Here is a 72,089-nt window from a genome sequence, read left to right as displayed (position 1 = left end):
CAAATCATCGGTCATAGCACTGGTCCTTCGAATAGCTTCTTCAATGGAGTAAGAAGGAATGCCAGTCATAGTGTTGCGAATCTGAGGAATGAGGCCATAGATGTATCTCTCAATCAACTTTGACTCATAAGTCACCAAGTCAGGTACCAATCTAGCTAGCTCTTGAAACTTGCTGGTATACTCTGCATGTCCAGAACCCACCATTGTATGGTGCCAAAACTCTTGTTCAATCTTTTGCATCTCATTCAGTGGACAAAAGCGGTTCTTCATCATTTCCTTAAACTGATCCCAAGGTGTTTCCAAAGTAGCAATTCTATCCCGGGCTCCTAACAAAGTGTTCCACCAAGACAGTGCATCATCGGTGAATGAACCCCCAGTGTATCTTACCCTCTGATGAGATGGACATTCGCTTATGTCCATGACTGCTTCCATTTTCTCCAACCACTTCATAAATACACTTGCCCCTCCTTTTCCATTGAAATCTTGTGGACCACACTTCTTGAATTCGGTGTAACTGCAACCTCTTCTTCCCATTGCATACTCATCATCTCTGGGAAACCTCCTGAGTCCAGGGCCCACATGCACACCATCCCCAACAAACTCTACTTCGGGGTCAAAGTCCTCTTGTTCTTGGTTCACTTGCTCTGGTTCAACTCCCTCCGGTTCAACTACAACTTTAGGTGCTCTTCGATTCTGATTCGGGACAGCACCCATTGCGGCAGCCACTTGTTCCACAATAGTTGGCATTGAAGCTGCCAACTGTTTGGCAATGATAGTGGCGAAATCGGGATTTTTGACATGACCCATGCCGCCACCACGGCCTCTACCACGGCCTCTTCCTTGTTGGCCTCCACGACCACCTCTTGGATTACCACGACCACCTTGATTAGCTTGAACCTCGACATTTGGGTTTGCTCTTGTTCGCACCATTTTCCTATATATTAGGAAAAGACGTGATCTGCGTTAGATTGAGGAAATAGTCGTTTGTGACGTCATTTACGCACTCTCAAACACACTCGCGTTAGTTTTCTAGAATTCTATACATTTATGCTTTCATATCGCACGCAACTCAAGAAATCAAGTATTACGTCTGTAAATAAGCATTATCATCAATGTCAATCATGCAGTACAAAGTAACATTATAATAAAATTTTCAATTCATGAAAGATAGTTTGCAGAATGAATAACATAACCATTTCATTTTAAATTAAATTTTATATCCGCTTAACTTTCGACAGCTAAAGCGCGGTCCGAATCTAACACCTGCATCCGTTGCACTATCGGTGTATGTATACAAGGTGTACCAGCGGTTAACCCTCCACACCCCTAGTACATCTAATGCAAGGTCGGATCACGGTACTGGTATGCTTTCTAGGTATTGGCAAAGGTATGTATACAGGGTGTACCAGCGGCTAACCCTCCACCCAACCAACACCCATTAAGCAGCCCAGGGTTGCTACCACACTCTAACTATCTTAGGTACGATCCATGTTGCTAACATTTCCATAGGTACATATGCCACACGCAAAAAGTTGATCAGGCTTTTCTGTGATGATATATCGCCATACTTCTTTGCTAACAACACATCATCTCGCTATCACATTATTATAACTTAAATTTAACCCATCTCATAGATTGAATACCAATAGCATGAATGTACGTGGCAAGGTAGCATGGTCCTAAGGTCTGTGCAGGAATAAGTGCAATAGCATGAATATCGCAGATATAGATAAGATTCATAAAGATTGAATGCACATATAATTCCTATCATGCATGCTACGTGCAGTTCCTAAGTTATAGTCTAGGAAAATCCACCTAATTCACTATAACCACGGCTCTGATACCAATCTGTAACACCCCGGCTACGGCGAAAAACTCGGGATGCAAGATAAAGCATACGCGCACATGGATGTTACATAGGAATAGCTAAATGAGTGCATAGATTAAGCATAAATAGTCGATTTCATAGTTCAAATAAGCAAAAGAGAAGTCATCACACATAGGTTCAACAAAACATTCAAATCAAATTTAAGATAAGTTCCCTCGCAGGGGAAACGGTTAGGCATATTGCCAACTAGCACATAAGAAGGCATGCAAGACTCCCAATCCTAAGCCTGAAGTCTGCTATGAATCCCATGCTACCAATCCTAGCCACGATTTGCTTGGTTACCTGAAAGGAATACTTAAAAGAGTCAACACAAAGGTTGGTGAGTTCGTAGGTTTGAAATCATGATTGAATGCTTGTAATACTCATTTGAATCGCATATAGTTTACTTGAATAACCACTTGCAAGCATTAATAGTTTGAATGAATGAGATTTATGCCGTCAATAGAATTCGTGAATAACATAGTATGATGTGGCTATAGGCCTGCCTACGGCAAATAAGTATGAGTATGTGTATAATCGTGCACTTACGGTACCTGGCTAGTATGTATCAATCGTGCACTCACAGTCATAAACATGACATGGCTAGTATGTATAGCATAAAGTAGTCTAATAGCCCTAGAATAAACAATGAAAGCAGTTACGACATATATAAAAGCATAATTTGTATTGCTTTCACCCCAAAACCTATGTAGTCGATTTTGGTGGTATACCAGTGGTATACCGGTGGTATTTCGGTTTTTGGTCCTCCACTGGTATACCGGTATAGATTTTTTTCTAGAATTTCGGTACCAATATTTTCGGTGAAATTTACTGAAATCTCACCGAAATTGGTCAAATTTCATTCCAAATTTTGGCGGTATACCAGATTTTCAGATTTTATTTTTTTATTTTTTATTAAATTATTTTTGTCCAAATTAACAAACAACATAAAAAACACTAATTTTTTCAAGTATTTACACTAATCTATCAAATATTGACACTTCTAAGCTTGACTTTGATATTTTGATTGAGTATCAACTTAATATAATTGCTATTTGTGTGTATAGTTGCAATCTTTTTGGTATATATATATATAATTATATATAATATTTTTCATAATATTAAGATTACCGAAATACCAACGAAATACCACTGAAATAACCGATATTTCATATACTAGTCCTTGACTGAAACGCCGAAATTTTGGTCCTTAACTACTTAGCCCAAATCATAAGTAAAAAGGGGCTACGAAAACTCACAGTGATCTGGTACAAGCGTAGTTTATAAGCACAAAGAACAAGCACAGAGATAGATAGGTTTTATCTATCGAAACCCAAGTACGTCTTGTTGGAAACCTATATACGAGTCATTGCCCATAGGTAAGCGCATATATTAGTTCTTGTGATTAATTAACCATTGAAAAGCCCTTGATGAACTTATGATTTGGTCCTTAAAGATCCTTGAACGTTTTGACTCAAAAAGAATTTGAATGGACTTTAAGTACTTGAATTGGACTCGTTCTGAACGTCTTTAAACTCGCACACATGAAATTATAATGTAAATTAGTTAATTGTGTCTTTAATAATGAACTTTAGCCTTAAGAACTTAATTTGCTTGCTCAAAGAACTTGCACTTAAATGATTACGATAAATCACAACTTTAATGTATTCGATTAGGGTTTGTACAATGTACGTAGTTCTAGATCGTTTTAGGAACTAGCTTTACTGTCAAAATATAGTCTTGAATGTGATTAATCAAGTGGTAACAATGTTAAGGATTGATTTGGTGATTAAGTACATGATTAGATCGTTTTAAGTGTGATAGGTTATAGGTACTAAATCATTTTAGGGTTTCAGAGTCGTCCTAGGTTTCCAGTGTCCAAGACCATCCCATCTGCTAGCTCAAGATCGTTCCACCTGATGGCTCAAGATCGTCCCACCTGATGGCTCAAGATCGTCTCATACGCAAGATCGTTTCAAGGTTACTTGGTTCAAGGTCGTTTCATGTTCAAGCTAGGTCAAGATCGTCTTAGTTGTCAAGGCTTAAGACCGTTTCAGTAGACTTAAGAACAAGAACAAGATCATTTTCATTTTCGATTCAAGTACACAGATTGAGCAAAACCGATCTTAGAAGATCAGTTACCCAGAGGTGTACCAAAACAACAACACATCACAACACAACATCCAACGAGATCCAACGAGCACACACGAAAGAACAAAAAAAGGATGCCCTAGGACGATCTTGGTGATCAAGATCGTCCCATTGCCAAGATCGTTATATCCTTAACAAGCACGAGCACACAAGGAAAGTCTAGGTCGATTTCAGGACTTGTTTGGACATAGCACTAGAACATATATACACAATAACACTATCTCATAATACTTTTACTGATTTCAAGATCAAATATAACATAAACAAGTCGTGGCACTCAAGAACAAGTTGTGCCTTCATATTCAAAAACGGGTTTTGTGGATTAAAGCATGTTATGACCCTAATTTGTTCATAAAAATGTTACTAAAAACATTTAGACGTAAACCCATTAACTATTAATACGATTTTTATTCAAAAATAGGACCAAATCATCAAGAACATAAACTTGAAAAAGTACATTTTTATTTTGATTAAAAACCCATCAAATGTTGTTGTTACCTGTAAAATGATTCAAGAAGTGTGTTTTGATTATCACAAGGATGCTAAAAGTACAAATGATTTTGATTTAACAATCCAAAATCGTTAGATGCTCTTGTGTGTGTTTTATGGTGGCTGAGTGTATGTTTTAGAGAGAGAGAGGAGAGGTGGAAAAGATGAAGAGAATGGGGTTTCTCTCTGTAGCTCTCTATTTATAGTTTTCCAATATTAAATGAACCTAATAAGTGTAAGGGCCATTTGCGAACATTTTGAACTAGAACTTTTATGAACACGAACGTTTACGAACCGAACTTTAATATTTTATCAATCTTAATCATAAGCTCGTCATATAAACCAAGATTTGAGATCAAGTTGACCTTCATATAGGCACATAATTTGGTCTAGAGCACGTCAAGAACTTAAATAAATTGAACTGCCTAGCCGTCCTAATGGCGAAAGTGCGGTTCGAGGAACTTATTTAGTACATTTCTAAAACGGTTGTTACATATTCAAATCTCTTAAAAAAAAATACACAAACATCCAAGAATCTTAAAATAAAAACTAAAATTGAAAAACTACCCTATATTGATGCATCAACTATGAATTATAGAGAAAAAATAACTCCTATGTGGCAAGTGATTTGGAGGGATGGACAATTCTTTAGGTCCGTTAAATCGTTTAGAGGTCTAGATGAAGCGAACATTTGTTTAAGGATTTAGCTTTAAGGAGGGTTAGGTTTTGGGGTGAAAATTGTTTGTGAAGTTGAAGGTCTCGTAAATTAATGCTCGAAAAATAAGATAAAAGAGAATCCGCTCGGAGGAATGGCAGGCGAGAAAGTAGGAAAAAATGGAGATATTGACAAGTAGGAAAAAATCCAACGTGTAAACTAAAGATTAATGCCAATAGGCTAAAATGTATTTAGGGGTGCCTGGTAAGAGGTATTGGGGGTAAGGAATGGAAAAGGGAAAAATTATAGATGCTTGGTGGTATTACTAATCAATACCTAGAAGTGAGTAATTGAGCATTACCCAATAAATTGGGGACTAAGGTCATTACAAATGTTTTAGTTTCCTTGTCAAAGTAGTAACTCATAATAAAGTATTGTGTAAAAGGGTTAAAATATTCTCATTAGGGTGATAGGCTAGTGGTTAGAAGTTTTTCACTTTGTGGTTTCTTCTTAGGGGGTCATGGGTTCAAATCTTGCCACATGCAAATGTAGTGAGAGGGTCTTAGAAATGCTATACTCGTCTATACATGGGAGAGCAAACCCTTTAGGGCATTGCCAAGATTCGAACCGCATCAAAATTGGGGGTGTTAGCCATTTATCCGCTATTTCTTTCAAAAAAAAATAATTGTTAAAATATTTTTTACATGATTAATAATATCTTTAATTTATTATTACTTTGTATGGTCATTTCTTTTTTTCCAACGAAGAGACTACATACCAAAGAATATCAATATGGAAGATTGGAGCAATTTATAATGAAAAAGTATTTTGTATAAATTACAATGAGACCCAAAATCCGTCGTCTGTGGTTAACTCAGATTCATATTCATGATTTATAACTTAGTAAATAAACTAGAAGTATGTGAAAAGAAAAAAACAGAAACCGATTCAAACCGAACCGAAAAACCGACAAACCTAACCGAATCCAACGTTTTGATTTTCTAATAACCGAACGGATCGGTTTGGGTTTGGGTTTTAGGCTAAAACCGACCTAAACCAATCCATGCTCACCCCTAATCTTTTATTAGGTACTTCTCCTAAACATTATACTCGTGTTGCTTCGTCCGTGACAATTGACACTACTAAAATTTGAAGAACACCAACTGATTATTCCAACCGATATTCCCGTCAGAAAATTTTGAGCAGATCGCAAACGAATTCCAACAGGAATTCATATTTTGTCAAAATTTTGTCAGAAATATTTGTTGTTTAAAAATTTTTAAAATTTATTATTATTTTTTTGTCAGAAAATTATATATCAAAAAAAATAATACATCCGTAAAACCTAAAAAAAAAAAGAAATAAATTACACAAGTGGGAATCGAACTCACAATTGTTAGACAAACAAACATTTTCTAAACCAATTCACCAAACTTAGATTTAACTTGTAAATCAATTCAATATTAAAAAAGGTTAATAACACTAAAATATATTTGGTTACGAAAAACGTTAATTAAGCGAAACAAATAATTCAACAAATTGATTTATTGGGATATAATTAACAGAAACAAAATAAATAAGTATACCCAAGGTTGTAAGTACCGGTTATTGGTTTATTATCGGTCGAACCCCGATAAGTGATATATCGGGTACCCTAAAATATTGATAATTATTAATATTTATATATAACTTTTTATATTTTATATAAAATATCTATTAATTTGGTATATAGAAGTATTATATAATATTTTATAGATTTTATCTGTAACTTTTTATAATATATAATATAATATACTTATTATGTGATGATTTTTCAAAATTTATTTACACTTTGTGGTAGGAAACTAAGTTGGGTTAAACTTTTAATGAACATGGTACCCGCGCAATGCGTTAGCAGTAGTGGGAAGACAGTCTGCTTTATTAGGGATTTTGGTAGTTACGTAAAGAAAAAAAACAAAAAAGTCCAAGGGCAAATAAGGTATTTCAAAGACAGAAATATTTAATAGGAGGGGGGATTTGCTTTATTAGGGAGTAGAGATAGTAGCCTTAGTTATTTAACATAAGAGATGCTAAAAATCTAGCATATATTTAAACCTTATCTATCTATCTATCTATCTATCTATCTATCTATCTATCTATCCATATGTTTGGAGAAAAAGCAGATTTTTCACACTTCCCAAGTGTAAAAAGTAAAACCTTATCTCTTATATGGTTCAAATGTTATATTCATCTATCTCACTACAATTACTTGTTTTTCTTTTTATCTAAAACATCTTCTTCTTTATTCTCTATTCTAATTATCTCCATTTCCATTATCTTTATAAAAAGTGATGAGAAGCGTTTGGTAGTTGGTACGACCATCTATGAATTACTATGACTTCATCCTCTTTATATGTCTTCCTCTTTCTCCCCTCTTTTAGCTTTCTTCTCCATCAAACATTGCCGGAATTTTTGTATTAACCCATTTAAAAAAAACCATTTTTTTCCCGATATTGACTGATAAGTGCCGAGTTTGATTGAAATTTGACCAAAGCGAGAAGTTGGCCCGATAACCCACTTTTCGTATGAGTTGAAGGCCGACATTCGATATATCGGCCGATATTTGCAACACTGGTTATATTTACACTACATTATAAAGCATACTTTTCACAACTATGTTCAATTAGGTTGTTGATAAATTCAAAATGTTCCTTTTTTTTAATCTAATATGCCCCTCCTTAATAAGCCACCACCGCCGTTACCAACGCTGTTAGTATACCGTTGTATCGCGCAGTCATATGACTAGTTATCTTCGTGGTCAAGATATATGAATCCGAATCCGAAAAAATTGAAATAAACGAAATTAATTACGGGGCCGAGGCTTTGGGCTGAGGTATTGGACCTAATAATCCAGTTTTTAAATTAATTTTTTAATAAAAAACTCATACTTTACTTAGGCCCATTACTACTTCTGACTTGTTAATAGAAAACCCTAGATCTAGTATCCAGTCATTTTTCATTTCTTTGTATAATATCTTCTTCTTCTCTAGCAATCCACTTATCCCGTAATGTAATACCGATTATTTATTTATTTTTTATTTTTTAAAGTTTAGGAAGAGGTTTCATATCTCAGTATCTCGAAATAACAAAAGGGGAGGACTGACCGTCGATTTCACCCTCTGACAACTTCACTTCCGACAACTCTACTTCCGTCGACTCTACCTCCGACGACTATAGCCCCGAGTAAGCACATCTGGTTTTGCTAATTTATTTATTAATTTTTAGATATTTTTGATTTCATTGATTTTTGGTTAATAAGTTTATACTTTATAGGAACATATTCTAATTTCATTAATTAATGAAGTTTTGTTTTGTGTCAATATTAGTTAGTTTATAGTGACATTTTTAATTAATTGTTGTTTGCTTAGTTTATAGTGAATTCATTAATTGACGAAGTCCTATACGTTAAAGACAACTTCTATGCGTTCAGCTTCAAAAAACATCAAAGTAATGCTATTACAAATTCTGGTTAATACTTGCATTAAGTAATATAATTTATGGTCGGTTTATTTTTTCTTTGTTTAGTTTGTTGAGTAGTTTTGATGTTATATATAGTTTTTTTTTCTTTGTCGACTAATGATAGAGAATTGATGTAAAAAAGGATAGAAGGTGTGAACACGAACATTTAAATGATAAAGATTTTGTGTTTACATTTGTTGTTTTAGACCCAAGTGAATAAACAAATGAACAAATCCATCAGATAAATAGACACTTTCATATGAATGAAACAATCTCTTTCAATTTCAAGATAACAAACAGAACATTGACTAACATTAAATAAATGGGCACTTTCTTATTAATGAAACAAACTGTTACATTAGGTTTTGAAAGTACTCCAAGTCACATCATGCAATTTTCATTGAGGTTCATAACAGGCTGATGCACAAAAGAAGCCTATGCTGCCGCACATCATATAACTCAACCAGCAAACAGAGCCATATGGAAACATTAAAAATAATAACTATATTAATATTAACAAGACACCAAAAGATCAAGTACTACAAGGAACCTAGATCCATGAACTCAAAAAATCGTCTCATGAGTCACTACTCCAAACAAAGACACGACAACCTTCTATTCATGAACTAAAAGGGGAACTAGACAAAACAACACATAAGAGCAAACATAGGATCACCTCTCTTTTAGGTTCAAGTCAACAAAACTCAAAATTTATACACCAAGAAAATAGAATGAAATACTAACCCACTTGGGGGTTAACACTAGTTATCCTTTGTTGTAAAGCACAAAAATGTTGTGAGTAATTGTACTCATTTCTTAAACTATTTATAATACGAGTACAAAAAGATGAATCCAACAAGAAGTAAAGACTTGCTACAAAAATGGTCCTCTCTTGTGTTGCCTAGTTGGATCAAAACCTACTAGTAAAAAAAAGCAACGCATATAGGGCAATGCAAGTAAAATCTGAGTTACCAGCACCTGCAAGAATTTTTATCATTTTGAATGTTGACAACTAATTTTGCTAATTCCTTGGTATTAGTTGTTTTTACCCTTTTCAAGTTCCCTAGACTCTTTTGTCGTTTTATTTGATTGTGGCTTGCATATATTTAGCCTTAATTCTTTGGTTGTGTAGCATTTTTGCATACCAAGTACTAACAAAGTAACAATTCCAAACCCGAGGAGCTTCAATATTTGGGAAGTACCCAGCATATACAAAATCTCTATGCTAAACTCCATATTCATGTGACTCAACATGATCCCAACCACAATCGCAAACCACAGGCAAATACCGATTAGATACAATTATGGCTGGCAGAATAACTATTTGATACACACGGTTTTGTTAAATTGCAAGCCAAGCTTGGATTTAGCAATTATATAAAATTTCAAGTTGCACTCGGTGATCTAACTTAGCTCAGGATATGATTGTTTAAAAGTAAAAGGTCTTTGCAAAAAAAGAAGAAGAATAAACAGCTCTATGCCTCCCAATGAGAAAGGAAAGAATGAGGTTGCTATTTGAATTAGGCTACAGAGCTTCCTACCTAATTACTGGTTAGGTTTACGGATAGTCAAACTCAACTAAGATCCAATTGTATTCTCTAAACTAACCAAATTCCACAAATAATCAACTCTACACATGAAAAGGAGTCTAATGCATATATTGACAGTATTGAGATTTATGACCGATTTGTGAGCATAAAATTAAACAAAATATACATAACAAAATATAAACTCAATTTATGTTTTTCAATGTGTGGAACAAACCTGGACGTGCTAACCATGAACTAGCAGCGACCACTCGTCGAAATCATCGTTGCCAGTGCGCAGTAGTGTGCGACAAGTAGGACATCTCATGTTCATACTCAACCAACCCCTATTACATTGCGGGTGGAAATGGTATCCACATGGAAGAAATCTAAATGATTCGTGTGATTTGTCACCAAAGCCACCGGGCTCAATGATTCACTCAAAATGAATTTAATTGTTTAAAATCTTTATCGTTGATTTCTCCCGAACTTCAACGATTTTAGGTTAATTATAGACCGATTAACCATTTCATAAATCAATTGACAATGACATAGATTTCTCCCGAACTTCTAATTACAATTATTAATCAATTAATATAAAAGTTGAAAACAATATTTAAATCCAAATAAATGTGGATCTTCAATTAAACATATAAACCTTGTCCAACACTTACAAGCAATATTAATTCGACCCTATGACATGCTTACTACCTAAGCGGATGCTAAGGATTTAGCTACTCATATTAAAAACACAAGAACAAACGAATAGAGAAGAAATCATATTATACCAAATGATTGAAGATAATCCGGTAGCAATGATGATTATAATCCAAAGCTGAAAAGATGTAAAACCCTAACAACTGGTTTGCTCCAAAAGGCTAAGAACTATGAGAAAACTAATAAAAAAATTCCAAAGATTCGTCCCTCAAAGCAGAACCCTAATCGTCTATATATACAAAATTCGCGTGTAACGGCCGTTAGTGGAGTAATGGCCGTTACCTTTGAACTTCCCTTGTAACTGCCGTTACTCCAGTAACTGCCGTTACACTCCTTTGAAAAACTAACTGCCGTTAGTGGAGTAATTGCAAGTTATAGGAGTTTCATGACTTTCCTTTGTAATGGCCATTACTCCAGTAACGGGAGTTACAAACTCCAGGATTCATTTCCTTTGTCTTTCGCTCGATTTCAACCGAATCTTACTCCCGTTTCTTCCATATATCATCGAACTCAACCAATTCATTCTTCTAATCAATTTCCAACCTGAAAACACTTAACACACCTTCAAAGCATCGAAAGTTGGATATAAAACTATAAATATAACGAATAATTGGTCCTAAAGTCATGTGGGAAATGGTATAAAATATGACACATCAAATCCCCTCACACTTAAGCTTTGTTTGTCCTCAAGCAAATCCAAACTGAAATTCATAAATTACCTTGGCATATCATGGAACCACATTTCAGTATTCAAAAAGAAGCTTAACCATAATCAAAAATGAGAATAAATGGTTAGGCAGTTTTAATCTTAAATGAAAACCGGAATGTTTGACAATATTTAACCGATACACAAGCCTTAATAACACGACTAAGCACAAATGAAACGAATAAATGACATCTCGCCTAACCTACTCCAACTAACTTACTCTTGGGGTTGAATATTTGAATAATCACTCAATGCCAAGTCGTGATGCATATTCTTTTAACCATAGGCTTGTACTAGGTTCGTTCCTACACCGCCAAGGCGCTCGCGCCCTATAACGTCTATCAGAAAAGGACTTTAAGGGTTGTATCATTAATGAGGCTTAACAAGGTAATGGAAATTTGAGTGAACAATTAGTGTTAACAAAGAACTAACACAACATTTAACAAGGTTTTCACATATAGTCTAGTCCAAAACAAACCCGTGTCATTAGTTGCCAACGGTCCAAATCTCAAGAAGTTCTCCCGACTCTAACCCCAATAGAATGATAGAAACCGACACCATTGTGATGCATGACAATCAAACAACTCCTTCCGCCTAACTACCCATGTTGGCTTAAACGAACGTGCCAACTAAAGAAGAATAACTTATAGGATATAGTATTGCAAAATCCTATTTCGTTGGTTATAAAGATGTACCAACTCAACTCAATAAATCTAAGTAACAATGAAGCTTATGTTGGTGTAAATGATGAACCAACTAATACAAATGATTTGACAAAAAAGAAAAAAAAAAGAAAAGAGAAATACCAACTGACAGCCCAAGCTCTTTTTTTCATTTTTTTCTCTTTTTTTTTTCTTTTTCTGTTTTTCAATTCTTTTATTCCTTTAAGTCATCATTTTTTTTTGTGAGCTACTTTTACTCTGACTAATTGGTATTCTGTTATATAACATAGAAACAGTGACAAATCATTTACAAAATACGCTAAGATGAACAATCTAGACTTTTCCAACAACTATGACAAAATCAAATTACCCCCAATAAATGAGAATATCCCAACCCGACATAATAAGGTGAAACACAAACCATCCACTAGCAAGGCAACCAATGACCCACCAGGGCTTCGTCTATCGGTATGGCGAGGAAAGGTTTATATTTAGGGTGGATTTAATAGCAAAGAACAGGCTAATGACAACGTGTTTTCTATTGTTTCTTGCACTAAAAGTGAGTGCAACATAAGGGTTTTAAACGGGTGGTTCACTAACCAATGTAGTTAGCTACTAAGCACATTACAAAACATGCACATAACAGATTTTTACGAAACAAAGGGTGAAACATACAAAGAACAAAGGTTTTATCCTAAATTTGCCTCTTCCTGATCTAGAAAACCACGGAACGATCAACCAGGACAAGTTCTAGAATCAACGCTATCACCGGCACACTCATAGCAAATGAAATAACTCGGAAATGGAAAACCAACCTCAAACTTGCACATCATAGTTCAGAGCTCTAAAAGAGACCCTTACTTTCGGATAAATCCAAAAGCCTATGAGAGGGACAAATTTACAAGGCTAAAAGTTCCAAAACCGTACACATATCATATCTAGCAATGAATTAATAATCTCACAATTTGGTGTTTTGGTGCTATAAGCATGCTAGCAATGTTATTAATCCAGAAGGGATGCCACGTTAATCAGTTAAAACACATTCCACATATTAAAATTTTGTACCAAGGATGTAGTTAAATTGCTAATTAATATCTATAATTAAGTGACAAAAGCAGTTAACTACAAGGACAAGCATGCAAAAGTTTAAAAATCCTCCAAAAATACCCGACTTTTTCCTATTTACCACCCCCCATACTTAAGTTGGACAATGCTCTCAATGTCCAAGAAACTAAGGCAAACTATGGGAAATAGGGAAAGTAAACAAAAAGCAAAATAAAGAACAAGACAAACTTGCCGGGTATGACAGGTGTCTCATGCTTGAATGAAGCCAAAAGAAAAATGAGCGTTGTAGCATATGCATATGACTATCACTTGCTATCAAGCATGAACAAACACATTAAAGCCAACATATGAAATAATAAAGCATGTAAACATCCAAATCCTACTTATTAAAACTAAAATGGAAATAAAATACAACACACGGGTTGCCTCCCGAGAAGCGCTTAATTTATTAACGAGTCTTTAGCTAGACTCGATTCCCAAAGAATTACCATGGTGGGGTCTCTGACTCCCCCACACTTAAAGTGTTGGGCGGTCTACCCTTAAATGGTGAAAAACGTGTACCTTTCACCTTGTCAACAATCCAATCATTTGCTCGACCAAAAGTATCAACAACCATCATCAACTCATCTTTCTCCTTTGTTGATAAATTCGAGCACAACTCTTCAGACAATTTAACATTACCATGAGAAACAGCAGATTTCAAATGACTGTAAAGTTTACGAATCTTAGCACACGGGCCATACGCTGGGTTGGAAACTGGCACTGCTGTTGTCTTCAACTCAACCTACTTTTTCTTAAGCTCCTTATCTAGCCATTCATCAATCTGCAAATCTATAGAGCTAACACATGCAGTTTCAACAGAGTTAACAACATTAGGTAAAGAAATAGAATATGTGTTCGAGAATGTCACTGACTCATTCCCTGCTCTCAATGTAAGCTTACCACGACCAACCTCAATGTTAGCATCAGTTGTAGCAAGAAATGGTCTTCCTAGGATAAGGGGCACATCTAATGCTTCATCTACATCAATAATGACAAAATCTACAGGAAAAACCAAACCACCCACCTTGGCTAACACATCTTCTAAGATCCCCATAGGTTTACTTTCAGATTTATCGGCCAAATGGATTTTCATTTTAATTGGTTTTGGTTCTCCTAAATTCAACTTAGAATAAATCGATGAAGGCATGAGATTAATACTAGATCCCGAATCATTTAACGCGCGTTAACCTCTAAAATTACCAATCGTATAAGGGATAGTAAAACTACCTAGGTCCCCCCGTTTCTCAGGTAACTTACCTGTCGCTGCTGCTAAACAAACATCCTCAAGCACTGTAGTTGTCACCCCCGTCAGATTTTTCTTATTCATCAAGATTTACCTCAAACACTTAGCATAACCTGGCATCTGCACAATTGCATCTAAAAATGGTATATTATTGTGCAACTTACTTAGATGACTTACAAACTTCTCCATCTGCTTTTTTAGCTTCTCTTTCACCAATCTCTGAGGGAATGGAATTTTTGGCTTGTAAGGCTTTACTTCCGGTTTTTCAGTCTGTTTAGAAGGAACGGCCGGATTCTGCACGGCTGGGTTCTTCATCAACCTGCTCCTCTTCTTCACGCACCTGCACAATTGTGGTAACATTATTAGGGAAAAGATTAACTGAGTTATAAGTGTTACCTGATCGAGTTGTGATTGCATTAACATATTCGTATCGAGCATTCGGAGGAGTGTACTTCGGTCCCGATCCTTGGTTGTTCAGTTGTGGCTTAGGGTTTGATTGAGTATTGCTCGGTAGAGTACCGGGCTGCCTATTTGGATTCCCTAGCCTTTCGATCTTAGCTTCCAAATCTTGGAACGTAGCTTGAGTGCTCTTTGTACTTTGATCCAGCTAATGAGCCAAACCGTCCAGACGAGTAGTCATAGAATCACATGCAGAATGCATCTTCTTGGATTGTTCTTCCACTTTCTCGTTAGTTGCTTTCTGAGCACTGATCATGTCCTTCATAATGTCTCTCAATTCAGCGGTTGCGTTTTGCTGATTGTTGAACCTGCTAAACCTGTTCCCACCAAACCGAGAATCGTTAGTGTTAAAAGAAGATGAGGGATAAGAAGTACCTGATTGCCGGTTTTGATAAACGGTGCTCTGGTTAAAGTTTCCCTGCTGCTGATTCTGCACATAACTAACTTCCTGAGCCGGCTTGTCCGGGCAATCCTCTGAATAGTGCATGTCTGCACAGTAGTCACACCCATCAGCAATCACCTTCACATCTCTTTCAATGCTTTTGAACCTCATGTCTTGGTTGTCAAATCTCTCATTCATCTGCTTCGAGAGTGCTTTGACTTCAGCAACCAAACTGGACTCTTCACCACTTTCCAACTTTGCAACCGTCTTGCTTGCAGTTCTCCTACTCAAAAGTTCTTCACGACCAGAAAACTCTTTAGCCATGTCATCAAGGATCTTGTACCCCTCACTAGGTGTCACATTGTTCAAGCTACCCACGAACGCCCCGGCTAATTCCCTTCGAGTTCTTTTGAGCAAACCGTCATAGAAGATTTCAACCACTGCTTCTGTGTTCAAATTATTTCCTAGACAGTTTCTGATCATCTCCTTATACCGTTTCCAAGCATCTACTACATCTTCCCCTGGATCTTGAGTGAATGACCGGATCTTGTTTTCCAACTGTCTTTGAGTCCTTATAGAATAGAACTCATCAATAAAACCAACACGAAGCTCATCCCAAGTGGTATACAAATCGTATGGCTGCTCCTTGAGCCATGCCTTAGCTTCTACACATAAAGTGAGTGGAAAAAGCTCAAGCTTCACATTATCATCCTGATTCGTGCCATAGTGGTAAAACCTGCAAATTTTCTCAAACCTTTTCAAATGGCCATATGGATCATTGTTTGTCACCCTATCAAACTTCTCTTCCTCCACACTTTTCAAATGACTTCCTTTGAGAGAAAAGTTAACTCCGGTGGTTGGAAGGCGAATAGGAGTGCCCCTATTAGTGGGTACATTTCTCCTACGGTCACCATAAAGATGGTTGTTGGGGTTTACAGGTTCTTGATCACCCATTCTCCTTACTCTAAGTGGTTGATTTACTCGAAGATTTGCTTGAGGAATTTCTGTTGAATCCGGTTGATGAGTTTTATCCTAATTATCTTCTTCCTCTAAGCTGTCACCAGTTTTAAACAAACCAGTACCTTCGGAGAATTTAGAACTTAAGTGCACCTCGGACGTTGAACCTTTCTTTGAGTAATGTTGATCCAAGTCTACGTCCGGGTGATCACGGTTTTCGGTACCTGAATCTATGTTTTCGGTGTTTGAGGGCTCTGCGTTGTTTGATCTAAGTAAGCGTCTTCTGGCTTTCCCTGGGTTAGATTGAGGACTAAGCAAAGGTCTACCAGAGGCTCTTGTGTTCATCGACTACAAAGCACCTGCACAAGCACCACAAGAAATACCGTTAACCGCACCAGAAACTAACAAAAATAAAACTAAAACAAAAATAAAATCTATCTATTAAAACAAATAACTTCCTCACAAGTGAATGCAAGGAAGGAACGAATCACAAAACGAAGAACTACTTAATTTAAGTCCCCAGCAGCGGCGCCAAAAACTTGATGTGTATTTTCTAGTCTTAAATTTATAAACACGAAATACCTAGCTACTTACTACTACACACTTGCGGGCAGTGGACCCGTTCGTATGCAGTATAGTTAACTTGGTAAACCGAGGTCGAACACAAGGACTTAATAAGCAATTGTTACAATAAAGTGATTCAGATTAAAAAGGGGGGTTTTGTGGCCGAATTGCCACTTTGCAAGAGTTAGTAAGAAAAGTCAGTAATCCGGTAGGATTAATCGCAAGAGAATATTTGGTTGTTGAATCTTAGCAAAGATTTAAAAGGAACACCTACTTGGATCAGCTCACATGCCAATCATTGGGTCTAAATATTACTTGCATTTGTTGAACGACTCAAAAGATAGACAAGATGAACTCCCGTTATACTTGAAACTTTAACTGCTCAAAACATAATTATTGCTCCCGCACTTAATTTCTACTCTAAACAGTTAAGCATTAAATACCCGAGTTGAATTTATGATTTAATCTTTTGAAAGCTTTCTCCCGAACTGCTTATTCGCCTAATCAGATCCCTCTATCATAAGCGTTTACACACTCAAAATGAATTTAATTGTTTAAAATCTTTATCGTTGATTTCTCCCGAACTTCAACGATTTTAGGTTAATTATAGACCGATTAACCATTTCATAAATCAATTGACAATGACATAGATTTCTCCCGAACTTCTAATTACAATTATTAATCAATTAATATAAAAGTTGAAAACAATATTTAAATCCAAATAAATGTGGATCTTCGATTAAACATATAAACCTTGTCCAACACTTACAAGCAATATTAATTCGACCCTATGACATGCTTACTACCTAAGCGGATGCTAAGGATTTAGCTACTCATATTAAAAACACAAGAACAAACGAATAGAGAAGAAATCATATTATACCAAATGATTGAAGATAATCCGGTAGCAATGATGATTATAATCCAAAGCTGAAAAGATGTAAAACCCTAACAACTGGTTTGCTCCAAAAGGCTAAGAACTATGAGAAAACTAATAAAAAAGTTCCAAAGATTCGTCCCTCAAAGCAGAACCCTAATCGTCTATATATACAAAATTCGCGTGTAACGGCCGTTAGTGGAGTAATGGCCGTTACCTTTGAACTTCCCTTGTAACTGCCGTTACACTCCTTTGAAAAACTAACTGCCGTTAGTGGAGTAACTGCAAGTTATAGGAGTTTCATGATTTTCCTTTGTAATGGCCATTACTCTAGTAACGGGAGTTACAAACTCCAGGATTCGTTTCCTTCTTCTTTCGCACGATTTCAACCGAATCTTCCTCCCGTTTCTTCCATATATCATCGAACTTAACCAATTCATTCTTCTAATCAATTTCCAACCTGAAAACACTTAACACACCTTCAAAGCATCGAAAGTTGGATACAAAACTATAAATATAACGAATAATTGGTCCTAAAGTCACGTGGAAAATGGTATAAAATATGACACATCACAAGCTACCAAGCCATTGATCAGCGTCTAACCTGAGGGCACAACACATTTCCACAAAACACAAGTGTCAGCTTAAAAAGCCAACTAAGATAACAGGTTAGTACAAAACAAGGATTGCCAATTAAAACATTTCATAAGAAATCATCTCACACATATGTATAGGCACAACATATACATATACACATCTACAAAATCACTCATAAAAGAGTTTATCACTCCTATAATGTGCCTAGCAATCCTCAATAATCTACTTAATAATTCCATATTTATCCACTATGATCCACTTTAGGTTATGTCAATTATTTACAACTTAAAGGGTTTGTGTGAAGGCGGACACAAGACCTCACAGGGAAACCTCACACCCGACGTGATGGGTCGACCTTACGGTGGTCCATAGGGGTGTTCATTCTTCGGATTAACCAAATAACACACTCAATCCATTTGACATTTGTATTATTTGGATTGGATTATTTGGATTTGGTTTGCTATTTGGGTGAAACCGAATAAGGAAGTTGTTTTACAGTTTGGTTTTGGTTTAGAAAATTTTAATTGGGGCCCAACCAAAACCCAATTAAGATTTAATAAAAACTATAATAACCTAATTTAAATGATATTAATATGATTCTAGTTATTTAAATACGTTGTTCTACACATCTAATAGCATATAGTTAGTTGAATAACCTCACATGGATAAATAAAATGGTGTAAATTGAAATTCGGATTGCATGATTATTCAAATATACTAAATAAAAATTTGAAAGCGTTTTTTATTTGGGTAATCCAAGAACCGACTAAATAACCCGAACTTTATTTGGGTGGTTTAGATTGGGTGGTCATATATATGGATTGGGTATTGGATGGTTTTCTCATTCTTAAAAAACCGAGTACCCCAAACCAAATAACTCTATTCACCTAAAACCCGACCGAATAAATACCCCTAGTGGTCCATCGTTGTCGTTACGAATATGCATAACCATATCCACAAGTAATCCATTACACACTAATGGTCAACCACGCCACCCTGAAATACTCTACCACTTTAGGTTGTGTCACACGAGAGTATGTACAGTACTCCCGAGTGATCCACTTTACACTATAGCTAATTAGACTAGTATGGGTTAAACTTAACTCTTTTCCACTTTTGTGCTCGAGACTTTACACTAATAATGTCCACAAATCCACTTTATCTACTTTAATCCACTTAGTCTACTTTAATCCACTTTATCACATTAGTTCCCTTAATGTGCACATGAAATGACAACATAAATCATGTCTAGTGTACTATGTGTACAAGTCCACAAATATCCACAATATCACATTCACAAACCACTTTAAACCATGATATCACAATAGAGATCATAATTACTAAGCATGTATAATCAATACCCCAATCACCTCCAACGTATATCTCATACCCAATATATGCATGAGATATTTTAAACAACATAAATTGGGGAATAATTAACAAATCTATGTTTTGTTGTGCCCCTCATGTGTCAAAAAAAGTTATCTTATCTTTACGAGCTTCACAAAACCACGATAATAATAGTTTACCAAACTTGTTATGTATTCCCAACAACCTATAAATAAAATAATTATAATAAGTTCGACGAACAATTAGGCTAACGAGACACAATAATCTAGTTGCAAGTTAACAAAAGGCCAAATGCTAAATCTTATTACACCACTAAAAATAACCCAACAAAATATTATATTATATTATTATGATTATGAACTAATAAACCAAAAATCTTTTGACCTTTATCCCTCGTGTGACTAACCTGAACAAACCACAAAACAATTACATTCCTATATTATCTAAATACAAGACAACTCATTAATAAAAGGTTTGGACTTCCCTTTTGCCAGCCACCATTAATAGAAAATACATTACAATATATATGTATATATATTGAAAAGTTATATTGAAAACCTTTAAAATATCAAGAATCTTTAGAAACTTTTTTAATTAAGAGTAATAATGTAATATATTAATTGAATATTTATTTAAAATCAAAATTACAGAAAATCATCTTCCATTCTTATCCTTTTGACCGTTCCATTTTTAATGCACTGTTAATCGCCTTTCTTCCAAGAAAACGCACCTTAGGATTCTATTTTCATCATTATACACTATCTCACATATGGTTCAATCCATCATTATTAATTTTTATTTTTTAATTAAAAATCATAAAATTTGTTGATCTAATAAGCTTTAAAATAGCCATTATTTTTTTCTAGCACCGACCAAATACTAGTATCATTGCTTGATTTGCTTGATTGATACAATCGTTTTGATATTACGTTGAATGAACAAAACATAGCAAATAGCAATGGCTAATAAATCTGGATATCTTTTTTGACTAACACAGTGAAATGAACTTTTTCTTAAAAAGGGAAAAAAACATCATTGCATTAAACAACCAAACATCCAGCGAGTGGCTGGAAAACACATCCAGCATATTGCTTCTATAGTACCATTAATGTATAACAATCTATCCATACACTATTGTACAACTTGGATAAATAAGGAAACCAACTCAAGAGAACTTTGGACTATAATTAACGATCTTAACAACATACTTCACTAACAAAAAAAAATGAACGTTTCAATTAGAACAAAAGAGTTGAACATGAAACAGTATAGTTACAACTGGTGCCGTATGAACGTTCTTGGAAACTAATGTTCCAAAAGCTAACTTAGATACCAGCGCTAGCACTAGGGCTTCCATAAAACAGTATATCCTTTTAATTGTTCGAACGTACATACATATGCACCCACCTTTTGATTGTTCGTACGTACATACATATGCACCTTCTACTACGTTGTACTCGGCCACAAGTCATTCCACTTGGCTTATAGCTCCGTCCCCCTTTCCTTCCCCCCCTTTCCAACACTTCCTTTTCTTTCCTATTCTTGGTGTTACTATTTGTCTTCTTACTCCTATTATACGTTATAGCCGTTTCCTCCCACCAGATTCCTCACCTGCACAGCCAAATTCAGTTCTATAGTTAGATTATACACGTTTAGGCACACGTGATAATGAGTAAAATCAGTGCACCACTTAAGTTAGACAAAAATAAAAACATGGATAGAGTTAAAAAAATTTTTACCTCCGCCCTTCATTCCTATTTTGCATGAAGAACCCTAGCCATCCTATTCAGTAAGAAATAATTGAATTTTTTTTTCAAAAGGGAATAGGGAATCACATATGGTCACCGAACTATTTATAATTGATTATGAATGATTTTTTTTTTTTGAATTTTATTAGTTGATCAAACGTGATCATATTTGGATTAATTGATTTGATTAGGATTTTATTTTGAGGATTTGATTAGAATACCTGTGCTTGACTGCTTGGAGGAAATTAAGTGAGAGAAAGAAGGTAATTTGTTTTTGTGATTTATTTTCTTTTATTAATTAGTCGTATAGAAATACAAAGTCTAAATATTTGTTGCCCTTTTTACCCTTGAGCACATATTTCGTTCATAATTCTTTTCACATTATTTACAATCATGCCACTAAATGTGTGCACCGTGGATTGGTGCAATTGTATGGATAAGATTTAATAAAAGTTTCTTTTTTGAGTTCTTAGAATAACTTTTTCATATATATATATATATATATATATATATATATATATATATATATATATATATAAATCTTTGATTTAATGAAATATGAAAACAATACAAAACAATAAATCTGAAACTTTTTGGACATCGATCACCATATAAAGATACACACTTTTATATTCAATCATATTATATAACGAGAGATAGTGTCTACGCGTTGCAGCGGTGAGATTGTGGGGTGAAGGTAATAGGAGGTGATAAGGCATAGAGTGTGATAGCCAAATGTCTTAACCGTACGCCCTCGAATTTGAAAATTCGTTGAAGGTATATCGAATGACATCTCTAATGAAAGAGCATTAAATTTTAAGAACACCCATACAATTTTTATAGTTTATCGATATAAGGTTTTTGAAATAAAAGATCTTGAATAAATTAGAGGAATAAAATGATTTATGGAGGAGAGAGAAAAAAATGAGTGATTGAGATTTGAGAAGAGAGAAAAAATGAATAGTTGAGATTTAAGAGTATTATAAGTATATTAGATAGAGATGTTTAAATTAGTGAATAAAAAAGAGGGGCAATATAGGTACTTAAATTCATCTTTTGAGAATTTAAAAAAAAGGGTCATCCTTTATAATATAGTATTAGATAAGGCATAATTAGTTCCCAAAAACAAATAAAATAACTAAATAAAAACAATGATCCTGAATCTTTTCTTACTTGATTGAATGACTTTGGCTTAAAGAGACCACACGTATATCGTGGTTTATTACTTCTTTCCTCGTAAGTGTGTCAAAGAACAAAAGACGATTCAATTTGTTTTTTTATTTATGCGTATGTGCAACAGAAACCCTTTTTTTCATAATATATATACTGCGTAGACTATAAGTTAAAACAAGGGCTTTTTGGCCTTCTCTTAATTCTTTCTTTTATGGCCCATTGGAACATAATACGTATAGTAAAAACTGAAGGTTGACTTATAAAGTGTTGAGTCTTTCGTTCGCTGACAAAACTTGCTCGCTGACGTATGTCGTCAGCGAGTCCAATGACTATCTTCAGCGGGTTGTATGCTGCCCAACTTGTTGGTCAAGGCGGGAAGAATTCAAACCAGATGAAGACAAGAGTCACATGGTGGTTCTTAAAAAAGAATTCAACTTGTATGCTTTGTCAAAAAGTCTTGTCAGCAAGTTGGGAATGCTGAATGGTGATTCTGCTACTTAACTTACATCTCTTTTGTAAGTTAACTCTTAACCCTCGTCAAGATCACTTCAGCAAGTTCAAGTATGTCTTACTTGCTGAACAATAAAGTAATAGGGTGCTGAAAGTCCCTATCTAGTCCAGTAGCAAACGGATGCTGGTAAAGACTTCTAAAATCCGTTTATCCTTGATGCTTTGAAAAAAAGCATAACAAAAGTAATAGGGTGTTGAAAGTCCCTATCTAGTCCAGCAGCAAACGGCTGCTGGTAAAGACTTCTAAAATCCGTTTATCCCTGATGCTTTGGGAAAAAGCATAACAAAAGTAATAGGGTGCTGAAAGTCCCTATCTTGTCCAGTAGCAAACGGTTGCTGGTAAAGACTTCTAAAATTTGTTTATCCCTGTTACTTTGGGAAAAAGCAAAACAAAAGTAATAGGGTGTTGAAAGTCACTATCTAGTCCAGCAGCAAACGGCTGCTAGTAAAGACTTCTAAAATCCGTTGATGGCTGACAATTTGCCAAAAATTGTATAAAGTTAGTCAGCGACCACCTCTTTCATTCTTTTAGTTGCTGACTAAAAACTTGGTAGCCAAATTTCTTTTTCTAATGACTCTTCAGTGGATACCTTTCATTATCTGAGTGTATTCCACTACGTATTTCTATTAATATTTTATTAAAAAATTTTCAAACGGTTACCTCAATATTCTCCCTAATGGGCAACTTGTACACTGTACCGCCGTAAACACTCGAGTATATTCTACTTATTGGTACAAGTTGTCACATCAAACTTCTTTTATACGTTACTCACATACATATATTTGAACGTATTTGCTCAATTAAAGAATGATTTTCTGTACTATCATTGGTACTAAATGAATTTTATTTAATGTATTTTAAAATAAATACGTATATATATATATATATCACGTAGGAGAGAGAAAAATGTGACGGTTAACTTTTTGCAGTCATAGGGCCCATATTCATGCCATATATATACAAATCACTTCCATTCTCTGTCTTTTACGTTCATTTTCTCTCAATATTTCCCAAAATCTCTCAAATTTCCTAAATCTTTTCCATTCTTCATTCAAACTCTCATACAGTCATACTCACATTCTTCATCATTCTTCATCTTTAATCTTCTTGAAATCATACAAATGGCTTCACAATCCGAACAAATTCCTGAACAACAACATTCACCCCAAGAAATTGAAAACCCTGAAATACCAGTAAATATTCCCTCCTACCTCACTTCTAAAGAATATGACCCAGAAAGGATTCCTTCATCCCCATTGGTTTCATTTCAAGCTTCCAAGTTGGTCGTGAAAGCCAACTATTTGGGATCGGAAGGTGTCCCATCTAAAGTCAAGGGCTATTATTCCATGCTGGATTTCATAAATGGATGCCCAGTTAAAAGAGCCATCTATAAAGATCCCCGTGAGATGTGTCTTCATCTCTTGAGGGAATATTGGTGGACATGTGATTACGATGTGTCCAGCAGTACCATTAAAGGTACTGTGATGAAAGGGGAGCACACTATTGTCATCTCAGTAGATTCACTAAGAGATGCTTTTCGCCTTCCTAAGCAATCGGAAGAGCATCCGTATGTTGATTTAGTTCCCACCTCTGTATGGAAGGATTAGCTGGTGACCATTTTTGGTATGGTACAAATGTTCATCCTGTACAACCTGTGCACAGCAATCCACAGAAGAAGTATTTGCCTAGAGTATGGAGGTTGCTGTTTGCACACATATTCAATGTCTCAGTGGGAACAGTGGCTCTTTTTATCAAGCCATTGCAGGCCAGATGCAAATAATATATGCACTGGCTAATGGTCGTCTCATTGACTTCGCCAGTGTCATTTTTGAAGACCTGAAGGGAAAGGTCACAATAAGAAACAGATCGAGATCTGTGCCTTTTGAACGATTCCTCTCTCTGATTTTTAAAAGGGAGCTCAATGAGAAGTATATACCTCATGGAGCTCAATTCATTCTTTCTCCAAGAATCGCAAATTATGTATATAAAGTTCCTGCTTGTGATCCTGAGCAGTTTGAAGCAAGATATGCTGCTCTCACACCAGCGATGAATCAGGTACTACTCGTTGTATTCCCTGAAATCTATAAACCTCACCCCTCTAAAGCTGGTGTGCTGGTAATCCCCCCAGCAGCCTCCAAAGCTCCCAAGAAAGCCAAGAAAGCACAAGTTACATCTTCTTCCACTTCACCTCCTGATGCTGTCCCAAAACAGCAGCAGCGAGTACCAAAGGGCAAAACAATCAAGGTTAGGATGTCCTCACTGCCCAAGGACACCAGAAACCCAGCCAACCCATCAGTAGTTTCCCAACAGACTGCTGACGAGAATAAGGGTAACCGTCAGCAGCCACCTCAAATTTCTGTAGGAGAGGTTGGTGTAGAACAAGGGTCATCCCAACCCACTCGAGTCGAGTCTACCACTCAAATACTTCCCCCTTCTTCTTAACCCTCTGAGTCGTTGTCAGCAGCCAGATCTCAGGTGATGCTAGAGACAACAAATTCTACGGCCGATGATGCATCAATGACACAACATACTGAAGCTGAGGCACCCGGTTCCCCTAACCCTTTAAATTTCTCTTTTGAAAGAAGGCAGGTGGATGTTGAAGTTGTTGATGTTGTCAATGTGGGTTCTGGTGCTGATGAGGTCGCACAACTGGCTAAGAAGGATGTGTTTGAAAGTGAAGGTGCTGGTGAAGGATATACAGCTGAATGTGCTGAGGATGTCGCACAAGTTGAAAATGTAGTAGAAAGTGAAGGATTTGATGTTGGTGCTGATGTTGTATTTGATGATGAGGAGAGTGATCTGAAGTTAGGAGATTTTATGGCAGATGAGTTCCAGCTGGATTCCTCCAACCCGGCTGATGAAATTGAGGCAAGTGATATGGAGGTGGATGTTGAAGAAGAGGCTGCTGCTGATGAAAATGCAACAGTTATTCTTGACAATGTTGAAGAGGCTGCTGCTGATGTTAATGCAACAGCAAATGATGAAGAAATTGAAGTGCTGACTCATTCTGCCAGACCTCAGACTCCACCCACGCAACCAGTGAACACCATGCTATCTCTTGGCTTGCCATCATCTTTCTTAAGTGTTCTTGGCTGCTCATTTGTTGCCACGCCTATTGAACCTCAAACTGCCAAAGACTTGGGTATCTCTTTTTCCACCCACTCTTCGGATAGGCTGGCAAGGGTGGAGAACCAGCTGAATGATCTCACTAAGGCTGCCACACTCGTTGTTCAAATCAAAAGTCATGAAGATGACAGATTGGTGAAGATTTTGGAAAGCTGGTATAAGAAAAAAAATGACAACTCTGCCAGCATCGAGGCAATAAAAGAAAATTCAGTTCGATGGCTGCTGATCAAGATAAGCTGAGCACTTACACTAATGTCATAAAACGAGATCAGCATGCCATCAGCGGATTCACTCGATCGCTGTGCAGGATTGAGAATGCAGTTCGCTACTCAACAAAGAAAGCATCCAGTAGCAGTGACTCTGCTGCTGCTGAGGCAAAAAGGGTTGTTGACCTGGTTTCTCCTCTAATCTCCCAGGTTGAGAGCAACACCAAGGCTATCAATGCCTTGGAGACACAAGTGGCCAGTCTTCCTCCTCATCAAGCATCCTTCAGTGAGGAAGATCGTAAGCGCCACGCAAAGTTGGAAAATGACGTTGTGGAGATCAAACAAATGTTGTCCTAACTTCTTAAGCAGCAGGCAGCACCACCAACAACAGTGGAGGTAGTTATTAATGATACAACCTCCAAGGGGGAGAAAGTGGATGCTGCCATATTGGACCTTGTCACTGAGGCAGTTAACAAGGCTGTAAATGATATCTATGAAGCCTCTGCTGACAAGGTACTTGATGAGAAAGATGAAGATATTTCCACTGAGGCCACCGAAAATAAAAATGATGAAATGGCAGTGGTGGCTGTTAGTGAGAATATAAGTGAAGTTCCCTCCGCTGGTGTTGAGGGGGAGACTTAAATGACTGAACCTGTTGAAGATATCCCCGCTGATATTGAGGGGGAGACAACTGGTGGTAATGTAGAGAAAGAGGCTGAAGTTGAGGGGAAGCAGCAGTTAGTTGTGGCAAATGCTCCCCAGATTGAAAGAATTGGTGATGAGGAGGAGCAGATAAGTCCTCGAGCAATTAAAGCAGCATGGGAAGCTGACCTAGCTTAAGAAATGGCCACTGACAGATCCAAGGAAGTGCTCAACATTTTCCATCCTCGCTTTCTTGGAAATGCCCAGATCACTTAAATGACTGAAGCACGTCGAAAGCAGCTTACTGGCGCTGGTTTCTTTAAGAGACATTCTTCCTCGGCTCTCTCTGTTGAAAACATTTCCATCATTTCCCCAGCAGACAATCAACATTAGGTGATTGACATTCTTGCTTTAACTGCTGAGGGAAAGACCTAAGATGAGGCCCTGGAGGAGCTGGATAGAATCAAAGCCAACCAGGAAAATGAAAAGAAAAATGTGGAGTACATAAACCAGCTGGCTCTCTTGGAGAAGGATCAGATGGATGCTGAACAAAGAATGTTGCTAACCACTAGTGGGCCTGAAGCTCTCTACAGGCAGAAGCATGCTGATGTATAGCAACAACTGAAGGAAAAGAGAGATAAGTTTGAAAATGAAAAGGCCAAGTGGTTAAAAATCATGGAGGACAGGAAGAGGCCTGAAAGAATAACTACTATTGAAGCTCATAAAGCTGCTATGGGGATAAAAACAAATTTGAAGTTCCTAAGGGAAGGACAAAGTGCTCCAACCAGACTTGAAGATGTAAAGCTGACCAACTTGGGGGCTTCAGAGTGGTTTGAAGTCTATATGCTGATTAAAGATAAAAAGGCTGCCAGCTATGAACAACTTCAGGGGATGCTGAAGAATTATTTTGAAAAAGCACTAAGGTTTGAAACCAAGTTCAAGGCAGACCTACCCATGCTAAGGGCAATCTTTGGCTCCCCAGCAGCTGTCTCTTCTTCAGCAGGCAAGCGTGTACAGAAAAGAAAGCATGCTCATCAACCCTTGTCTGCTGACCTTCCTGTCATCCCCAGTGATGCTGGCTTAAATCTCAGGCTTCCTCCCAGGAGTTTCTTTGAAGAAAGGAGAGTTCTTGATTCACCTGCTGGCATCTTCTTTCTCATTTTCCAAAATGATCAACTCTTCTTCCGTCTAGCAGAGATTGACAAGGCATCCACTGGCTTTCTGATTAGCATCAGAAAGAGATTCGCAAAGATGATAAGTGCCAGATTAGTTATCAGCAAGATAGATGAAGAGTTGATAAAGCCAATCAGAAGAAATGATCCGGTGCTGAGGATTGCCAAATAAGAAGAAGCTTTTGAGATTGAAGCAGCATACACTTCTGGTGTCTTTAATATGTAGGTTGTATTTGAATGTAAATTATTTGAATGATATAAAAGACATATTTTCATCTATCATGTGTTCTTCTAAAGTCTTACCTACTAAGCAAGTCTCCTCAGCGAATAGGGGGAGATTGTTGAGTCTTGGATTCGCTGATAAGAATTGCTCGCTGAGGTGTGTCGTCAGCGAGTCCAGTGACTTTTTTCAGTGGGTTGTCTGTTGCCTAAATGTTTGTCATGGCGGGAAGAATTCAAACTAGATGAAGACAAAAGTCACATGGTGGTTCGACCAACTGTAATTTACCTTGAATGGCAAAGGTACAGTTGGAACCAAAACAAGGGTTTCTCTCTCATACCCGTTTTGATAAAGAAGACAAAGGCTCCTGGTTTCAAGTACATTGAGCCAATGGAATGTCGACAACCACCATCAAGTCACTATCGTTGTAAGGCTGTGTTGCCCTAATACCCCTCTATAAAAGGCAACACAGCCGCAACATATTAGGGTGTGTTAGTTACCTTGAAAAAGTGTGTGTCACTTTTATTGAAATTGTTCAAGTTTTTAGTGTGTCTAGACTTAGCAATTTACATTTTTCATTTGTATTCTAATAAGTCAAGTTTGTAATATCAACCATGTATTCATCGTTTAGTCAATGATACATATGATTATACTTGCATAGATTTGTTACATTTGAACTTGTTATTGTTCTTGTTGTTCAGTTTCTTATTTACCTTCTTGTCTAGTTTAAGTACAATACATGTTGTGCAATCCGTGGATTGTTAAGCTTGTAATTTCTTAACAAGATCTGTTGTTACTTGTTCAAACTGTAGATCACAGTTTATTGATTCTAACACACTTTATTTATTATCATCACTAGATTCATAATGTTTTGTTACCTTTTTAAGAGTAACAAAGACCCACTGTCCATTTGAGACTTATTCCTTGTTTACAGCAGTTTCATCAGTAGTTGCCATGAGACATAATATTTGTGTGACTTCATCATCACATGATGTTTCATCTGAATCAGGCCAATCCTTTTCTTCAGCAACAAAACCCTTCTCAGTGGGTTCTGATGTGATAGCAATTTGAGCTTTCAACTTGTAGTATTTGGACTTAAAGTTGGAGCTAGTCATCATCATTTGAAATGCTCAAAGGAGCTGATCGACATTCTTTTTGATAGTGGCCCTTCTTTGCACACTTGTAACAGGTCTCTTTAGACTTGTCAAATCCACCGGCAGAAGTAAAAAGGCAAAAGAGAGAAGCTTAAAAGACAAAGAAATGAGCTGAGATAGCCGAGAAGGAGGCGGAAGAACTGAAGACCAAGGTGGCTGAGTTGCAAGAGCGCGAAGAAGCAAGGGAACTTTAGATGAAAAGATTGGAAGAACGAAAAAATTAAGAGAACTACAAGTGAGAAGTTTGGATGATCACATGAAAGTTTTTACCAAGTTTATGCAAAGCCAAGCCAAGTATGAATATAAGCCTACTTTAATATTTTTTTGGAACTAGCATACCTTGTGCATTTAGATCCTATTGTGTTTTGAAGTATACAATTGGCAAATTGTATCTTGATATGTGAATTGTGAAATGGTATTTTGATGTTCATATTATGAATTTATGATATTTAAAAATTTTCGTTCGCCTTTTGTTTTTAGCGTCTACAGCGGGTATAAACTAAACCAATATTGTATTATATAAGCTAAACCATCAAAAGAATTTTGTTCGCCTTAACAACATGAAACTATATGCTTAAACCAAAAGATGTTCTTAGACGATTGAAAACAATAACAATAAGAAAGAGACACAATGAATTCAAATTTACAGTTCTCCATGGACGAAATTCTAAAAACATAATGACTGAAATTACAAATGCAAACGGATATATATTTTCATCAACATGACAACATTATACCCACATAATGAAGAATTTCTAAGCAAGTCTAAGGGCTATGTCAAGGAGGCAAACACTGAGCTGTTTTGGGTCAGATAACATCGCCATATGGTCCACACCTTTCAACTCTTTAGTCTCGACCGCTGGACTATTATCAATCATCCATTTTTGGAAATCATCTTTCATGAGTTTATCTTCATCACATAAGACAAACACCCGCTTCACAATACCATATATTTCTTTCGTGAATTCGTTTGAATTTTGTAAGTCATTTACAAATAAAGATCCAGGCCTGGTCAATATTTTCCCTAATTCAAGATCCTACAAGTAGAATACAATAAAACTAGTGTCTATATAGTCAATATGTAATAAGAGTAGTAATAGTATTTTGGAGAGTATAATTTAAGTGATAAAAGATTAACCTCAATGGAACAAAGTTGATAGAGCTTTGAGGACAACATATTTGGACCGAAAAGAATTGTTTGATTAGGCACGTTTTCGTCTTCGTATGGCAAGAATTGAGTATCTAACCAACCTTCTGCGGGGGGAAATTGCGCTAAGCTTAAATAATATCAAGTTTAAGTAACATTAGTTTACAAACAAAGGGTTATATAAACTAAATTACTTTCATAAATGAATAAGCAAAATACATCATGGTAGTGTAAGTTACTATGCACTAATCCTCATTCATGATAACTTCGTTTTCATTTCACTACTTCAATAACATGAATAATTTTTACTTTGAGAACTGATGTATGATAATTAACCTATCTTAAAACATAATTTACCTCACGCAAGACGTACCTATTAACAAAAGTAAATACAAAACTAAACTAGTCTTGATTAGGTGGTTTAGCAAGTTTAACTTTTTTTAAACTAATTAAGAGTTTGACTAGAGTTTCCTAAGTAATGTAGTAATCTAAAATTATCATTTTGTGTAGGTACAATCTTATTTTTATTTTGAACGTGTAGCGAATATAGGTCGACCCTGCCCATGTATCCCAATGGCGAAAGGCGAAATGTGACAAGGCTGCCACCAGGCGGGTACCTCCTTAATTAATCACAAAGGCTAAGCAAAAGATTGAAGTTCCATCTCGTTAGTAAAACCTGGGTGCTAAGCCTAATCACTCCAACAACGGATATCATTGATGGAAAAAAAAAAACTTGAACCTATAATTTCTTGATTTGTATGTATCATATTTGCGTAGGGACCATTTTAAATTTGTGTATGGCTTCAATATTATTGGATCGGATATTGTAACAACATATAGTTGTTACCCAATAAATACGGCAAGTAAACTTAGCCCTACACTCGTACTCGGTGGTGTTGGGATAATCTTTGACATACGTGGGTCATTTAGTATGCTGTTAAGGTTTAATTAGAATGTCTTTGTTATGTTATTTAGTGTCGTTAGTATAAGTTCAATTATGCACATGTCATATGTGTATTGCTAAAATGTTTGGCAGCAAGTTTAATAGTTTTGAATGAGTCATTGGCATGTAGTGTAGTGCCTTGATTTTAGGAGTCAAAAAATGTGGAGATGCTTAGCCACGATCTAGTCAGTTAGGAGTTGGTTAATTTATTTTCCTATTTAAGCATGTATTCTCCTTTATGAAGAAAGTAAGTTTTTCAGTAGAAAGTTCTCATTAATTTCTTCTCTTTGAAAGTTCATTATACATATATATTTTGTGAGTGTCTTGTGTGTATATTTTGGGGCCTGAATCCTACATGTGGTTGCCAAAAGTCTCTGTCATGCATCTATATATAAATGCTTTAATTCTATTCACTGTTAATAATTATACTCACCGTGACAAGCTTTTAATCTTCAGTAAAAAGAAAGTTTTAGTACTACCTAGCTAATACCCTTTTCTAACATGTTTAATCAACTACTTACGATGAAAATTTGGTCATCCAATAATATCATCTTTTTGTGAGGTCTAAAGATGAACAATGTGCGCTAATTAAAATAAACCAAATACACGTACACTCGTACATCGAAAAGCAAGTTAATCAGTAATTTGAAGTCAATGTATAGGTTAACCCATTTCTTGGGATATAAGTCCAGATATTAATCTTGGGCACAAACATATATAAGTGTATTTGGAAGTAATGTAGCTGTCATAAAAGATGAAAAAAAATTAATTTTGAGAAAATTATATTACCAAGAAATTAATTAAAATGAATTACCTGCTCTATAACATAAGAAGGCTTGTGTGCGGTATTCGGCATAAAGGCGGTGAGGAAGATAGCAACAGAGACCTTTTCGGGGAACTTTTCCATGGCAAGAGCTATGCTCAAACCACCTAGGCTATGGCCAACAAGCACGACGGTCATTGTTGTTCACTTTTATGGGGACCTCCTTTTTGGGGTTTCTGTTCATTCTTGTTGTTGCTTTTCCGGTGACCCCCTTTTTGGGGTTTCTAGTTATTGTTATTGTTGTTGCATGTTTTTCGGTGACCCCTTTTGGTTACTGTTGCTTCCATTTTCTGGCAACCCCTTATTAGGTTATTTGGTTAGTGTTGCTTCGGTTTTCCGACGAACTCTTTTTGAGTAACTGCTACTGCTTATGATTATGCTTAGGTATATGTATTTTTTTAATATTTTGATTTCATGTTTGTGATTAGCTTGGTAGTGTTAACGTAGCGGTAGCGTTGCCGGAATTTTTTTCCGTGGTAGTGTTGCCGTTTATTGTTCCATTAAAGCAATATATGGCTGGAAAAGTAGTATTATGTCGGCAATACGATGATGATACAAAAAGTTCGTAAAAATGTGACTTGGATGATCTGGCGCGTATCTTGGCGGGGTAAACCTCTGGGTTGGCAACCATGACGTCTTGGACATCTGAATCCTGACCCCTAAATTTCTGAGCCCAAGTAGTTTATAACTTTCTTATAAAAATGGTCAATTTTATAAAATCCAGCAACCGGTTAATTTTTCGAAAATTGATATTTTGGCAAGAAAACCAACAGCCCACGTAGCGCATTCTTATTCGATGTTTAACTTATCAAAATTTGCCAATGTGCCAAAATTTAGAACTGCAACCTTTAAGCTGTTAACGTGTTTAATTAATTGATCAATTATTGAGATATGGATTTTACATTTTGTTTCTCTTTCTTCGATTTTATCATATATTTTGTTTTCTTTCTTAAACATATTTAAATTTTTTAATTAATTTTAATCAAATGTATTATTTTTAGTTACCACTTATATTTTAGTACTTAACAAGTTAACAGGGCTAATTGAATAGAAAAAGATAAATAAATGTGTCTTTTGTTCATTTTATTATTCGTTGTATAATTGAGTAGTAAATTGTTCATGAGTTAATTCCAAAATTGGTCCATGTGGTTTACACACTTTAGCAATGGGGTCCCTTTTTAAGTATCGTTGCAATGGGGGTCCCTGTTTTGAGAATTTTTTACAAGATTTGTCCCTTTCTAACAGAACTGTTAGCTAACGTCGTCAAGTCTTAACAGAAGGAACCATCATTGCTAGTAAAATCAGAAAGGACCCCTATTGCTTAAATGAAAAAACCATAGGAACCGATCTTGCAATTTACAACTTGATATCTTTTTTGATTTAACTCAAGAGATTGCAACATACAATTGTTAGTAAGTCCAATCCCTAATTAGTAAACTTATGTATACTCAAAAAATTTAATAATCGATATGTACCTTGTATAATCTTTTTACTTTGAAAATAATTGACATATAAACTTTTATTATTATTTATAGTTACAAAAATAGAGGTTGTATGTTTGAAATTTATTGATATTACCAAAAAGTAAACATGTTCAAAAAGTATAATTAACATATATGGTTTTTTAGTTCCCTGTGTAACATATTAAACATTTATGCAGTTGGTGGATTAACAAATATTAAATAATAAATTTAAAGTTTATTTTAATTTAGATCATAACAAACTTTTTAATATATTTTTTATATATCGAGTAATACAGTTTGTTATTTTAAGATGTGAATATAAATTATTATGTGGATTTGATTATCAGATAGAGATCAAATGATAAGGGTCCTTAAGGAGAGAAGGTAGGGAATGTTCATTTTTTTATACTTTTTTTAGCTTGTTTATTGAACTTTTTTTTTTTCAGTCTTTTCATTTTTTCTTTAATTAACTAATTTCATATAAAAATTTTGAAAAAATTTAAAAATTTTTTTATCAAAGGGCGTAGCCCGTAAACTATAGGCGAAACCTTTCAGTTTATGACAGAGCCATGATGACTAAGGGCGAAGCCCGTTAGGTAGATCAACGATCACCGATCACCCCCTATAACCTATCAGCCTCTATGACCTATCACTCTTACCAGCTACTCCTTATTAATACCCTTAAGAGCGAAGCCCGTATCGTACCGTTACATGTATAATTCACTAACTCGGGTTAGATATTTTTTTAATTTTTTAGTCTTTAAAATTTTTTTTATGGATTGAGTTAATTAATAAAAGAATAGAAAAAAAATAGTTAAAAAAAACGGACCTTCTTTCCTTTCTCTCCTTAAGAACCTTCTCTCTGGATCTCTACCTTTGATTATCATCAACAATTGAAGCATTTACAAATTTTAAAATATTTTTGTAGAAATATGTTTTTAATAGTTTAATTATCAATAATCATGAAAAGCTAAAGTATATTAATAGTTTTATCTAAATTAAGTATTTATTAATTTTCATTCTTTTATAGAAAAGTTAAAAAGTATAATTAAGAATCTCACGCACTAATAATTGTATGTTGCAATCTCTTGAATTGAATAAAAAAATATATCAAGTTGTTAATTGCAAGATTAGTCTCTATGGTTTTTTCTTTTTAGCAATGAAGGTCCTTATTGAGTTTACTAACAATGATGGTCCCTTCTTTTAAGAATTGACGACATCCCTAACGGTCCTGTTAAAAAGGGACCAATTTTGCAAAAAATTCTCAAAATAGGGACCCCATTGCAACAATACTTAAAAAGGGATCCCATTGCTTAAGTGTGTAAACCACATGGACCAATTTTGCAATTAACTCATATTCCATATATTATTAAGTGACATGGTATTTGTTTGTAAAACAAGATACCCCACTAGAGGGATGTAATTAAAGTGGATCATATACTCTTCTTAAGTCAATGGCTCAACATTATTATATTATATTTATATTTATATCCTTCGTTACTACATATAAGAGAGATCAATTGATAAGATTGTTTAAGAAGAGAATATTGATTTTATTTTTTAATTTTTATATTTATTTATTTTTTTTTAGTGAAAACCCATTCAAAAGAAAAAATTTTAAAAATAAAAATTATTCGTTACACATGTGTAGAATTTTTTATACTTTATAGATGTCTACACTTGTATAGATATCTACACATTTTCTTTATTCATTTTTTTAAAAATTATTTTGGAATGAGTTTATATTAAATTATATAAAAAGTTTTAAAAAATATTAAATAAATCTTTTCCCCTTCTCTCCTTAAACTACCTTCATTTATATATATATATATATATATATATATATATATATATCTTAAATACGTAATTTAAATATAATATTATTTAGTTTTCTTTTTCTACACTAGCTATTATCATATTTATACAATAAATACATATACGACAAATATAATACATGATCATAGTTTAATAATAAAATAATTCAATATTCAAAAGTATATCTATTTACAATACCTAACACAGATATATATTTCTAATTTTATATTAATACACAATTTAAAATAAATATAAGTATTTAATAAAATATACTGTTTAACACAAATATACATATAACAAAAAGAGAATTATAATTTATAAGAAGCACTAGAATATCAACACACTTATGCAGATTAGTAAGGTATAACAAGAAGTACTTTTTTTTAAAATGTTTTTTTTTTTATTTTTATGGTTTTTTTTGTAAAGAATATAATATAAAGTACGTAAATAGGAGTGTAAGGAGATATAAGTCACCATCCCAGGTTCGAATCCTCATTCTGCCAACTTTGAGATATAGGTAGCCATTCTATGAAGGCTTGACTTGGGTATATTCAAGTTTAAGTCTGAAGGGGCAGGATTTACCATATTAATCATCGTGTTTTCGGGCGGATTGGTAGGGGGTTTTCCCCCATTGGGTATTTGAAATAGGCATTTTTACTTTAATGGAGCTCTCTAGTGCAGACCCGGTTAAGACAACGTATGCTAAACCTCTCACTGTCGAATCACGGCAGAAAATTTTAAGCAAAATTCACCTTTAAAAAAGGGAGTGCAAGGAGATAAGGGTTTTAGAAAGAGAGTCGGAGAGGAAGAGTTTTAGAATGCGATAATATTTGAATAAAAGACTTGAAGTATTGATATGCTTTCTGGCATATATGTTATATATATGGGATAACTGCAGAAAATAGAAAGCACCTTTTGATCGATTCACGAAAATAGCAGTGACCTTTGAAAGTTTTACTTTTTAGCAATGAACTTTTAATTTCTCTGTCTCAATTTAAATGTCTTGTTTTGACTTTTCATTGATATAACTTTTATTAGTTATTATATTAGACAAACAAAAATATTTACGATCAAAATTAAAGAAGAAAGACCCAGCAAATCAAGTTTAGACATTTAGACGGGGACGAAAGGAGTAAAAATGTAGTATGTGAGAGGGTTTTCATCCAAATTTAATGTAATGTTGGAGTGTGATCATGTTAAATAATAAACGCATGTCTGGAAATAATTTAAGCCTACGGGGTCACATGAAATGACACGGTAACTCTATATTATTAATTAGTATATTAAAGTAATATGTTAATTAATTAGATCACGAAATGATTAATTTAAATATATTAAGGGGTTAATTATATTTAACTAGTTAAATGGAGAATTAAAATGTGAAATATGGAAATTAGAATGGGGCCCTAAATCCAAATGGGGGCGGTTTTTGAGAGCCTTTTAGAAGTCTTGATTAACTTGGTCACCAAGTAAATAAACCCTAAATAATTCATATATATAAAGGCTTTATTCTAAGAGTTTATTCATTTTTTCACACAAGAAATTAAATCCTCTTTTCTCCTTAGTGTGTTCGACCAAAAACCTTTCTAAGGTTTATTTGGTTTGTGTCGTTCGAAACAAAGATATGAATCTCATATATAATTAATGCACTAGTATTAATTATGATTTGATTTTATTTGATGGCATCAAATAATTTCGGTTCAAAGAGTTTCGATATTAAGGAGATTCACAACGGGTTTGTGAAGTTCGTGATCGGGGTACTAGCATACGATATAGGGGTGTCTAGTGTGTAATCGTAGAAGGGTTTTGCTTTAAACCCTAAAATAATAATAATGATCTTATTATTATCTTTATTGGAGCTTTGCATAAGGTACACATCTCAATTCTATTCTTTGTTAATTAATTTGATTACATATTTGTTTCGTTTTCTTCCGTTGCGCTTACTCGTGATTATGTATGTTTATGTGCTCATATTCTAATAGTGGTATCACGAGCCACATATGTGATCTATTAATTACAAAGATCAAAACTTGAAGGGGGGTTTAAGGGTTGGTTGATTGTAATTAATTGTTAAAATAATTAAAAGGTTGTTTTCTTATTTTTAATTAATTAAAATCGGATCTTAATTAAATTAAATTAGGGTTTTTGTTTAATTAAAAATTTACTTTCTTCAATGGAGATTGAAACCCTCAAGCAAGTTTTGAATTGTGAATTGACATGTTTTATGTGATGAATTGCATGATTACGTGTATCTTAATTATTTAAAGCTGTTAAATAATAGTAAAATCACAAAAATTCATGCAAAATTTATTGTGATTTTACTGGATATATAGAGATATATTTTGCAAAGCATGATGATCCAATAATTAGGGTTGATTATTAGATAATTATGTGACAATGTGAATTTTTCGTGTAAATTTCTTGATGTGCTACAGTTTACTAAAAAATTCATATCTTTTAATCTGTAATGAGTTAGAGGTCGTGCTTTGGACAGTAGATGCCCAACACATAGGGCTAAAACTGTGTAGTTCTGGTTTAAATCTGAATCGGACCAGAAACAGGCTTAAACTGGTCGTGAAGCTACTGGAAATTTCCAGTCAGCATGTTTTTATGTGTTTATGTGCTAAGTGTTAGTTATTTTGTTTAAAGACTTACGCAATCAAGGTAACTTGATGCATGTGGTCCTCTTCTTCGGAAGGGGGAGCCGGGTTTAAACATATGCATGAACCATAGTGACCATGTTTAGGTGGCCCACATTAACTTGTTGCTTGAATAAGTAGTTTGGAATTAGTAAAGTTTATTGATCTTTGTATTGTTTATAAGTTGTATAAAGGTGATGTAAAATTGGTTTTGAAAATAAACTTGACTAAGAACTATCGAAATAGAGATTTCATTAACAAAATTGGAGTCTTGTAACCTTGAGATACACCGGCTCACCCATTTGAAGAAACTCTAAGAGATGTATAAGTCGGAGTGCGCTAGCCTTCTAAATGGGCGGGTTTTTAATTACGTCCATCGCAAACCTTTGCCCTTGCGCTTCTTTGTGCGTTCAAATGGAGCTACCAAGCTCTCTTGTGTTGTTAAGACTATACAAATGATTTTGTTAAATATTATGTTTCGAAGATTATGCATGAGTCTTCAAACATAAACTTTTGATTCACATCAAATGCATTACCCATTTAAAGTTAAGTCAATGCCACCCACTTTGCTAAGAACACTTGCCAATGCTTTTTGCTCTACGTGAGACGTAGGTGAATTGTATCTCTTCAAGGTAGATTACCACTCGTTGTGAGACAGCGGTGGACTATCTACATGTTCTTAATTGGGCGACTTAAAACGAGTTAAGAGGTGAGACCTTAACCCGTGGCATAAGATGGGACAAAACATGTTTACAAAACACTTAATACCCCTTTACAGTGTTGTTGTAAGTCCCATAATTCTAGGAGTTGGATGAATGCAATTATCGATTCTCGATTACCTTTTGAATACCGTCATTTCTAGCAGATCAACTGATGAAATGATTGTATGTCAAGTTGGATCCTAGCCTTAGTGAAAGTAATTTGTTAGATCAATTTAACAAGGGTAAATTACATTTCTTAAGGATTAATTATCGAAAATACCGATAATTGAACTTTTGTCTATTTTGAAGATGGCAACAACAAATCGTTCTCAAAATATACACCAATCGGCTTTCAGGTCGATGCTAGAAAGGTAAAGACTTTCTGGAGCCAAACTTCAATGACTGGGTTCAAGTCATTGATGAGCAGACACCGTTGTTCCGGGAGCGAATGTTTCAACTTGAAAGTTGGCTGCATACAATGCTCGGTACGATAGACACAATGAGGTTGCTTGTTTAATGTTGGAAAGCATGAATACCGACCTTCAAAAGCAATTTGAGCATTCATTTCCATGTGATATGCTCACTGAACTCAAGTCTTTGTACTAAAAGCAAGCCAGAGTTGAGTTGTTCGACCTAATTGATCAACTTCATGACTTGCGACATGAGCATGGAACATCGGTTAGCTCTCAAGTACTCTAGTTGAAAAGGTACTTATGGGCAATTGGAAAGGTTAAACTATGCTTATCATCTGCATATTACTATTGGCATGAACCTAAAAAACGGATTTTTTAGGAGTTCATGCGCAATTGTAATATGCATAGCATGAGTAAAACCACAACTAAACTTCATGTCATGTTAATTGAGTATGAGAAAGAGCTTCCAAGGAAATTTGCTACATCCCGAGTTCTTATGATCAAAGGGGGAAAGGTTCGGAAAGCAAAACAACCGTAAGCGAAGGGCAAGATTTTTGGTAAGAGAAAACAAGTTGTGTTTGTCTCAAAACTTTAAAAGACCCTTTTGGCAAAAAGAGCATACGACTAAAGTATCTAGCTGAGTTGAATGCGAAGAAGAAGCAAGTTGGTTCAGCAAGTGCTTCAAGTATCTTCAAAATTGAATTATATGCGTTGTTATACAAATATTAATTCAAAAGCAAAGAGTCAAGTTTAACTTGGACTCTAAAAATCTTTTACATTGTTATCTTGTTTAATTTTGTCAAGAAAGGCATTTAAAGACTTCAAAGGGACGGTGTCTTACAATCAAATGATGAATCATTTGATAAATGCATGTTTTGACATTATCATTAGCAAGAAATGCATTGGAAATCTTCGGTATGAAGAGATCTTGAAATCAAATGATGAATCATTTGATAAAATGCGTGTTTTTGGAATTATCGTTAGAAACGCATTGAAAGTTTTCAAAGTAAAGAAATCTTACAATCAAATGATGAATCATTTGATAAATGCGTCGTCGTTAGCAAGAAATGCATAAATCAAATTGAAGGGATCTTAAAATCAAATGATGAATCATTTGACAAGAGATCGTTAAATCAAATGATGAATCATTTGACAAATGCATGCCTTATGTTTTCGGCAAGATGACAAGAATACATTTTTCCGCCTAAAACCGGAGAGGGCTAGGGAACTATTTGGACTAATACATTTGGGTGTATGTAGCCCATTTAGGCAAGTGTCAAGGAAAGGTGCTAACTACTTCATCATTTTTATGAATGATTTCAGTCATTATGATTATGTTTAATTGCTTAAACATAAACATGAAGTCTTCGAAATATTCAATGAATTTAAAAGTGAAGTAGAGAATCAACTCAATAGAACCATCTAGATTCTTCTTTCGGATCGAGATGAAGAATACTTAAGCCAAAAGTTTAAGGATCATCTAAAAGCTTGTGGATTTATCCTAGAGCTTACTCCTATATAAGGTTATATGTGAAAGGAGAAATCAAACCTTGTTGAACATGGTGAGAAAAATGATGAACCTTAAGACTTTCCCATTCATTTTGGGATTTTAGTCTAGAGATTTCTGCATGCATTCTCAATGTGGTTCCAACCAAGAAGGTTGACAAGACACCGCATGAATGTAGTGTTAAGTGCATCTTTGTAGGACACCCAAAGGAAACGATGGGTTACTATTTCTACTTTCCTACCAGAAACACTGTCAAAGTATTTTTTTTTGATTTGTTGAGTTCCTTGAAAGGTAACTCATATCTCAAGAAGACAATGGGAGGATTGTTGAACTTGATGAGGCTCAAGAAGATGTGTCAAACTTCTAAAAGCACTAGAATCTTCAACTTAGGGGGGAAAATGTTCAAAGAGATGAATCTCTAGATGAATTTTAATTTGAAGATGAAGCGATTCCATTTCGTAGGTCCTCAAGGACAATACATGCTCATGAAAGATTAAATCTTATGATTAAATCTGAAGAACATGTAGTAGAAGATTTGAATGAACCTCCTAATTTCAAAGCTGCATTATCAGATCTGGAGTCTGACAAATGGCTTGAAGTTGCGAATGTGGAAATGAAATCCATGAAAGATAATCAAGTCTGGAGCTTGGTTGATCTTCAACCAAATAGTTGAAGCGTTGGGTGTAAATGGATCTTCAAGAAGAAGACCAACATGGATGGAAATGTACACACCTATAAAGCTCGTCTTGTGGCGAAAGGTTATACTCAACTTTTTGGAGTTGATTATGAGGAAAACTTTTCTCCCGTTGCGGACATTAGAGCTATTAGGATCATCTTAGCCATAGCGGCGTCTATGACTATGAGATATGGCAAATGGATGTCAAAACCACTTTCTTAAATGGTTTTATAGACAAGGAAGTCTATATGGTACAACCGGTAGGTTTTGTCGATCCTAAATATCCCAACAAAGTGTGCAAACTTCAAGGGCCCATTTATGGATTGAAGCAAGAATCAAGGAGTTGGAAAAAAAGGTTTGATGAGGAAATCAAGATGTTTCGTTTTGCTCAAAATCTTGATGAGCCATGTGTATATCGCAAAGCTAGTGGGAGTAATGTTACTTTCCTTGTCCTGTATGTCGATGACATATTGATAATAGGAAATCACATTCCAATGTTGAAAGACGTTAAATCTTATCTTGGAATGTGTTTCGCTAAGAAAAAGACTTGTGTGAAGCAGTATTCATACTTGGAATCAAGATCTATAGAGATAGAAGTAAAGGGTTGATTAGATTAAGTCAAAGTGCTTAAGATCTTGAGGAGATTCAAGATGGAAAATTCAAAGCGCAAAAATTTGCTTATGCAAGAAGGACTTAATTTATCTAGCAAGAATGGTGCTTCTACACCTAAAAAGGTGGAGAATATGAAAAGAATCCTTATGCTTCGGCGGTGGGATCTATCATGTATGCTGTTAGATGCACTAGACCTGAAGTTGTGTTCGCTCAAAATATTGTTAGCCGATATCAGCAAAATCCCGGAGTGGATCAGTGAACTGCTGTGAAAAATATTCTTAAGTACATGCGGGCTACTAAAGAATTATTCTTGGTGTATGGTTGAAATCCTGATCAAAATTCAAATGGTAATAGAATTTGTGATGTTGGATTTCATGACTGATGAAGATGTTTCAAAGATATCAGTCAGGATACGTCTTCATTTTAAATGAAGACACGATGGAATGCTTTAAGCTAAAAGCAAACCACAATTGTTATGTATGTGACAGAGTCTGAGTATATTGCCGTCTCAGAGAAGACGACATGAAGGTTGTCTGGATAGTTTATTTTTGGATTTTAACATGTTAATCCTCAAATAACACACCTATGGATTTGTACTGTGATAATTCAGGAGCAATTATCATTGCCAATGAACCTGGGGTTCAGAAAGGTGCCAGACATTACCTGAGAAGATATCGCTACGTTCGTGAGCAAAGCGAATTGTGTGAAATCAAACTACTCAAAGTTCACACAGATTGTAACTTAGCGGATCCTTTTTACAAAGGTATTGTCAAAAGGAAAGGTCAATAAGTGTGCCGTGGGCATAGGTTATTGCTAGTTATATCATGTAAATCTGTTGTTGGTATTTGGATAATGAGATGTTAAACTATTATTATTTTAATAAATGAATTTTTATACGCGGTATAAGTAATTTCATTTTATAATAATTGTGTCCTATATTTGCATGTTTAGATCCATGAATATTAGTTGAATATTCTAAACGTCCATTGTCGATTAATTATATGAGAATATAATTAAAGTAAGACAATTGTGAGAGATTGGTGAAAATATTTAAGGGAATATTTTGAAGATAGTAGATCGTACCAAACTCACATGATATTCAAAAGGTGAATATTGGACTTACCCCACAAAACGAATTATCATTTTATGGATCGGCGTCATTAGATGAAATACGTGAAATGGTTACTTTATTTATCCTTTGACTTGATATAGTTATGCATGTGTGGATTGGATTTCTTGATATAGTTCCTAACTGTCCTGAACAAGGCAGTAATAAAGGGCTATTTTCAGAAATGTTGAGAAATGACATGGCCAGACACTTGTAGTCAATACAGGATTTGTTCTCTCAATTTGCAACTGAAGTATGATACCATTTGACGCCCTCATTAATTAATTGAAAATGTTTGTGTAGCCACACCCAAATGAACTCAAGAAGTTGTCTTGACTAATTTGGTAATCTTAATTAATTGTAGAAATAAGAAACATAATCGTTAAATTATGAAATGACATTGATCCATATTCATAACTAACAAGGGTATCTAAACAAAGGGATATTAAAGACTAAATCATTTCAACTTGGCAATTTAAGAATCTATTCTTAAATATTTCCGGGAGCATTGGCGTGTTGTTAGACGCTAACCAATGTTATTGCTTTTATAATAATATGCTCAAGTGGGAGCTGTTAGAGTGTGATCATGTTAAAGAAATAAACGCATGTCCGGAAATAATTTAAGCCTACGGGGTCACACGAAATGACATGGTAACTTTATATTATTAATTAGTATATTAAAGTAATATGTTAATTAATTAGATCACGAAATGATTAATTTAAATATATTAAGGGGTTAATTATATTTAACTAATTAAATGGAGGATTAAAATGACCAAATAAATAAACCCTAAATAATCCCTATATATAGAGGCTTTATTCTGAAGGTCATTCATTCCTTCACACAAAAAATTAAATCCTCTTTTCTCGTTAGTGTGTTCGACCAAAAACCTTTCTAAGGTTTATTTGGTTTGTGTCGTTCGAAACAAAGATATGAATCACATATATAATTAATGCACTAGTATTAATTATGATTTGGTTTTATTTGATGGCATCAAATAATTTCGGTTCAAAGAGTTTCGATATTAAGGAGATTCACAACAGGTTTGTGAAGTTTGTGATCAGGGTACTAGCATACAGTATAGGGGTGTCTAGTGTATAATCGTAGAGAAGTTTTGCTATAAACCTTAAAATAATAATAATAATCTTATTATTATCTTTATTGGAGCTTTGCATAAGGTGCACATCTCAATTCTATTCTTTGTTAATTAATTTGATTACATATTTGTTTTGTTTTCTTCCATTACGTTTACTAGTGATTATGTATGTTTATGTGCTCATATTCTAACATGTAAGACAACACCATATTCATTTTTCATATATATAATTGTTTTTTTGGATGAAAAATGATAGAAACCTTTTAATTTACTAAGAAATACTATAATAAGTAAAAACATTGACACAGTATAGCCAAAATTTTGGATCTATTCTTGGACGTATGTTTGATATTCAATCAAAAGGCTTTAGAAGTTACCAAATAAGGTTATAGAAAATGCAGAGAAAAAGCTTATGGGAATTAATGGTTGAAATTTCTTTTGTTCCGAAAATACGATTTTTATCCGTTGAATTGGTCAACAAGTCACTTAAATATATACCATCTGTATATTAAATTTGAAAGTTTGTTGTGTGTTGGATTTGGAAACACGATGCAATAAAAAAGTTCATGTTGCATCATGTACCCAAAATGAAAAATACCTCGAGATAGAAATGAAAAGAATCATTATAAAATTACGAGGTCGCCCCCACTTCTTAGAGTTCTCTTGCTACCTAATTATAACTAGGCTCTTTAAACCATGCAATAAAAAAGTTCATGTTGCATCATGTACACAAAATGAAAAATACGTCACGATAGGAGTGAAAAGAATTATTATAAAATTAAGAGGTCGCTCCCACTTCTTAGAGTTCTCTTGCTACCTAATTATAACTTGGCTCTTTAAACCATAGTAACCGGATTCACTGAAGACTTCACGAACTTCATTTCGGTTCGACGATCCAATTCACGATATGATTCACGTACCGATTCACGAACCAAAGACAAAAGACACCGAACTGGTAGAGGGTGGTGAATTGAGTTCGGTTAATTGTGTTTGAGTTTAAAGATTTTTGGTTTAACTAATCAAAATTAATATATTAAACGTACATCCAAAGAGATGAGTAATTATTGAAACAAAAGGTTGTGTAATTTTTAAGTATTCGTTTTATTTTATGTAGTTAATTTTAAATTTCTAAGTTTAGAAACTTATAATTTGTTTATTAAATTAGTGAAAATGTTTGAATCTTGGAGTATTATAATATAGGGTAAATTACACTTTTTGTCTCTGAAGTTGGCAGATTTTTCACTTTTCGTCCTTAAAGTTTTTTTATTACAATTTTAACCTTAAAGTTGGCAGAATTTTTCGATTGACGTCCTTTGGCCAAACGGTGTTAAGTTTCAGCCGTTATGTCCCACACGTGCAAAACACGTGAAGGACTGAAAATGCAAAACGTGAAAAGTTAAAACTGAATTTTACTTTATCAATTGTCATCATCTTCATCTTCTCCGGCTGAGTGGCCAGAAAATCATCCGAAAAACTTAAAATGTCAATATCTCACTCGTTTTTTCGAATTAGACCATGAAACCACCACCAAACTTCTCAAAATTAATTTCCGCACGAATCCTAACCAAAAGATTTCAGATTCAACACTTTCCGAAAAACTCAAAATGATATTAACAGTCATATAAAATGGGTTATCTATACACTAAAACTATAAAATGCCACTTTTGTGACTGGTGAAGTAGGGGGAGTTTTCTTTATCAAATTCCTGCTTACAAACTGTAGGTTTTATGTTCCAGTAAAGTCTATGGTAATTTGCTATTTATCAATGTGTATCCAATTATATTCCTTGCATGCAGACACACATATATCAAGAGTAAAAAATATTATAGATTTGTATGTTATGTTTCTAAGATTTTCAAGGTAATTTAAGATGGTCACTTTGCAACTTCATGCCAATGCTATTTACTAATTGCTGTTATGTTCACTATTAATTTTTGTTTAAATTTTCAGCTTAGTAATGGATACTATAAGATTTCATCGTGCCTACCTAGCTTTATGTTCAAAGGAACGAACATATAGCAAGAAGGTGAATATGGTTCATTAGTTTTTGGCTGTGTCTTATGTTGTATCTTGTTGCCTGGTTAAAGCTTGACGGAAATGCATTACATATTTACCTTTTTCAACAATTACATGAGGTGATATATATAGTGAGTTTTCCGGCAAGTGTTGAATCTGAAATCTTTTGGTTAGGATTGATGCAAAAATTAATTTTGAGAAGTTTGGTGGCATTTTCGTGGTCTAATTTGAAGAAACAAGTGAGATATCGACATTTTAAGTTTTCCGGCGAATTTTCCGGCCACTCAGCTGGAGAAGATGAGGATGATGACAATTGATAAAGTAAATTTCAGTTTTCGTCCCTGAACTTTTCACGTTTTGCATTTTCAGTCCCTCACGTGTTTTGCACGTGTGGGACTTAACGGCTGAAACTTAACACCGTTTGGCCAAAAGACGTCAATTGAAAAATTCTGCCAACTTTAAAGTTAAAATTGTAATAAAAAAACATTAGGGACGAAAAGTGAAAAAGCTGCCAACTTTATGGACAAAAAGTGTAATTTACCTTATAATATATGCATCTATTAATGTATTTATAAATTTGGGTTCACCGAACAGAAATGAATCGAATTGAATCGAATGAATCTATCTCCTACGAACCACATTCATGGGACCTCGCAAATTGCGATTCAATATCGCGAATCCAAATCGGAGCGAATCGCGAACCAGGTGACTATGCTTAAAATTAACTACTGGCAAAAAAATTCTCTAAAAGCAATGACAAATAGCTACGTTCTAATAAAGCACATACCAACAATTACCTAGTCAGATAAGTGGAGAAAAATGGTGGAGAACATTCTTTAATCAAAGGCACAATACCCAGTTATTAAACCCTTGTATCTATCAGCTTCAGATTGTATCTAGATGGAACCAATATTAAATAAACTAAACCATCCAAAGAATTTTTTGTTTTTTTTTCTATGCAATGAAAAGCCTTAACAACATGAAGCTTTATGCTTAAAAGAAAGGATGTTCTTGACAATTGAAAACAATAACAACAAGAAAGATAATTAATTCAAATTACAATGTTCCATGGACGCAATTCTAAAACATATAATGACTGAAAGTAGTAATTGCGAATGTGTATTTTCATAAACATAAAATGAAGAATTTCTAAGCAAGTCTAACAGCTATGTCAAGGAGGCAAACACTGAGTTGTTTTGGGTCAGATAACATCGCCATATGGTCCACACCTTTCACCTCTTTAGTCTCGACCACTGGACTATTTTCAATCATCCATTTTTGGAAATCTTCATTGATGAGTTTGTCTTCATCACATAAGACAAAAACCCGCTTCACAATGCCATATCTTTCTTTCGTAAATTCGTTTGAATTTTGCAGGTCATTCACAAATAAAGATCCAGGTCTGACCAATATTTTTCCTAATTCAAGATCCTAAAAGTAGAATACAATAATCGCTAGTGTTTATAGTCGATATAATATAAGAGTTGTAATATATATTTTGGAGGAATATAATTTAAGTGATAAAAGATTAACCTGAATGGAACAAAGTTGATAGAGCTTCGAGGACAACATATTTGGACCCAAAAGAATTGTTTGATTAGGCACGTTTTCGTCGTCGTATGGCAAGAACTGTGTATCTAACCAACCTTCTTCCGGAATAGTTGCGTTAAGCTTCATTATCGAGTTTAAGTAACATTAGTTTACAATAGTTATATATAAACTAAATAATTACTACAAAAAGTGAAATAGTAAAATACATTTTATTAAAATGTATGTTTACTCAATTTGAGACTCATGTATGATATGATAAGATATCTTAAAATGTAATTTACCTCACGCAGGTCATAAATATCAACAAAGCTAAACACAAACTAAACTAGTCCTGATTATGTGGTTTGGCTAGAGCTCCCTAACTAATGTAAAATTTTCATCGTATAATATTATATTTTTGTACTAGCTAATAAACCCACGTTCAATCCAAATAGTTAAAAACATGCATGTTTTTATTATAAATACAAGATAATAATATTTGTAATAGGTAAATTTTGATGTTGATATCGAATTAATAAAACTTTGAACGTAACAATCATTTGAAAGATTCAAAACACCGGTACATATTGTATATTCGACACTATTGGGAACTTGAATTAATACACATATAAAAGTGGTTTTTGAAAAAACAAAGAGTAAGACAATGTTAAGATTCAATGTGCAATTACTAATAATAGAACCATAATTGCGATTGCGATGATGCGAGTCAAAAATAAGTAAGAGAAAATAATAAATACTCCCTCCGTCCCATATTAAATGTTCAATTTTGACTTGTCAAGTTTTCTGCTTACAACTTTGACCATAAATATATTTTTTGTGTTATATAATAGTTTACGAAAGTTATATCAATGAAAAGTACATTAAAAACTCAATCCGTCCATATATTTTATATGAATTGTTGTATAATATAGACAAATATTTTCACGGTCAAAGTTTAAAACAGAAGACTTGACAAGTCAAAATTGGACATTCAATATGGGACGGAGGGAATAAAAATTAAGTGGTAAAATTGGAAAGGAAAGAATGCAAATTAAAAATAATTGTTAAACTAAAAAAAAAATTGTAAATATGATATGATCTTTTTTAAAAATAAGGTGTATAGACAATTTTAAGTTTGTCACATCAACGTTATTCTAAAAATATCTTTTGAAAACAATCTTTTTTTATTTATAATAGAGATTTTGAATTGTCGATCAATAAAATCTGACCTGTGGTATTCCAATGGCGAAAGGTGACTAACCACAAAGGCTAAACAACAGGATTGAACTTAAGTGTTCCATCTCATGGGTAAAACCCAGGTGCACAACCACTCCAACGATGGGTAATTGATAATTAATTTTTAACCATTTTTCGATTTGTATGTTTCATCCATGCGTATGGACTATGCTAACGTGTATGTATGGTTCCAATTTTATCGGATGGGACATAAGACCTAAGTTGGTCATTTGCAGTAGATAGGGCCACAGGGGACCAATATAGTTATTACATTATGATAACCCGGCCAATATATTCGAAACTAAAATACGTCAAGTAAACTTAATTAGCCCTACACACCCGTACACGGTAGGTGCACAAGTCTATGTCATTCAAATGTTTTAATTCACTGTTAATTTATACTCATCGTGACAAATCTTTTTAATCTTTTAGTAAAAAGAAAATTTTACTACCTAATAACCTTTTCTAACGTGTTTTATCAACTTTTCTAACGTGTTTTATCAACTTTTTACGATCGATGTAAATTTGGTCTTACAGTTGTATCATCTTGTATTCTTGTTGTATTATCTTGAGATAAACAATGTGCACTAAATAAGAGATCACGCTCGTACATTGATGAAAAGCAAGTTAATTACTGTAGTATTTTGAAGCCAATATATATGGGGTTAACCCAATTCGTAGAGAATTAAAAGATTTTGAAAAATATTTACGTTTATTATTCTACGACCATATTTTGAAAAGCTTTATTTGGCTCGTGCGTCTTAGGATGTAAGTCCAGAAATCAAGCTTAGGCACAAACATATATTTACGTTTATTTGAAAGTAAGGTAGCTGTCCTTCAAAACTAAAATACTAGAGGGGCGTTAAACAACCCTTTTTCATTGTTGTTTTTCAAGAAAACATAAAAAATAGAAAACGCGTTCTAATCATATATACTTTCTAAGAATATTTTCCAAGAAAACAAAAAAGAAAACAATGTTTTTCAATTTTACATAGAAAAATTTGAAAACATTTTTTTCTTGTTTTCTATTTTCCATTTCATTCCCCCTTGATCTCCTCACATCTCTAACATGTTTTCAAATTAAAATGTGTTTTCAAAATTTTTATTTGTTTTTTAGAAAATAAAACCCCTTTTCATTTTCAAGAAATTTAGAAATAAAAAACTAGAAAATAGTTTCTACAACCAAGCAGGCCCTAGTATTTTGAAAAACTTACCTAGAAATTAATTAAAATGAATTGAAGTACCTGCTCTATAACATAAGAAGGCTTGTGTACTGTATCTGGCATAAAGGCGGTGAGGAAGACAGCAACGGAAACCTTTTCGGGGAACTGTTCCATGGCAAGAGCTATGTTCAAACCACCTAGGCTATGGCCAACAAGCACAACCTTCTCCTCTGGAGGAATGGTGGCCATGAAGTCTAGTAATGGCATAGTGTAGTCAGAAAATGTTGTGACTTGTTGTATGGATTTAATATTGGTTCCGGAGGCAGATAAATCAAATGCGGAAACACGGTGACCGGCTGCTTCGAGAAGAGGCTTCAGTTTGAACCAACACCAGGCTCCATGACATAGACCATGTACTAGAACAAAATGTTTTTGTTCGTCACAAGTACTCTCACTCATGTTTGTGCGTGTGTAATGTATTTGGGTAGTTGATGGTTTTGGTTATATTTATAATACAAAATGTTTTTGTTCTTTACAAGTCCCTCTCATGCTTGTGTAATGTAATTGGGTACTTGATGGATTGATGGTTAGATTATCTATATCATGGAAGTGATAAATTTAATTTACAATAATGATTAGTTACACTGTAGAGTATAATATGTATATTTGTTGCTAATGACAAAAAATATGATAGATTTATCACATACCGTTATATTAAGTTCTAGATATAAAAGTGAATCCATATAAAAGGAAGTTTGAAAGATAGATCATACATGCAATATGATATATGTTAAAATTCAATGCATTTTCAATCCATTAATCCAACTTAAAAACATGGCGTGCAAGTCACATATATATAATCACAAAACGTACTACTGTTGCCTTTTGACTAGCTCATATAGGCTATTCTTTGGGCCAATTCTCCTTAACATTCTACTTGTGTTGCTTCGTATGCAAAGATTATATTGGTTCTTCCTAAATTCTATAAGCGATTGATGTTTATATATAGTGAATGTGAATTAGCAACCCATTAAGGAAAATTTCTGAATCAACTTAGTACCAACGTTAATCTTAGATGGATATTGTGATTGGACAGGATTATTGGCTTGGTAATTAGGAGCCATCATCTTGTGTCACAAAATTTAAGATTATATGGCCGTTTAAATGTTTCAAGTGTGGGACAAGTGACCATAAGAAGAACAATGCATAAAGAGTTATTGTAAACCAGAGGGCAAAGAGACATCAATCATAGGAGTTGTAAACCAGAGGGCGAAGTGACATCAATCATAGGGTTGCCAACGGGATTTGAACACCGGCCTATTATAAGGCCAAAATTCAATGAAACATAAAGTCTAACTTTGTTATAGGGGTTAACATGTAATATAAAAAAAAAATAAAATTTAAGGATTATTACACTACTACAAAAGTATATCACACTTTAAAAAACAAACACTTTCCCGATAATATTTTCTAATAAAATTATGTAGCAAGGAGATATCTATCCAAAAATTATGTAGCAATTCAAAGCAACCACTCATTTTCGGCAACTTTTTCTCTATTTTTTTTTAGTAATTAACCATTTATTTTCTCCGCAACCTTACATTACGCTCAAATTTAGCCAAAAGTTTTTCGCCATCTTGTATGATGGAGAAATTGCAAGTTGCAGGTCTCAATTTGAAGCTCGATTGGATCTAGGCAAATTTATTGATCTATTTTTGGATGTATGTTTAATATTCAATCCAAAAGCTTAAGGTTACCAAAAAAATATTTAATTACATTAAAAAAGAAAGTTGCCGGAAAATAAGTGATTAGAGAAAAAAAAAACTTTTACCTGTTGAATCGTGTACATATACACAATAAACTTAAAAATAAAAAAAAAATTCATTGTACCATGTACAAAATTAAAAGTACGTAGTCCTTCCCGACATTACACCATTATATCTATTAGACCATCTTTAACCTACCATACTGAAAACTCAATTTATTGGTGTCACATCAGCAATATACTGACTTATCACATTAAACAACTTTTATCATTAACCCCTATACTAAAATCTCAATTTGTTGATAACACATCATCATTTATATAATATTAAAAAAGGATTATTACCTATAGATATAACTAACGACAAAATTTTATTATTAAAGCTTTCAAACTTTTTAGGTATTTTTAAATTTTACCACTAAGGCTTTCAAACTTTTACATAGTTGATTTTTGGACAATTCAAATTTCATTACAAGACTATCAAACTCTTTAGTTTGATCCTACAACTAAATATTTATATTGAAGCAAAACATTGCACCGACGAATTTTTCCATGTTGCACCCGTGTTATTTTTTTTTTTTTTGGTTGATTAATTTTCTTTTCTTTCTAAATATGATGGAATGTTTTGTTATTGCTCTTAAAACATAAGACAGACAATCGCGGTCTTTTATTAATATTATGTTAACGAAATTATCCAAGAGTAAACATATTGTGGTATTGTGTTTAAAAAGGAAAACTCGTAAACAATAATTATGGCCCCGCAAAGACGGGGCTTGTGAACCTCCTAGTTCTCAACTATATCTAATTGTTGACTAGTAGGTTATTCGGGTACTTACGGCATAATGATGATGAAGACGACGTCACGACGAGATGTGAGAAGTACGTGAGTGACGGGTGGTAGTGATGATTAATGGTGATGGTGTTGGTGGGATGCGGTATGATATTATCTAAGGGGATGACGGATAAGAGTACTATCTTATATGTAAGTATATTTTAGGGCGGGATGAGTGATAGATGGTGAGTGCTAGATGTTGTAATAAGAATGATATTTTGGTTACTACAAGCTTTTAATCTTAAGAATGACCAAAAACTAAGTTGTTTTTTACAACTTTTTAAACACAGAGTACAACTAAACCTTTTATAACTTTTTACATTTCTTAATATAATCTGAAAGCTATATATATTTAACATTTTTTATAGTCAAAACTTAGTAGAGTAGATTAAAGATGGTGACTTGTAATATATATATATATATATATATACAGTATATAACTTGAAGAAGTCAAAGAGTTGAGGATGCACAACGGATCTTCTCATTGTATGATCCATATTGTCAACTCTTCAGATGTGCTCATCAATTATGCACCACGAATTTTTTTTTATTTATCTTAGACTTTTTTTTTTCTTTTTGTTAGGTCGAAAATCGACTAAGTATAATTTGTTCAAAATAGTTGAAACTCAGTAAAGAAAGCTTGCTCAGGATTCTGAAGTCATTCAGAATTTAGCTCACTGAAGTTTCACTTCAGATTCAGAATCAACCAACACTGAAGACGTTCAGACGGAAGTCAAAGACTGAGGAAGAAGACCATCTCAGAAGCAGAGCTCAGAGAAGATCTTACCTGAAGTTGAATCTGAAGAGGCTCAGTGAAAAAGTACTTACAACACTTTTTCACTGATTACGAGGAAAGTCTTTTTGCAGCTTTAATTACCTTTACCCGGTTAATTACTATCAACCTGGGATTGGGAAAGTTTTAGCAAAAGGTTGGGAATAAAGTATGTCAAGTCACATCAAGAAACTGACATACTTTACCTTAAACAAGCGTGTTATGGATTTGTCCTACAAATCCATCCAACCATATTGATACGGCATTTTGCCATGTCATCAAGACATGCTTTGCATATAAATATAAGACTTCTCACACTTGCAAAATTGCTTGGAACTTTGGCAATTGCAACGTGTGATATTACTCTAAGTATTCTTATGAGTAATTCCTCGTTACATAGATCATTTGTATTTCTGGGTTGTTTAGATACTTTCACAAGTGTGATTATCTTTGTTCCGCAACAACTCTTGTATTTTGTTTATAAGCAATAAATAAAATACATTGAAAAATACATCTTGACTCATTGCCATAATACTTGATTATATTTAGTAATTTATATAGTTTCAAGCAATCATACTTTATTACTATTATCCATTATCTGGATCGTAATTCTAACTAGTCCCATCTAGTTTCGATTTACTTGCCAGTCGGGTTACTTGATATAACTTGTGATTATTATTGTCTAACCTTATATCTTGTTATATCTTGATCTTGTGTACATCTTGTTAGGTGGACTTACATTTGGTATCAGAGCCTCCCAGGTTAAATCATTAAGTTGTTATACCTGTTTTGATCCTACAAGATGTCTGGAACCGAACAACAAAACCCTAACCCAAATGTTAATATGAATCAAAATCCACCACCTCCACCACCAGCTCAACCCAGTGTTCATGTTCACTTTCCAAATAATCCGGTACCAAAATTTAATGGAAATAGTGACACATTCATTACTTGGAAGGCATGTATGCTCAAGTACATCGCTGGTGTTGAAAGACACTTAACCACCATTCTCATTGAAGGTCCTTATGTTCCCATGAATGCTTCAACTGTCGTTTTTAATCAAGATGGAACCCCTAGGTTAACACCTAAAGAGAAAGATCATTGGTCAGAAGAAGATCATCGTTTGGCTGACCTAGATTCTAAGTTACAAAACATGATTCTCTTTGCTGTCCCAGAAAGCTTAAAACCAACTCTTGTTTTACTTGATAATTCTAAGTTGATGTGGGAAGAATTACTAACACAATTTGAAGGAACAAAGGAAACTGTCACCACAAGAAAAGTTTCTTTAAATAAAAAATATGAAGCATTTTTTGCATTACCAAATGAGTCTCTAACTGAAACATATCTTAGATTTACAAATTTGGTCAATCAATTAAAAGCTCTTGGTGTCACAAAAGACAAAGAAATTTTGCTTGAAAAATTTTGTGATATTTTACCTTCAAAATGGGAAAATTTGATCATGGTGTTAAGACAAGGAAACACTCTTCACAGCCATACTCTTGCCTCTCTATATGGTACTTTTAGATTCACTGAGGAAAACAAAGCAGAGAGAGCAGTGGCTGAGCAAGATGCAAAGAATCATTCATCTACCAAGTCAGCTCTGGTTCATTATTCTGAACCTCAAGACACTGCCCTACTATCTTCTGAGAGTGATCAGTCTGACTCAGTGAAGAAGATAGTAGCTGAAATGATGAAAGTTGGTATTTCTGATTATGCATCACATGAATGTGATGAGGATGATAATGATGATCTAATTGCTATGATTGCCAAAACCTTTAATCGTTTTAAGCTTAAGAACAAAAGAAATGGCAAACAATTTTCATCAACCAACACTGTTGATAAGTCCAATCTTGAATGTTTTAAATGTGGAAAGAAAGGACATTTTATGAAGGAATGTAGATCATCACAACCCTCCTCATCACACACTACCCCTAACCACTCTATCTTTCAGAAGCCAGATGATGGGTACAAAGCTAAGTACAAAAAGCTTAAAGCCCATATGGCAATGGTGGCACAAGAAGAAATCCAACAAAAATAGCTGCATGGTAGCCAATACTGAAAAATGGGAGGATTCTGATGAGTCATCTGATGATGAAGAAGAAGTAAGGGATATGTGTTTCATGGCTCGTGAAGATCAAAGTCATGTTGTTAAATCTGATGTGGAATCTGGTCGTTGGGTGGATATTATCATGAAAAAGGTTAGTGAATTTGGTTTTGAGAATGATGAAGGACTAAAACTGGATCTTTTAGTTCGAATTGAGGCTGACATATCGTATGTTGAGACTGTGCGTTCAGAAGGTATTAAAAATTTTGAAATAAATTCTTCTGAACTGAACGCCAGTCAGGCCAGATTAAAAGAACTGAAAGAGGTTCAGTTGACCCTAAAAAGTTATCAGTCAATGGTTTCAAAATTAGAATTGGAAAAGGAAGAATTGAAAATCATTTTAGAAAAGGAACAAAAAATAATCAAATCTTGGATGAAATCACCTTTTCCAGAAGCTGCCATAAAGAAAACCTTTGAAAACCAAAGAATTGCTTATGGTACTGGTGATCTTCATCTTGCTTCTGTAATAACTGATTTTGATGCTCTTCCAAAAGAAATGAGACCAGAAATTGTTTTTAAAGATCTTGGAAAAACAAAACTGATAACTGATCAAACCCAGGAAGAACATGAGGGCAAATCTGAAGCATGTCAGACCAATGCTTCAGACAAGAAGGCTAAATCCAAGAAGCCCTCCCCTCAATCTTCAAATCAGGTTTTCCATAACCAGAAAAAAAAAAGAAGAATGTCATCCCTGCTGAGCCTTCTACCTCAGATTCTGGTAGAGCTCAGGTGTCTGATCATGAATCTATTTTGTTAAGGATTGAGAGTCAATTTCAAAACTTGGCTAGGCAAGTGCAAAGCTGTAATGCACGATTGAAAAACGTAGAAAGCACTCCCCAAAATCCCAAACAAAACCCAAAATCTTTTTCAAAGAAAATCAAACAAGAAAAGCAAAAATCTGAGAAGAAAAAGGTTTCTGAGATCATTAAACCAACTGTTTTTGTGTCATCAGAAGTTATGACTGAAATTCCCTTTGATCCATCTGTTCCACACATACCAAAGAAATCTGAGACTGTTCAGGGAAAGTCCAGTGAACCCATCAAAAGATGGGTTCCCAAAAAGAACTAATTTTTGTGTATGTGCAGGGTGACCGCAAAAAGAATACTTGGTTTCTTGACAGTGCTGCTGGCAGAACCATGACTGGTCACAAATCCCTGCTGGAGGAATATAGGGTGCAAGAGGGGCCCTCAATAACTTTTGGTAATGATGATCATGGACAAACTGAAGGATATGGTATTGTGAATAATGGTCAGGTCAAATTCACAAAAGTTGCATATGTGAATGGTTTGAAATATAACCTGATCAGTGTCAGTCAACTTTGTGATGATGGCTTTAAGGTTTTATTTGATATTTCACAAGGTACCATATTCAACAGAGATTGGAAGGTAGTAATGATTGCTCCCAGAAAAGGAAACATTTATGTAGTAGACATGAACAGTGCTACTTCTGAACAATGTTTCTATACAAAGGCTGATGAGGACACCAACTGGTTATGGCACAAAAGACTATCCCATCTAAATTTCAAAAATATAAATAAATTGTCAAGAAAACAACTTGCTGATGGGATACCAGCCATGTCTTTCAATAAAGACAAGCCATGTCCAGGGTGTGAAATGGGAAAGAAGAAACGAGCATCTTTAAAACCAAGCAAAATTTCAGCATCACTGAACCACTTCACATGTTACACATGGATCTCTTTGGTCCTGTGAATGTTCAGACAAGAGCCGGGAAGAAGTACACCTTGGTTGTAGTTGATGAATATTCAAGATATTGTTGGGTAATCTTCCTCAGAAATAAAAGTGAAGCTGCTGCTGAAATTATTGCCCTCATCAAACAAATTGAACTCAAGCACAAGCGAAAAGTTTGTCAGCTCAGAAGTGACAATGGCACTGAGTTCAGAAATTCCACTCTGGAAACCTTCTGCACTGACACTGGCATATCTCAGAATTTCTCCTCAGCACACACTCCAGAACAAAACGGTGTGGTGGAGAGAAAGAATCGAACACTGATAGAAGCTGCCAGAAGCATGTTGAATGAATCAGGTCTTCCAAAATGTTTTTGGGCTGAAGCTGTTGCAACTGCTTGCTACACTCAGAATCGTTCCATTTATGTCAAAAGACATAAGAAGACTGCCTATGAAGTACTCAGAAATAGAAAGCCAAATATTGGATATTTTCATGTTTTTGGATGTCCAGTATACATTTTGAATGATTCCAGCAAATTGGGCAAATTTGATGCCAAAGCTGATGAAGGGTATTTCCTAGGATATTCAACAATTCGCAAGGCCTTTAGAGTCTATAACAAAAGACTTGAAAAGGTTGATGAGTCAGTTCATGTTACCTTTGATGAATCAAATTCAGCAATCTTTGATAAACCAGTCTCTGAACAACCTTCAGGAAGTCCTCTCAGTTTCGGTGATTCTGATCAAAATGACAAATCAGATCAGTCACCTGAACTTGTTTCTGTTCAATCCAGTCCAGAACCAACTTCAAATCAGCAAAGTAACATTCCATTCTATCCTTCAGTCACATTCAAACTACCTCCTGAATTGACTATTGGATCAGATGTGCGTGCTACTCCTCAGATATCAGTTTCCCCTGAAATACCTCAGAACGAAGAATTTCATGATGCAAATCGTGATTTACAAGATGATGAAGACGATGAAGCTAAAATAGTTTATTCTGATCCATCTTCTGAAGTAGGACAGAGAAGTTCTTGCACTGATATCATTGTTCATCCTGGTCATTACTCTAAATGGACTCGCTCACATCCAATTGATCAAGTGATTGGCGATCCAAGTAGAGGGGTTCAAACCAGAAGAGCCACAAGCGATCAATGCTTATTCGTCAGCTTCTTGTCACTGATAGAACCGAAGAAGATTGACGAGGCTTTGAAAGATCCAAGTTGGGTTGAAGCCATGCAAGAAGAGCTCAACCAATTTGAAAGGAACAATGTTTGGGAGCTTGTTCCATGTCCCACCAATCTGAAGAAAGAACCAATTGGGACAAGATGGGTCTTTAGAAACAAGGTAGATGAAGATGGCCATGTAATCAGAAACAAGGCCAAACTTGTTGCAAAGGGTTATGTACAAGAAGAAGGAATTGATTTTGATGAGACTTTTGCACCAGTGGCAAGACTAGAAGCTATCAGAATTTTCTTAGCTTTTGCAGCTCATCATGAGTTCAAAGTCTACCAAATGGATGTTAAAAGTGCATTCCTGAATGGAGAGCTAGAAGAAGTTGTGTATGTGTATCAACCTCCAGGGTTTGAAAATAAAGAAAAACCTCACTAGGTGTATCGACTGAACAAAGCATTGTATGCTCTGAGACAAGCACCTAGAGCCTGGTATGATACTCTAACTCGACATCTTTTAGATAATGGTTTTCGTAGAGGTGCTATAGATAACACTTTATTCATCTTGCATGAGAAAAGTGATATCTTACTTGTATAAGTATATGTTGATGATATTGTGTTTGGTTCTACAAATGAAAAATTGTGTGACAAGTTTTCAAAAATTATGTCTTCTGAGTATGAAATGAGTATGATGGGTGAATTAACATATTTTCTGGGTCTTCAAGTAAAACAAACCAGTGATGGTATTTTTATTAATCAAGAAAAATATGTCAAAGATTTATTAAAGAAATATCAATTTGATTCAGTTTCATCTAAAGATACTCCAATTTCTGCACCATTAACTTTGGACTCAGATCCTAATGGAAAACCTGTCGATCCCACAAAATATCGTGGTATGGTGGGATCATTGATGTACTTAACTGCAAGTAGACCAGACATAATGTTTGCAACATGTCTTTGTGCACGATTTCAATCTGATCCCAGAGAAGCACACCAGAATGCAGTAAAAAGAATTTTTCGATACCTGAAAGGTGTTCCCAGACTAGGTCTTTGGTATCCCAAAGGCTCAAGTCTAGATCTCATGGGATATTCAGATTCTGATCATGCAGGTTGTAGGATAGATAGGAAAAGTACCACAGGTGGGTGTCATTTCCTTGGTGGCAAATTAGTTAGTTGGACAAGCAAGAAGCAGACTGCAGTATCATTATCAACTGCTGAGGCTGAGTACATTTCTGCTGCAAGTTGTTGTGCTCAGATTTTATGGATGAAGAATCAACTAACTGATTATGGTGTTAAGTACACAAGAACGCCAATATTTTGTGATAACACAAGTGCCATCGCAATATCTCACAATCCTGTAATGCACTCTAAAACCAAGCATATTGATCTCAGGTACCATTTCATTCGTGATCATATTTTAAAAGGTGATATTGAAATTCATTTCATTCCCACTGATAAACAACTGGCTGATGTGCTCACAAAACCTTTAGATGTCAAAACTTTTAAACATCTCATCAGTGACTTAGGAATGCTAAATCCAGTGTAGCATTTTAGGGGGAATTGGCAAAAATGTTTTTACAACAGAAGGAAACTTTCTTTCTGAGGGGGAATGTTTGCCTCAGAAAACATTTTGTCTGAAATGTTTCAAAAACTGAAGGTCTTCAGAATTTCTAAAAATATGAGAAGGTTCAGATTGCACTTCCTTAACCTCTCTCAGAAATTTAATATTATTAAATCTGAAGTCCATCAAAACCTTTTATTATACAATGGATACCTAGCTGGCAAGTGGACACATGACTTTTACTGTTCCAGGATACCTTTTTACTGACGTGTCATACCACTTGCGCCGTAAAGAAAAATGATCATTGCTTTTGCATTAAAAATGGTTGATTTTTTCTCGAAAAGGTGGGGTCATGCCGGTTGTAGCATTTAATGCGGACGTGTCGCCTAAAATTATTTCGGACTTCAAACCCGATCAAAATTACCATCAATAAAATATCATTATTTTCTTTGAGTTTGAATTCCAAAATTCTTTTTATCTATTTTCAACTGAAAATCCTTTGAATTTCCTTGAAAATATATAAACCTTTTTCCAAAATCATTCTTTCATTTACTTCAATTTTCATTTCATTTCATCCTCTTTCATAACTTCAAACCCTAAAATTTCTTAACACATTTTCATCTCCTTTTCTTCATTTCATTCTATCTCCACCCAAATCTGCTGTTAAACCCAGCTCTCAATGGCCAAAAGACTTTGAGTCTAAGACCATTCGCTTCAACATTAATAATTTTAAGGCAGCCCTGAATGCCAAATCTGAAGGGATTCTGGGCAGATTAAATACTTTTCTTCAACACTGCCCCATTTCATACGCTCTTACTGCTGACCCAGAGCGTTTATACCATCGTTATTTGCTGGAGTTTTGGTATACGGCCGAAGTAGCCAAAGATGAGAAGTCAATAGCCTTCAAGCTGAAGGAAGGAACGGTGAAGTGCGTATTGACACTCGACGGATTTAGGGAGGCGCTGAGGCTGAACTATTTGCCTCCCAACACCCCGTACATGAAAAGACAAAAAGGGGTGAACTTCAGGGAAGTTTTGCTGGTTACTGGCCACAACCAGATCGTTGATGATGATGGCAATTTGAAGACGTCGGGCCATATCTTCATTGCTGGTTTTAAGGGGTGCTAGAGATACTTCTGGACACAAATTGTAGAGTGTCTAGGAGGAAACAGTGGAGGATTGGATCAAATCTCTTTGATTCAGGTCGAGATGGGCTACTACTTGTGGCATGGGATGAAGGTGGATTTTGCTGAGATGTTGTTTGCTCAGCTGTTGACTAAGTTGAAAGGAAAGAGGAGCATCCATATTGCCTTTCCCAGATTTTTGAGCATTTGTTTTTTGGCAATTCTAGGAGAAGGTTATGCTGACGTCCTTCAGGAGAGTTCTCAGACTGAATTTTGCAAGGACCTCTCCAAGCTGACCGAGTCTGAGGACGAACCTGAACTATCCCCTGCTATGCTTCAGGTACTTAGTAACAACGTTAAAACTGACACAGCACGACCAGCTGGCTCAGAAAGATCACTGGGCGGGTCACAAAAGAATGTGAGACCCACCAGTCGATCTAGTGGCACTACGCTACACTTGTTTAAACCCAAAACAAGTTTTACCCTGCCACTTTCATCTTTCACTGACCAACCTGAGGATCTCTCAAAAGACTCCTCAAGATTTCCAAAGGGTTTATTAACATTGCGTCCTTTTAGGCCATCCTTACAACCCAAGGATATTAGTACCCAAGCTCAGCCTTCTGAAACCTCAAAACAGGTTTCAGAAGAAGGTCAAATGGGAAACCCACAAGCAGCCATCTCCAAAACTTCTTTAGGAGGAGATGGTGAAGATATTGGTGTGTCAGCCCAACACACATTAGAAGTTGTGTTTGCACATGCACTCCCTATAACTTCACAAATCTTACACTCTTTGCTTGCACAAACTTTTGATATTTCTCAGGTGATACCCAGAGGAATGGAGGTTTCAAAGTCTGCGGCCGATGATGAGACTCTTGGATCCAGCACAAGAGTTACTGAGGCACAACTGGTATCGTCTGAAGCAGTTCCAACTCTGACCAGTAACGATGCACCTGCTGAAGCAGCTGCTGAACTGGGTGCTGGTCTGGATTCTGGGAATCTAGACCAGAGCATATCTGACCAGGATGTAAATGTCTGGGATGAAGATGAGCTACCCGAGGGAAACCTCGAAGACTTCGTCTTTGATGAAGAATTACTGGGGGAGAATCTTTCAGATTCTGAGCCAACCCTCACTCTTTTTGAAGAACCATCATCACAACAACAACAACAAAAATCACAACAACAACAACAACCACAATTCATTGATCTCGATCCACCACATCAACCACCTCCTCAGTTTCTTCACTCTCAAATCCATGATGCTCCACCAAGGAGGGCATATGAGCTGCCAGGAGAACAAGAAAAAGATTTGGAATCTGAGATCGAGTCTGATGGTCCTTCTGAAAGAATCCTGGAAAGATCTCTGGCGAGCATCAGGACTACTCCCTTTGTTGCTTCAGCTTCCACTTCAACTGCTGCACCTCTGAGCATGGAAGCTCAGCTAGAGAAGTCACAAACTGCAGTCCAAAACCTTCTCATTCAGGTTGAGGGCTTATCAAAATCTCTAGCTGCCAACACCAAGTCTCTGGCCGATTTGAAGGATGCCCAAAGTGTTATGGGTAATGAATTTACAAGAATAGCAGTTAATGAGAGCTTGGTGGTTGGGAAGCTGCACGAATTGGTGTCATCGTGTAATGGATTAAGTAGGGCTATTGGTGAAGCCTTCAAGTTGACCAAGAGGGATGTGCAGAGTTCAGTAGTTGCGAATCTGCAATCCTGGTTGTTGATGATACAAGGTTCATTCTTGGCACTTGAAAAGGAAGTGGGTGAGTTGGTGAAGAAGCCCAGTGTTGATGAAGAGTCTCTTGGTGCCTCAGTTGGTGATAAAGTTTCTGCGACACTGAAATCTATATTTTCTGAAGATCTAATTTCTCAGATTTCAGTATCGGTGGCTGACAAAGTTGAAGAGAGGGTCAGGGTGCTAGTTTCTGAAGTATCTAAAGCAACAAATGACAAGGTTGACAGGGCTGTAACTGAAATGAAAAACTCTGTGTCAACTCTTGATAAACAAGTTCAGAACCAGTCAAAGCAACTGGAAGAAATCCTGGTCCTGCTCAAGAAAACTTCTGAAGTTGTTACTCCTCCTCCCTCTGGCATGTTATCTGAAGAAGACAAGGGGTTACTGAAGGAAGTCCTGGAGCATGAGAAGTTAAATCTGAACTCTTCTTTCAGATTAAGAGCTCAGTTTGCGACTATGTCCAAGGGAATTTTTGATAGTATTTCCCAGCAGAATTGGCAACCTCTGCAGAGCATGCAACAGACTATCGACTTATATGCAAGGATGCCTGCAGAGATTCCCAAAGGGGGAAGTGATGTGCCAATTGGGTTGCTGGCCAGCTCTCAAGAACTTATTGAAGCAACCAAAAGGACATCTGGATCTAAGGGGGAACAACCAAAGGCACAATATGTACCTCAACCATCTGAACCATCAAGGAAAGATAAAGGCAAAGCAAAGATGGTTGAGGAGCCAAAGAAAAAGGGGGCCAAGGACTCTGGCTTTGTGATTGGTGAAAACGTGGATGAGCATGGTTATCCATTGCCAGACTTGGAAGCTGATAAGAAAAAGTTGGAAGCCCTTCAAAAACAAGTCTCCAATCAATTCATTATGTGGAGAGAGACTCAAGAAAGAGAAAGGGCCCAACACTTGGCAATGGGTACCATTGATCTGGTGGATGCTGCAGCTCTTGGTCTTACTAAAGAAAGATATCAGAAGATCAAGCATGACTTAAGAGTGCAGAAAGCCTTGGTGGATATGGCAGAATATGAATATGGGATGAAGTATTCTCCCTTGGAACAGAAACTGGACCATCTCACTTTCAAGATATCTATTGAAGATTTGATCAAGAATAGAAAGAAAGAGATGGAAATTAAAAAGAAAGAAATAATGTCCAGTGTTCTGAAAGCTGAAAAGGAAATCTGCAGGCCACCCCAGAAGCCCAAACTTACTGGCCCAAGGACTTCAAGAAAATCTGCTCGAGATGTTGACCTCTCTACATTCGTACCCATTTCCAAAGAAGTTGCTCAGGTAAAGGATAAACATGAAAAGGATCAGTATGATTACTACATGAAACACAGGTGTCATCCTGCAAAGATCCTGGATGTGCAAATTCTGAAGGAAGATGGTCTAAAGTTGTTTAATCTGACTGTGAAAAGAGAAGGTAGAGCTGAAGAAGAGTATGAGCAAGTGTCGGTACATAAGTTTGGGTATTCTGAGCATAAGGAGATGATCAATGCACTAAAGGGAAAACCAAAGTCTCATCTGAATGGCGCCTGGATGCTGAAGATCCAACAGAAAATGAAGGCCAAGGTTGAGATGGAGGAAAGGTTATTTGGAAAGATCAACTCTCCTAAGAGAAAAGCTACTGAAGCACCTTTTGGCTCAAGGCCTGCTAAGAAGTAGTGTATCTCTTTGTAAATATTTGTACTTGTAAATATTTTTCATCTCATTTCATTCCTGTACTTGTAACTGAACAATCATCTCAGTATCTTCTATATAGTTGCAAGTTACATCATATTATTAGAAAATAGTTTAAGTTAGAAAAACAAACTAAAAGAATTTTCTTAAGGCATCGTGATCTATGAGATGTCCTTAGAAATATTTTTACAACTTAAACAAAAACTTGTATTTTTAGACTTACAAACTTGTATAGATAGAAGTCTAAAATACATGAACTATTTTAGAACAAATAGGGGGAATTTGTTAGGTCGAAGATCGACTAAGTATAATTTGTTCAAAATAGTTGAAACTCAGTAAAGAAAGCTTGCTCAGGATTCTGAAGTCATTCAGAATTTAGCTAACTGAAGTTTCACTTCAGATTCAGAATCAACCAACACTGAAGACGTTCAGACGGAAGTCAAAGACTGAGGAAGAAGACCATCTCAGAAGCAGAGCTCAGAGAAGATCTTACCTGAAGTTGAATCTGAAGAGGCTCAGTGAAAAAGTACTTACAACACTTTTTCACTGATTACGAGGAAAGTCTTTTTGCAGCTTTAACTACCTTTACCCGGTTAATTACTATCAACCTGGGATTGGGAAAGTTTTAGCAAAAGGTTGGGAATAAAGTATGTCAAGTCACATCAAGAAACTGACATACTTTACCTTAAACAAGCGTGTTATGGATTTGTCCTACAAATCCATCCAACCATATTTGATACGGCATTTTGCCATGTCATCAAGACATGCTTTGCATATAAATATAAGACTTCTCACACTTGCAAAATTGCTTGGAACTTTGGCAATTGCAACGTGTGATATTACTCTAAGTATTCTTATGAGTAATTCCTCGTTACATAGATCATTTGTATTTCTGGGTTTTTTAGATACTTTCACAAGTGTGATTATCTTTGTTCCGCAACAACTCTTGTATTTTGTTTATAAGCAATAAATAAAATACATTGAAAAATACATCTTGACTCATTGCCATAATACTTGATTATATTTAGTAATTTATATAGTTTCAAGCAATCATACTTTATTACTATTATCCATTATCTGGATCGTAATTCTAACTAGTCCCATCTAGTTTCGATTTACTTGCCAGTCGGGTTACTTGATATAACTTGTGATTATTATTGTCTAACCTTATATCTTGTTATATCTTGATCTTGTGTACATCTTGTTAGGTGGACTTACACTTTTTTATTTTTCTTTTTTGTGAACGGCAATATTAAATGTAGGGTTAAGTCACTGGATGACCATCGTACTTTCCTTCTTGTACATGGTTGTCCATCAAACAAGAAACTAAGCTGTATGACCAACATACTTTTCAAATTTGTACACGGTTGACCAAAAGTTGACCGGTTGACCGGTGATAACCGGTTAAACGTATTTTCTTTTAGGGTTAAGTCACTGGATGACCATCGTAATTTCTTTCTTATACATGGTTGCCCATCAAACCAAAAAATAAGCTATATGACCAACATACTTTTCAAATTTGTACACGGTTGACCAAAACTTTACTTTTTTAATTACCCGTTACATTATTTTTTTAATGACGTAGCAATGAAGTAGATTATTTTTAACGATGACTTGGATGCCCAGTCAGCAATTATGTGTATAAAAACGTATTCCTAATTTGTATAATAATAATAATTATTATTATAATAATAATAATAATAATAATAATAATAATAATAATAATAATATTGAATTAACACCAGCAGATTCCGTCCAGAAGCAGCAGACTCTAAAAAAGTTAACCAAACATAAATTCTCGTATATTGAAAAAGAATTCATACATGCTCATATATGGAAAACGAATTCATTTCACTAATTGTCAAATAAATCTAGGGTTTTCAAAACCCCCAATTTCAAACTAAATTCAATACAAATAAATCTGTTATACATGCAACAGATCTGGAAATTTATTTCCTAATTCTAAACTAGGGTTTTCAAAACCCCCAAATCAAAACTAAATTCAAATACATGTACAAATTTTGGTCAACCGGTCAACTTTTGGTCAACCGTGTACAAATTTGAAAAGTATGTTGGTCATACAGCTTAGTTTTCTGGTTTGATGGGCAACCATGTACAAGAAAGAAAGTACGATGGCCAACCAGTGACTTTTCAAATTGCGACGTCATCAAAAAATAATGTAACCGGTAAAAAGGTCAACTCTTGGTCAACCGTGTACAAATTTGAAAATTATGTTGGTCATACAGCTTAGTTTTCTGGTTTGATGGGCAACCATGTACAAGAAGGAAAGTACGATGGTCATCCAGTGACTTAACCCTTAAATGTATTAAAAATGTAAGTAAGAAGATAGCAAGAACAATACACGATCTAACAAATAAAGGAAAACAAGGAACACAGTAATTATAACAATACAAGGCACAGACGACGGCTACTAAAATCAGAAAGGAGATCCCAACGCACAACATAAAGAATGACCTCCCATAAATGAAGTCGAACAATCATTGCATCATACCACAAATGCATAGAGATCTAACTAACATCTTTTTTTCCGTCTCTATAAAGCACTGTGTAGGAGAACAGTTTAATTTCCTTGACACTAGCATAATATCTCCAAATCTCTAAATCTCTAGAAAAATAATCTTTCCATGTATGTAATTGCACAAGAGAGAATGACCCTTGAACATTCCCAACAGGGTCTTTATAGCTCCAGCATAGGATCTATGTAACAACCGTGGTTCCTGACCTTATGACCATATGTACAATTTAACTAACTATCGAGTTGGCCAATATAGTTCGAGTCAAATTTGGAGTTCATGTAAGTGCAATGTGTCCAAATAGATCAATTTATCGTTTAATTTAGGACTTATGTGCTAGTCGATATCATCGTTGGTGCAAATCGAACCTAAACCTTGAGATGACATTTATATCTATGTAACATTCGTGAATTTTGACTTATTTGACTATGTTTGACTTTTGTTGACTATGTGGTTAGTTGTAACGCTCGTGGTATTGGACCCATTTACTTTCGTTAATTATGTATGTGATATCTGCGTTTTCCTTTTTGGATTCTTCATTCGTGTGTATAACTCGTGTTTCTGATTCTCGGGGTAATAGTCTAAAAGATAGAGTGAGACTAATTCGTAGAGTAATAGTCTAAATAGACAGAGTGAGACTAATTCGTAGAGTAATAGTCTAAATAGACAGAGTGAGACTAATTCTTGGAGTAATAGTCTAAGTGCTGGAACCCCACACCCCCTTATCTTAGACTTATTTCCCTTCCACCCATCTCATTCTATCTTCCCTTTCTCTCTCTACTTCTCTCCCATGAACACACACAAACACATATCTCCCTCTCTCTAGATTTCTATCATATTTATGGAAATTTAAGAAAGATTAAAACTAGAATAATAATCATCAAGATCTTCTAAACAACATATCAAAGATTTGAAGGTCAAAGTCCAAGAAATTTCTCCATCTAGCTAAAATTCGGGTTTGACTCTTTGAAGATAATTTTGGTAAGTAAAACTCATCTCAAATCCACCATTTTATGTTTATAATCATGTTTCTAGTCAAATCCAAGTGTTCTTGAGTGAAATTGTAGGTCAAAAGTGAAATGGGTCGAAATTAGGGTTTCAAAGTGGGTAAACTTGGTCAAATCCGAATCTAAACTAAAAACGAATGTTCTGAATCGATTTTTGCAGTAAATGTACCTAATTTTCGTTCATTTATACTTCCAAATGAGTTCCAAGCCTTCAAAAAGGCAATTTGGCCGATTTAGGGTTTTTGCAAAAGTCAAAGTGGGTCAAAAACGGGTTTTGATGATTTTGTGAGTCATGGGTTAAACTTTTGAAGTGGGTTATGTTCATTGCTGTTATTTCATGTATAATAAAGCAAAAAATTCAGTTTTGAAGCATTACAAACCGGTTTCAAGTGTCTAATTAGGGTTTGGATGTTCTTGGTCAATTTTGACTTTTTAGTCAAACCATTCTTACCTATGTTGCTGCCCGTTTTCTTCCTCTATGTCTTTAACTCGTTTAATCCATGTCATAGTCAATTCCTAACACCCCCCAAACCTCATATCCGTCCAACAAACATCATTTTGATTCTCATGATCGAACGAATCTCGAAGAATGAAATTATGAACGTGTATTGATATGCATATATGTATGACTATAGGTTGTGAACGTGTTACGAATATTGTACGCTTGTGATCATTCTTAACTTGAGTCTTGCTGATCAAGGTGAGTTCGTAGCTCCCTACTCGTTTGAGATTCGGGTTGAAAAGTGTACAACCTTTGTGTGTTAACTTGTTTGTTTGTGCAATTACGTGTTTGCCTTGATTGATGACATAATTCAATTGTACATACGTTTGATTTCCTTGATGATGACATGACTTGATTGTGCATATGTTTGAGTGTCTTGAGTGATGACATTGTTTGATGGATTTGTTGACGTGTAAATACGTGGTTGTTATATGATTATTCTATGTGCATGTTTGGTTAATTATTAGGTTGGTTGTGTATATATGGAAGACGGTAATACCTTCGAAAGGTTGGAGATGTGGTGGGAAGGCTGCGGGTGACCCTATATATAAGCATCAAAGGCTTTTCAAAAGTAGTATCGTACGAAGTATATACACATGGTGTTTGTTTCTGGGTGGACATTGATGGTCATGGTGCAATTGAGTACATTGAAGTACATTACGTCCAATTGAGTACAATGAGGTACATTACGTGCAATTGAGTACAATGAGGTACATTACGTGCAATTGAGTACAATGAGGTACATTACGTGCAATTGAGTACAATGAGGTACATTACGTGCAATTGAGTACAATGAGGTACATTACGTGCAATTGAGTACATTAAGGTACATTACGTGCAATTGAGTACAATGAAGTACATTACGTGCAATTGAGTACAATGAGGTACATTACGTGCAATTGAGTACAATGAGGTACATTACGTGCAATTGAGTACAATGAGGTACATTACGTGCAATTGAGTGCAATTGAGGGACATTGATAAACATGTTTGGCATTATAGAACTTGTTAGATACTTATTGATATCATTATTACTTGTTCTTGTTTACTATGCGTATTCTAAATACCTTGCGTAGTTCATTATGTGAGTACATATGTGAGGGTCATTTATGGACATTGATTGATTATGGATTGTTTGAGTATGATTGATTTATTTATGATTAGGATAGTTGTACATACATGGAAGACGATGATACATTTAATGAGTTGCAGATGTGGTGGAAAGGCTGCGGGTGACCCTGTATACAAACATCTAAGATTCCTTAAATGTAAAGTCGTATGAAATGTATGTGTATTGTGTTTGGTTGTGTTTGATGGACAAGATGTACTTGAGACAATAGGGTGGACAATTGAGGTGCAATGTGTGCAAGTGCAATAAACGGGTACTTTATGTACTTAATGAGAATTGAATGACATGAGAACAATTTAGGAACATTGATGAACTTGTTTGACATTTTAGAACTTAATGGCTACTTGTTGATGTCCATATTTTGTGTTCTCGTGCATTACATGCGTTCTAGCTATGGTATTATTTGTGCAATGGATACGAGTGGGTCTAGGTTGCGCTACGAGCCAACCTAAATTGAATAATTGTGCCTTTTAAGGACTTATTGTAAGTGTGTTCCTTGTTCATTATCTTTGTTCATAATGCGAATGGATTTGGCTTTAGATCCTTGTCATTTGCTCCTACAAACTCACCAACCTAGTGTTGACTTTGTTTAGTACACTTTTCAGGTATTTCAAGTGAATCCAAGATTTGTCAGTTGATTGATGTTTGTGCTAGAGTTTGGGGCTTGGACTTACATGGATCCAGGATTCATTCGCCCGTATTTTGCATTATGCATTATGTACTTGTTTGTTGTTGTTGGATTCACCGAATCCCCTCTATTTCATATAGTTCATGTTCTACAATAATCTCACTCATACGCTATATCTTTTCAGTAGTATTTCGAGCCTAGCTCGGGGTGTTACAATCTAGCTCGCCAGTAATTAGAGGCCAACATAATCAAGCAACGTAGAAAAAGACTCTTCAGCAAGTCTAATTTTATATCAATAGCTAGGGGAGTATGTGGAGACATAACACTAGAAGACAATTGTTCACCGATCTGATTTGCCACTTTTTTTTTAAAGGTAAATTTCGATGAAAACTTCGTGTCGCGATTCGACAACGAAAGGTCTAGCATACGTTGTCTTAACTGGGTCCGCGCTAGAGAGCTCTCTCGATGTAGAAATGTCTATTTCAAATACCCGATGGGGGAAAAGCCCTACTAATCCACCCAAAGGCACGACAATTAATAGGGGTAAACCTGGGTATACCCAAGCCAACCCTCATAAAGGACTTATTTCATATGTCCTCCCCTAGGCTTGAACACAAGACCTCATACAAAGGAGGATGGTCTTTCAACCATTTAGCTAAAGCTCAAGGTCTTTTGATTTGCACTTGATTATGTTTTCCGTTGCCGGTAACTTTCTTGAATTATTGGTCTTGCTTTAATGATGTCTCACTTGAAACCTTTAAGTTCTCATTTACAACAGTTTTAACAGGCCTAAACTGACACTCACTTATCTTGATGTAATTAAAAAAATATTTTGGTCATCCAAACCGTTATGATAATGTGCTGATCGATCTTTCTTAACAACTCTTCTACAAATTCTGGAATACTAGAGTTTTGGATAACATCCGCGTTATCTTCCATAGCATCATTACCACGATCACCGTCAGAATGATCTTTACAAATATTCGTATTTATCTTAGAATTATATATTTTATATAATTCTGTAATATATTTGCTACTTTTTTAAAATACATTTTACTAGTACTCCATAAAATAGAAAGAAAAAAATAAGCACGAATAAATGGTGCCTACTATTTTACAATGTTGTGCTACTAAATTAAGAACTTTTAGACATTGTATGTAATTAGAGCTGGCAATTTCCGACACGGACCTGTTAGCACGACACGACACGACCTAGTTT

General features: G+C 35.1%; 3 protein-coding genes and 1 long non-coding RNA gene across 4 annotated transcripts in view; all 4 read right to left on the bottom strand.

Moving 5' to 3' along the window:
- LOC122610141 overlaps positions 1-930 on the bottom strand; it is a 3,528-nt gene extending 2,598 nt beyond the window's left edge. The window contains exons 1-2 of the mRNA XM_043783134.1: positions 457-930; positions 1-390 (exon numbers count right to left, since the gene is read on the bottom strand). The exon at positions 1-390 is cut by the window's left edge and continues 1,176 nt beyond it. Coding sequence (XP_043639069.1) covers positions 1-390; positions 457-930 — 864 coding nt within the window. The remainder of the gene's footprint in view (positions 391-456) is intronic.
- A 20,042-nt stretch (positions 931-20,972) lies between these two features.
- LOC122580606 lies at positions 20,973-21,817 on the bottom strand. Its single transcript, XR_006320831.1, has 2 exons — positions 21,547-21,817; positions 20,973-21,418 (listed from the first exon to the last, which is right to left on the bottom strand). It is a non-coding gene; the product is annotated as an uncharacterized LOC122580606 (long non-coding RNA).
- An 8,558-nt stretch (positions 21,818-30,375) lies between these two features.
- LOC122610140 (salicylic acid-binding protein 2-like) lies at positions 30,376-32,959 on the bottom strand. Its single transcript, XM_043783133.1, has 4 exons — positions 32,948-32,959; positions 32,664-32,784; positions 30,898-31,013; positions 30,376-30,796 (listed from the first exon to the last, which is right to left on the bottom strand). The coding sequence occupies exons 1-4, from the start codon at positions 32,957-32,959 to the stop codon at positions 30,515-30,517; spliced, it is 531 nt and encodes a 176-aa protein (XP_043639068.1). The 3' UTR covers positions 30,376-30,514.
- Positions 32,960-47,737: 14,778 nt separating this feature from the next.
- On the bottom strand, positions 47,738-51,203 carry LOC122580588 (salicylic acid-binding protein 2-like). The gene is made up of 3 exons (XM_043752856.1): positions 50,730-51,203; positions 48,253-48,390; positions 47,738-48,150 (listed from the first exon to the last, which is right to left on the bottom strand). The coding sequence occupies exons 1-3, from the start codon at positions 51,105-51,107 to the stop codon at positions 47,869-47,871; spliced, it is 798 nt and encodes a 265-aa protein (XP_043608791.1). The 5' UTR covers positions 51,108-51,203; the 3' UTR covers positions 47,738-47,868.
- Positions 51,204-72,089: the final 20,886 nt, after the last annotated feature.

Source organism: Erigeron canadensis, chromosome 8, assembly GCF_010389155.1.
Source record: "Erigeron canadensis isolate Cc75 chromosome 8, C_canadensis_v1, whole genome shotgun sequence".
Classification (NCBI taxonomy): Eukaryota; Viridiplantae; Streptophyta; class Magnoliopsida; order Asterales; family Asteraceae; genus Erigeron; species Erigeron canadensis.
This window is presented reverse-complemented; position numbering and strand designations above follow the sequence as displayed.

Bases quoted from the DNA above. Each gene is read 5' to 3' on its own strand.
- LOC122610140 (XM_043783133.1), bottom strand. The intron at 31,014-32,663 runs GTAATTCATTTT...TTCCCCCCGCAG, and splicing joins CTTCTTATGTTATAGAGCAG to AAGGTTGGTTAGATACTCAA. The intron at 30,797-30,897 runs GTTAATCTTTTA...TTCTACTTGTAG, and splicing joins ATCAACTTTGTTCCATTGAG to GATCTTGAATTAGGGAAAAT.
- LOC122580588 (XM_043752856.1), bottom strand. From the start codon at position 51,107: ATGAGTGAGAGTACTTGTGACGAACAAAAACATTTTGTTCTAGTACAT. The intron at 48,391-50,729 runs GTACTTCAATTC...TCGATAATGAAG, and splicing joins CTTCTTATGTTATAGAGCAG to CTTAACGCAACTATTCCGGA. The intron at 48,151-48,252 runs GTTAATCTTTTA...TTCTACTTTTAG, and splicing joins ATCAACTTTGTTCCATTCAG to GATCTTGAATTAGGAAAAAT.